At 37.9% G+C, this 72,089-nt stretch overlaps 3 long non-coding RNA genes and 2 pseudogenes across 3 annotated transcripts; 2 read left to right on the top strand and 3 right to left on the bottom strand.

Annotated features, from left to right (window-relative positions):
- Positions 1 to 27,395: 27,395 nt before the first annotated feature.
- On the top strand, positions 27,396 to 27,993 carry LOC148697406 (14 kDa proline-rich protein DC2.15 pseudogene; annotated as a pseudogene).
- A 5,196-nt stretch (positions 27,994 to 33,189) lies between these two features.
- On the top strand, positions 33,190 to 33,814 carry LOC148697405 (14 kDa proline-rich protein DC2.15 pseudogene; annotated as a pseudogene).
- Positions 33,815 to 40,918: 7,104 nt separating this feature from the next.
- Positions 40,919 to 42,288, bottom strand: LOC148697404 (uncharacterized). Its single transcript, XR_015961225.1, has 3 exons — positions 42,191 to 42,288; positions 42,016 to 42,089; positions 40,919 to 41,095 (listed from the first exon to the last, which is right to left on the bottom strand). It is a non-coding gene; the product is annotated as an uncharacterized LOC148697404 (long non-coding RNA).
- Positions 42,283 to 42,925, bottom strand: LOC148697403 (uncharacterized). Its single transcript, XR_015961224.1, has 3 exons — positions 42,692 to 42,925; positions 42,454 to 42,597; positions 42,283 to 42,353 (listed from the first exon to the last, which is right to left on the bottom strand). It is a non-coding gene; the product is annotated as an uncharacterized LOC148697403 (long non-coding RNA).
- Positions 42,926 to 48,686: 5,761 nt separating this feature from the next.
- LOC148697402 (uncharacterized) lies at positions 48,687 to 49,317 on the bottom strand. The gene is made up of 3 exons (XR_015961223.1): positions 49,188 to 49,317; positions 48,950 to 49,093; positions 48,687 to 48,849 (listed from the first exon to the last, which is right to left on the bottom strand). It is a non-coding gene; the product is annotated as an uncharacterized LOC148697402 (long non-coding RNA).
- Positions 49,318 to 72,089: the final 22,772 nt, after the last annotated feature.

Raw genomic sequence — 72,089 nt, 5'->3', positions numbered from 1 at the left:
TGGTTATCATACATATCGTATAGCTACCTACGGCCGTAGGATTTATTGCAAGTGCATTCCATTCTATTAGAGGCTAGATTTGCTAGTAGACTCTAGATATCGATGAGGTAGACACCACTTCACCTGCTTGCAATACATTACTTTGTTTGTGATTGCATTACTTTCATTAATATGACGAGCAAGATTGAGTTGTTCTTGACTACTATTATTGTAGCATTAATATGATGTAGTTTTCACTATATATGATTTCAAAATAGGGGTTATTATATTCGAATGATTTTGACGTGATAAAACTGGTCAACTCACATTTTTGTTTTGTTGAGCCCCTTAGGATGTAACGAGAATAAGGAGAAAATTGGTCGTGATGAGTTGGGCTTGGCAGTGAGGCTTTCATCCTTTGGATTTAGGATGATGATTCATTTACTGCAATTTTTGGATTTAGGGTGATGGTTCATTTACTGCAATTTTATCTTAACTGTAGTAATTGCATGATCGCACTTTTGATTATGCACAACATTGCAGTTTTATGTGTTTATTGTTGTGTGAAACTTCTAGCTGCTCTCATATGATGCGATAATAACGGGATTTAATCCCAAGATAATTTGTGTCCCCAAATGGGAAGGTTGATAAGTGAACTTTGTACCATCATTGGATTTATTATTAATGACCTTTTTGTTCAAATTCTTACACATCATAAATATCTTACAATGGCTTCATCATTAAGTTGGCTTATGACGCCACCTCACAATGGTGCCATATGGTCAATTTAGTGTCAGCTAGCACATAACGACCTCATAACTTGTGTCATTGCGGTCGGGGTGTGTCAACATCTACTAAAGTAAATGCCATGTAGGAACCAAGACGAAGGAGGATCTGAAGAGAGCATTGACATTCAATTTGTTGTATCAAATTAACTAGTCCTATTAATGTTATTTTAGTTAAATGATTATTTAGAGACCTCTTTTTTTTTCTTTTCTTTTTTCTTTTTTTTGTTCCCTCAACAAACGATAGTATGTACACTAAGGGGGATGGGTGGGTGGGTTTAGCCTCACAGTGGGCTAGCAATAATATGGTTCAAACTCGCCTTTGGCGAGAATCAAACCTAAGACTACTTCAGTACTGCGAAATCATTTATTAGTGTCGCTATGATAACCGACAAGAATCGTATATTACTGTCGGATTTAAGCAAAATCCGACAAAAAATGGATGCACTGGTGGATATAATAAGCGATAGAATTGCCAACGTCAGAAAATGAATTTTCTAACAGAAAATACTCTAAAACCGACAAAACTTGTGTCAAATATAACCGACAGAAAATAATTAATAATGAATAAATAAAAGCATTCTCTGTAGGCTAAAATCGACAAAACTTGTGTCGGATATAATCGACAGAAAAGATATTAATAAAAAATAAATAAAAGCATTCTTGTTGCATAAAACCAACAGAAAATATATTAATAATAAAAAAATATATACGACCCATTACAAACAGCACATTGCCACTATTCTTATTGATCAAGGACAAAAATCATCCAAAAAGCACAAATTGAATATCTATTGCTCCATCAAACAAAAATTCCAGTCAAGTTCATACCATAAAACCTAGTTCAAATTCTGCAACAAATTTGGGAAAGAAAAAACGACAGTCCAGAAAGTTTAAATCTAATTTCAACAAGTAACAACTCCCTTAAATGCCTAAGATTGTTGCCTAATTGAGAACTTTCTTGGTGTCTCTAAGAATCCTCTCTCTCTCTATGTTAACAAAAAAAGTAAAAAATATATCAGCCCTTAATCTATTTCAATTGCAAGAAACGTTTTTTGATAATCAAACTCCAAAAAACAGAGCAAGCATCCAAATTGCGGTATCGCTTCCTAATCTATTTCAATTGCAAGAAATGTTTGGAATTGTGACAAAATTGGCCACAAAACCAAAATTAAAACCCTCAAAATCCAGTAAGTTTACAGAAATTTTACACAATTGAGAGAAGAAAAGCAAAAAGCCCTAAAATCGAAATCAACAGATCTGAGAGAAACCCTGATGAAGAAGAAATAGAATTTTACGACTTAATCTCGTATAGTCCATAATTATGTGTGAATAGGTATATACAATCCTTGTTACAAAAGGAAACAAATAACGTACATATTATCCTTCCTAAACAAGACACTAATAATTACAGAATATTTACATTCCTTTTCTCTTAAACATTGACTTATTCCAATACTCCCCCTCAAGTTGGAGCATAGATATTACTCATGCCCAACTTGACTAGTGAATCATCAAAACGCCTACTACACATGGCATGGGTAAGAATGTCTGCAAGTTGTTCTTTTGAGTTCACAAATGGTATTGACACAATCTTCTTCTCCAACTTTTCTTTGATAAAATGTCTGTCAACCTCCACACGTTTAGTCCTATCACGTTGTACTGGATTCTCAGCTATACCTCTAGCGGACTTATTATCACAATACAACTTTATTGCTTCTATCTGTTTAAAACCGAGACTCCAAAGTAACTTCCATAGCCAAAGAATTTCACACACACCCTATGCCATTCCCTTATACTCGGCTTCAGTAGAGGATCTTGATACTACATTTTGTTTCTTGCTTCGCCAAGTGACCAAATTACCTCCAACAAATGTAAAATACCCAGATGTAGACCTTTTAGCAGTCACATCACTTGCCTAATCAGCGTCAGTAAAACCCTTGATCCTCATATGTCCATGAGACACATACAAGATCCCTTTACCAAGTGCAGACTTCAAATAAGCCAAGATTCTCATTACTGCCGCCACATGATCCACGCTTGGTGAGTGCATAAATTGACTTACCACACTTACAGCATAGGCAATATCTAGAGGAGTGTGAGGCAAATAAATCAGCCTCCCCACCAATCTTTGATACCTACCTTTGTCAACCAGTTCTTGATATGGATAAATCCCCAAATAATGTTTTTCCACGATAGGAGTGTCCACCAGTTTACATCCCAGCATTCCTGTTTCTTTTAATAAATTTAGAACGTATTTAAGTTAAGATAAGAAAATACCTCTAGATGACTGAGCAACCTCCACACCAAGAAAATATTTCAAATCTCCTAGATTCTTCATCTCGAATTCGGTAGCCAGGTTTCGCTCTAGCCTCATCATCTTTTCTGTATCATTACCTGTTATTATCATGTCATCTATATAAATAATTAAGGCTGTCACTTTTCCACTTCTCCGTTTCACGAATAATGTGTGGTTCGAGTGACTCTGATAATACCCAATTCTTCTCATCACTTGAGTGAATTTTCCAAACCATGCATGAGGTGACTGTTTAAGTCCGTAAAGTGACTTTAACAATTACATACTCCAGTTTTCCCTCCGGTATTGAACCCTAGAGGAAAATCCATATATACCTCTTCTTCCAAATGCCTGTGAAGAAAAGCATTTTTTACATCCAATTGTTTCAATGGCCAATTCAAATTAGCAGCTAAAGAGATTAAAACACGTATTGTATTCATCTTCGCCACTGGAGAAAAAGTTTCTTGATAATCAACATCATAAGTCTGAGTATAACCCTTTGCCACTAACCTTGCTTTATACCTGTCTACTGATCCGGCTACCTTGTATTTAACTGTAAAGACCCATCTACACCCAACCGGTTTCTTTCCTTTAGGTAGCTTCGTTACCTCCCATATATCATTCTTATGTAATGCCATCATTTCTTCATCCATTGCAACAGCCCATTTAGGATCTTTCAAGGCCTCCTCAACTCTGGTTGATGCTTGGATTGCTTCTATATTATTTACCCAGGCTTGGCATTCCGGGGCAAGGTTCGAGCACAACACATAATTAGCAATTAGATACTTCATTTTTCCTTCAGGAGAAAACCTGTCAGGAGGAACACCACGATTTTGCCTTGGTGGCAACTTATATGTGTACTCACAATGTTATCTGGATTACTTACATGAGTATTAGTAGTACTTACCTCAGGGATATTTAGAGGAAACATATTGGGTGGCACTATCGAAGTCGAGAAAGAGGGGATTACAGATTCGGTAGGCACTGGCGTGACTAGCTCGGTAAGTTCATGCCGACTTTTTTCATCACATTTAGCAAGTTGTTGCCAAGAAGGCTCAGGTGGCTGAATAAAACTCCAGTGCTCCGCAGGCTCTTGCCGTGAGCCTTCACGGCTCATTTCTGTAGTATGCTGAGAGCTTTCACAGCTTCCTTCTTCCTTTGAGCCACATATTTCGAACCACCCAATATCACCGATAATATTCTCCCCTTAGTGATTAGAAGGTGATGGAATCGAAACATAAAAATACTCGGACTTCAAAAAAGTAACATCCATGGTCACATACATATGGCGAGTTTCTGGATGGTAACACTTATACTTTTTCTGTTGAGGAGCAAAACCAAGGAAAATACACCGGTGAGCACATGAATCCAACTTACTACGATGAATCTTATGAATATGAACATAAGCTACACACCCAAAGACATGGGGAGTAAGAGTATGGGTGGACACGACTGGAACAAACTTCATTAACACTTGGAGAGGTGTAAGAAAGTCAAACACCCGGGATGGCATACGGTTAATGACATGCACAGCATAAGTGACCATATCATGCCAGAACCGGTTAGGTACAGATGCACCAATAAGCAAGGCATGGGCAGTCTCCAAGATATGACGGTTCTTTCTCTCCGCAACCCCATTTTGTTGTGGGGTATGAGGACAAGTAGTTTCATGCAAGATTCCTTGATCTCGGAGAAAGTTAGACAACTCGGAACCAATATATTCACCTCTATTATCAGAGTGGAGAACCTTAATAACAAAGGAATATTGCGTTGCAACCATTTTGGAGAATGACCGAAATACCATACTCACATCACTTTTATTTTTCATCACATAAATCCACGTCATACGTGTGCAATCTTCTACAAAGGTAACAAACCACTTAATGCCAGACAAAGTACTAACAGGAGAGGGACCCCAAACATCCGAGTGCACAAGATCAAAAGGTAATAATCTTTTATTCATACTAGAAAGAAACAAAGCACGATGACTCTTTGCTAGAATACATACTTCACAATGTAAGTTTGATTCTTTTATTGCATGAAATAGACTAGACAACATACACCTTAAATAACCAAACGAAGCATGTCCTAACCGACGATGCAATAACCAAATTTCTGATAAATTATTGGTACGGGATGCTCAAATTGCATTAGTTCTACCAAGAACGACGTCATCCACATAGTATAACCCCTCTCTCTTAGTGCCACGCCCAATTATCACCTTGGTCTGAATATCCTGAAGTAAACAAAAAAGTGGATACATAAGCACAACACAATCTAATTGCTCAGTAACTTGAGGAATAGATAACAAATTATGAGACAATGAGGGAACAAGCAAGCAATAATGAAGAGGAAGGGCCGGTGTGAGGTGCACCGTGCCTGCCCCTAAAACCGGTGTTGTTTGTCCATTGGCAGTTGCAATACATTTCCGTGAACTCGTTGTCATACTAGTAAATAAATTCTTATCAAAAGTCATATGATTGGTTGCACCCAAGTCTAGAATCTAACCTGTATGATGTTCCATATCAGAGGCTAAAAATGCATGCCCCATACTACCTGGAATGGACAGGGTGTCACTAGGAGTGGTCCTAGTCAGCAAACTGTGACTAGGATCACCAAAGGGGGGTACAACATCCTTGGGAGTAGTAGCCACGGATGCACGGCCTCCTCTTGTGCCACCAATACCTCGCTCCTTGGCATGCAACTTTTTCTTCAATTCCGGAAACCAGTCAAGTACTCCATGTTTCTGAAAACATGTATCTTCTGTATGACGGGTTTGCCCGCAAAAAGTACACTTCAAGTCATCCTTATTTTCCCTAGTGAATGGCTGAGAAGTTGTTGATGATGAAGGCTTAAAGGTCCGGTTACCCGAAGGTGGCCGGGATACCATAGCCACGGAAAAGACTCCTCGCTGATTCCCAACGCCATTACTATCCATCATCGTTGCATGGCGTTGTGCTTCCCGCCTCACAACAGAAAACACTTCCTCCACAGATGGTAAAGGTTGTGATCTCAAGACATCACTATGCACCTTATCAAATATATCATCAAGCCTTGCCAAAAAAGCATACACACGATCTAGTTGGATCTCCTTTCGAAGTGTCTTCAAGTCACCCACACATTCCATCTTGATTGGTCTCCTCTGATCCAATTCTTGCCAAACGACTTTAAGATCGGCATAATATACACCGATAGGCCTCCTTTCTTGTCGAAGTCTGAATGACTTCACTTTCAACTCATAAATTTGAGAAATATCAAACCTGTCGTAATACGTTCGAGCAACTTCTTCCCAAACTTCTCTAGCAATACGGAGATGGATGAAAAAACCCATGATGGTAAGATCCATGGAATTAATCAATCACCATTTCACAATGGCGTTCCCGGTCTCCCAAGCTTCATACTCGGCACTGTTCTCCTTGTGTTTTTTGATGCTTCCTGTCACGAACCCTTTCTTACCACGCCCAACGATATGCATCTCCAATACTTTGGACCAAAGAGGATAATTTGATCCATTGAGCTTTATAGTATTCGATACATTTGAAGCATCACTTTGTATTACAATTGGACTCAAAATTGAGTTGTCGGCCGCGCCATGCAACCGACCCTCCAATTTGAGCCCCATTCCTTCCTGACCGCTTGCCATGAAAACATGCACACAATACCTTGCTGACCACAACAGGTACTTAACCCTGCAGCTCTCGGTTTGTGCTGCAAATAACACAGCAGAAAAACTTAAAGCTACAGCCTTAAACGCAGCAGCAGCAGATACAGTAGAAAAAAATATTTTAGGGTTATGACTAGGCTCCGATGCCAAATAGAATTTTATGGCTTAATCTCGTATATTCCATAATTCTGTGTAAATAGGTACATACAATCCTTGTTACAAAAGGAAACAAATAAAGGATATATTATCCTTCCTAAACAAGACACTAATAATTACAGAATATTTACATTCCTTTTCTCTTAAACATTGACTTATTCCAATAGAAGACGCAATAAAGACATAGGTATAAAGCTATAAACCACAACTGGAATAGAAAAAAAGTAAGATAGAAAGAAGCATTAGGGAAGCAGACATGCGTGAAGGAGCATAAGTGAGAGCTCGGCCTTGCGCATGTCGTCTTCGCTCTCGTCCCATATGAAGTCGAAAAAGCACGGAGCCGAGAATTCGTACGTATCGTTGACGATCATCCCCGTTACCATCGGAGTCGGCGCGTTGGGTTCTTGGTCGATCATTTCCTCGTTTTTGAAAACTTCTTGTTTAGGGTTGGGGATTTCAGAGGAGGAATTGGAAAGATTTGGAAGATTAATGAAGAAATGAATAGAGAATAATGAATAAATGAAAGAAAGAGAAAGAGAGAGAGAGAGAGAGAGAGAGAGAATGAGAGAGAGCGTCTGAGTGGGTGTGAGTTTGGAGGATTGGAGTATAAAACCGACATAAACATTTTTAAAATAAAAACCGATAGAAAATTTTCTTTACTATCGGTTATAACCGACAGAAAAAAAAAATTGCGGCAAATATCCCCCCCAAAATTCCCTCCCAAAATTTTAAATTCCCTCCCCCAAAATTTTAAATTCCCCCCCCCCCCCAAAATTTTTTTTATTTACAATTTTAAAAAATAAAATAATAATTGTTTGGTTTAATAAATAAATAAATAATATGTATTTAAATAGAATACGTTTTCAAAAATTAAATAAATAATTGCTTGGTTTAATAGATAATAACCCATGTAAATTATGCAATAAAGAAACAAAAAGATAAATGAAAATGTCAATCACACAAATTAAATATTGTCTAATCAATACTTGAAAAATATAAATAAAAATTTAGCACAAATTACTTTTCCCACTTCAAAATTTAGCCAATTTAACAGAGATATGCATTGTACAAAACTAATTTCCATAATCTAACCATCAAACTTGTTTGTAGATACTATAAGATCGCATACGTAAAAAATCGCAACAAAAAAAACATTCAAAGATTAGGTAACAGAACAAAAGTTTTTGACGGTTATAAACGAAAAATTACAATTTAACTGTTATTTTAGGTCCGGTTTTGATGATTTTTTTACAACTACACTCCTCAACCCTATAAGAATGCAATGAACGAATTCGATCTTCAATTTAAAATATTTACCCTAGTTGATACCACAAAATCTTATTTTATACTTAATCGAAGTATAATATTAACTCTAAGTGTTTGTTTAATCTACCATTTTGACACGATATGCATTCTACGAAACTTTTTTCAACTATCCAACTGTCAAACTTATTTGTACACACTACGAGATCGCATACGTAAAAAATCCTAAAAATCGAACATTTAGAGATTACATAACGGAATAAAAGTTTCAAACGGTTATAAACGAAAAATCATAATTTAACGGTTATTTTAGCTCTGATTTTAATGATTTTTTACAGCTACACTCCTCGATCCTATAAGAATGCAACGAATAAATTTGATCTTCAATTTAAAATATTTACACTAGTGGATACCACAAAATCTTATTTTATACTTAATGGAAGTATAACATTTAACTCTTAAGTGTTTATTTAATTTACCGTTTTGATGCGATACACAATCTACGAAACTTTTTTCAATGATCTAACCATCGAAATTGTTTGTACACACTCCAAGATCACATACGTAAAAAATCACAAAAAACAACATTTAGAGATTAGGTAACAAAACAAAAGTTTTCAACGGTTATAAACAAAAAATCACAATTTAACGATTATTTTAGCTCTGATTTTGATGATTTTTTACAACTACATTCCTCGACCCTATAAGAATGCACTGAACGAATTCGATCTTCAATTTAAAATATTTACACTGGTGGATACCACAAAATCTTATTTTATACTTGATGGGGAAGTATAACATTAACTCTAAGTGTTGGTTTAATCTACTGTTTTGATGCGATACGCATTCTACGAAACGTTTTTCAACGATCCAACCGTTAAACTTGTTTGTACACACTCCAAGATCGCATATGTAAAAAATTGCAAAAAAAACAAACATTCAGAGATTAGGTAACGGAACAAAAAATTTCAATGGTTATAAACGAAAAATCACAATTTAAGAGTTATTTTAGCTTCGATTTTGATGATTTTTTGCAGCTACACTCCTCGATCCTATAAGAATGCAATGAATGAATTCGATCTTCAATTTGAAATATTTACTCTAGTGGATAAATCTTATTTTATACTTAATGGAAGTATAACTGACACATCCCAACCAAAATCAAGACGTGATGGCCGTCATGTGCCAGATAATGTGCTTTGTGATGCATTGAAAAAAATTGTTTGAATTTCTTTGTATCTTGTTGCTTGCCTGTGAGGGAGCATAATCCTTATTACAAAAATGATAGAGCTTCAGATTGTAGTCTGTTGTTATTATTCTCTCAGAAAATTTATGGCTCGTGGGAATTGGGTTCATTAGACTTTAGGATCATGAGTGAAAAAAAAAATTTAAAACATGTGTTTATTTATTTATTTTTAATCAATATAACATTTTAAAATAATAAAATTTTCATTGCCGTTGATTGCGCAACCACCTCGTTACGGCGTCGCGCAAGTTATAATTTTTTGTTTTAAAAATAATTATAAAATTTATTGAAAACGTGATTTTACTCATTTTAAATTTAATTTTTTTACATAAAACCCATAATAATATATTTTTCTAACAAAAACCCGATCCGAATTACAATAATAAATTTAAAGTTACTTAATAAATATACATACTATTTAATTTCTTAAGTATTATATGTACATAATAAATAAATTTAAAGCTATTTAATAAATATATATACCATTGAACTTGATGGGAAACGCATTGTACGAAACTAGTTTCAACGATTCAACCGTCAAACTTGTTTTTATATGCTTCGAGATCGCATACTCCAAAAATCGTAAAAAACAAACATGCAGAGGTCAAGTAACGGGACAAAACTTTTCAACGGTTATAAACGAAAAAGCACGATTTAACGATAGTTTTAACTCCGATTTTAATGATTTTTTACAGCTACACTCCTGGATTATATGAATACAATGAACTAATTTGATCGTCAATTTAAAATATTTACCTAAGTGGATACCACAAAATCTTATGTCATACTTAATGAAAGTATAAATAAACTGTAAGTGTTAGTGAATTTATCGTTTTAATGGAAAACACATTGTACGAAACTAGTTTCAACGATCCAACCATCAAACTTATTTGTATATTCTTCGAGATCGCATATGCCAAAAATCCCAAAAAACAAACATTCAGATATCAAGTAACGGGACAAACCTTTTCGACGACTATAAATGAAAAATCACAATTTAATGGTTGTTTTAACTCTGATTTTGATGATTTTTTACAGCTACACTCTTTAACCCTATATGAATACAATGAAATAATTCGATCGTCAATTTAAAACATTTACACAAGTGGATACCACAAAAGAAAAAGGCAATGCAAGAACTCCAAAAGAAAAGCAAAAGGGACGCGCACACAAAAAAAAAAAAAAAAAAAAAAAAACCTTTGCGTGACACAGTTCTACCTACATCACGCAAAGTTTTTTTTTTTTTTTTTTTTTTTTTTTTTTTTCCCCTTTTGCTTATGAGTACAAAATAAATAAATTAAAATCTACTTAGTAAGTATATATACCATTGAACTTGATGGGAAACACATTGTATGAAATTAGTTTCAACGATCGAACCGTCAAACTTGTTTGTATATACTTCGAGATCGCATACGCCAAAAATCTCAAAAAACAAACATTCAGAGATCAAGTAACGGGAAAAAACTTTTTGACGGTTATAAACGAAAAATCACAATTTAACGGTTACTTTAACTCTGATTTTGATGATGTTTTACAGCCACACTTCTGACCCTATATGTGACACACCCCGACCGAGATCAGGGAGTGCTGGCCGTCACACGAAGGTGACGTAGCCATGTGCGCGTGCGGAAGCTATTAAGATAGTAATATAAAAGTACGAATAATTAAAAACTAGCATACAAAGTACTAAAACAAGTGCTAGCGTATGTGAGACACAATTTCAGAGCAAGTCTACAGCAGTCAAAAAGGAAAGATGCGACATATATACACCCGAAGGTGACCCTACAATGGTGAGTGTCTGTCAGAAATGCCGGGACGCCCTCTGGGAAAAACCACCAAACTTGCTAGACCACTAGAACCTGGAGGGGCGCAAAAACAAAAGCGTGAGTGGGCAAAAACAAAGCTCTTTGAAAACTCTTTAGCAAAATATATTCTAACCCCTCGCCGTAAAACCTGTATACTTCCCAGAAAATGAACATATATACGTATGTATAGATATGCCAATCATGCTCCAAAATATGCCATTCATGCTCGAGAATATGCCACATCAGAATCTCATAATAAATGTAAATGCTCAAGCATAAATCACATCAATAACATATAATCTGGCAGCCGGGAGTCACCTAACATGACCTGTACGGCTGCATATAGAGCTCCAATCTCAACTCAATATCTGAATCTGCACACGAGTCGGAATCACCTAACGTGGTCTGTACGACAAGACTGGGTGTATCATATATACGCTCTAGTGCTACGATCACGTGAAGACTGTGCGAATAATCGCGGGTCACCTACGAGTCGGAACCACCTAATGTGGTATGTAAGACAAGCCTATGCACCTAACTTGGATCCAAGCTGAGCGTGTGGTGCGGGTGAACATCACGTGAAGGACTATGCCCTGGCCCCGGGCTGGAGCACTAACACCGGGGTGCAGATTATGAGCTCTCTAAGCATTTCAAACTACTACTGCATAACAACATGAATACCACTTACCTGGCACTTACCTGTGCGTCCACAGCACCAAATACACATATATATATATGTATGCCACTACTAATACATGCGATGATGCGTAAACGACATTCATATGATGCATGGCATAAAACAAATAACCTTTTCTATTTAATTTCTGGGAATATAAATGTATATAGGTATATACGGAAAACAAAAGCCCACTCACTGATAAGTGGAAGGGTCGTAGCCCCCCTGCCTCGAGTGCGTACGCTCGTCCTCGGAAAACGAATCACCTATACGCGAAAAAGCTACGAAAACGTTAATTTAAAAGCACATAACCAACTTCTCGTAATAACTTCTCATACATTGCTCAAAATGGACAATTGAATATACCAACGTGCTCTACACAACCTCAGGATCACAACCATATTTTTAAAATAATTTTTGGACCCCGCACGCGCCCCCACGCGCCTGAATAGGCACGGACCTACGCGCCCCCCACGCGCGGCCACGTGCCATGCACACTGACGGCGTCAACTGACGCCGTCAGGAATATTCCGTTAAACTGACGGAATATTCCGTTAAACTTAACTGACGCCGTCACTGCCGTTAGGAATATTCCGTTAAACTTAACGGAATATTCTCCTTTCTTCTCCGGTGAGACTCCGGCGCCGGCGACGGCGCCGGAAAACTGGGAAAAATTCCAACTTAGTTTTCTCCTTCGTTTTTCAACCATTTTTCACGATCTTTATACCAAAATGAAGCTTAGGACTAGTAGAATCACGATAGGCTAGTTTTAAGGCCTAAAAATTAAGGAATTATACCTGCAACAACGATCCAAGTTAGGCCAACTTTGAACAGGACGATCCCGACGTCCAAACTCGTCCAACGAAACACTCCCAAGCTCCTGGGAACCTCACAAACACAACTACAAGCTTAGAATCTCCTAAAACAAGCTAGATTAGGTTTGCATGAACAGTGCTCAAATCGGCCATGGTGATATCGACGTGAAAACGTCAAAGTTCTTACCTGGAAATGGCACCACTGGACTCTTCTCAGCCTCACGAGCACGAGGGTGGTCTTGGTTTCTTGATTCGTGAAGATTTGAGTATGTTTGTGTGTGTGTCCGTATGTTGAAGGAAGAAGAAGAAGAACTCGGGGAGAGAGAGGGAGAGACAGAGAGTGACAAAAAGTGAGGGAAAGAGGGAGGGAATCCCGGGAGAGAAAGAGAGGGTATGAGTGTGTGTGGTCCTACAACACCACACAACACCACACAACACAACACTAATGTGATAAAAGGTACCGTTTGGTACGTGGGACGGGACGGAACAGAGTGGGACAAGGCGTTCCGTCCCACGTTTGGTGCGCCTAAAACGGGTGGAACGAGCTGTTCCACGGAACGAGTTTTGGGTGAATTTTCGTTCCACCTCACCCCCCTGGAACGACTCGTTCCACATCCGTGGAACGCAAAATTATAACCTCTCCGTCTCCTTCTTCTTCCTCCTTGTTTTCATCCGATGGCATCTTTGCTCCCACTCCGTTCCGTTCCGTCCTGTCCCGTCCCGTCCTGTCCCGTCCCGTCCCGTCCCATTCCGTTCCGTCCCGTCCCGTCTGCATACCAAACGATACCAAAACGAACTAGGGGGTAAAATTGTAATTTCAAATGTACGTTTCGATATTTCCGGGACGGGATGTTACAATATGAATACAACGAACTGATTCGATCATCAATTTAAAATATTTACACAAGTGGATACCACAAAATCTTATGTTATACTTGATGAAAGTATTAATAAACTCTAAGTGTTAGGGAATCTATCATTTTGATGGGATACGCATTATACGAAAACAAATGTACGTTTCTATATTTCCGGGACGGGATGTTACAACCTACCCACCTTAATAGAATTTCGTCCCGAAATTCAAAATAACCAAATACACCCCTAATGGTCAAAGAACAATCTAGGATACAAGTCCCTCATCCTATTTTCTGTCTCCCATGTCGCTTCCTTGACTGAATGATTCCTCCACAGAACTTTCACTAAATTCACCGTCTTGTTCCTTAGAACCTTCTCTTTCCAATCTAAGATCGTTAACGGTTCCTCGTCATACGTCAAATCTGGATTTATCTCCAACGGTTGAGGAGGTATCACATGCAACGGATCAGCAACATAATGTCGAAGCATAGACACGTGAAAAACGTTATGCACTTTAGCCAATTCCGGAGGCAACTCTAACCTGTAAGCTACTTCACCAACTCTTTCTGTGACCATGTATGGTCCAATGTACCTGGGACTCAACTTCCCCTTCTTTCCAAACCGCACAACACCTCTCCACGGTGAAAGCTTCAAAAATACCCAATCTCCGACCTCATACACTCTGTCCGTAGCATGCCGATCTGTTAAACTTTTCTGCCTGTCCTGAGCTGCTTTCAGGTTAGACCTAATTACCTGAACATTTTGAGTAGTCTCCTCGACAATCTCCGGACCCACTAAGACTCTTTCGCCAACCTCTGACCAACATAACGGAGTGCGACAAGATCTACCATACAAAGCTTCAAATGGCGCCATGCCAATGCTGGAATGGAAACTGTTATTGTAAGCAAATTCCATCAAATTTAACCGCTGGTGCCAAGCATCACTGAACTGTAACACCGATGCTTGCAGCATATCTTCCAAGGTCTGAATAGTTCTCTCGGACTGTCCGTCCATCTGTGGATGATATGCCGTACTGTAAAGTAGTCTCGTACCCAAAGCTTCCTGAAAAGCTACCCAAAACTTCGATGTGAATCGTGGGTCACGATCCGAGACAATACTTACAGGGACACCATGGTACTTCACAACCTTTGAGATAAACAACTCTGCTAACCGGCTCAAAGAGTACTTCTCTCTCACTGGAATAAAATGTGCTGACTTAGTGAGCCGATCAACGATCACCCAAATGCCATCAAAGCCATTATGTGTACGCGGCAACTTGTACACAAAATCCATAGTGATATTTTCCCATTTCCACTCTGGAACGGGAAGCGGCTGCAACAATCCAAACGGCTTCTTTCTTTCTGCTTTAACCTGCTGACAAACAGTACAATTGCTCACATACTCAGCTATCTCCCTTTTCATACCCGGCCAATAGTAAAACGATCGAATGGTATGATACATTTTTGTCGCTCCTGGGTGCATGGCATAAGCCGAGATATGTGCTTCATCGAGAATTTCCTTCTTCAAATCCGCATTACTAGGCACGAACATTCTACCCTCTAACATCAACATGCCATCAGAATCACGAACTCTGAGATCTCGCCTCCTTCCTTGATCTCGAGCTCGAATTAGTTCTTGAATCTGTTCATCAGCTACTTGAGCTTCAAGCACCCGATCAACCAAGATTGGCCTAACTTGAAAATTAGCAAGTAACGCCACTTCTCGATCTTCTGCTTCTAACCTTACTCCCGTAGCACGCAAGTCCACCAAAAGAGGAATACGACTAGCGTACAACGCATTGAAACGGCCCTGTGACTTCCTGCTAAGTGCATCGGCTACTACATTCGCACGACCAGGGTGATAATCAATCGTGCAATCGTAATCGCTGAGCAACTCCAACCACCTCCGTTGACGAAGATTAAGTTCCTTCTGGGTAAAGAGATACTGAAGACTCTTGTGATCTGTAAAGATCCTACACTTCTCCCCGTAAAGATAATGTCTCCACAACTTCAACGCAAAGATGATAGCAGCCAACTCCAAATCATGTGTAGGGTAATTCATCTCATGGGGTTTCAACTGCCGCGAAGCATAAGTAATCACCCTACCATGCTGCATCAATACACATCCCAGACCATTCAAGGAAGCATCGCTATAAACCTCGAAATCACCACTATCGTCCGGGAGTGCCAAAACAGGTGCATGAGTGAGACAATACTTCAACTGCTGGAAACTCTGCTCACACTTATCATTCCACTCAAACTTAACGTCTTTCCTTGTTAACCTCGTCAGTGGCAAGGCAATTACCGAAAAATTCTTAACGAATCTCTGATAATATCCCGCCAAACCAATGAAACTTCTCACCTCAGTGATAGTTCGTGGTTGCTCCCAACTCTCCACAGCTGCAACCTTCTGAGGATCAACCAGAATACCTTGAGCAGAAATGATGTGCCCCAAAAACGCGACTTGATCTAACCAAAACTGGCACTTGTTAAACTTAGCATACAATTGGTGTTCCCTCAACCTCTTCAACACCAAAGTAAGATGTCGAACATGCTCCGCTTTGGACTTAGAATACACCAGAATATCGTCAATGAAGACAATAACAAATCTATCCAAGTAAGGCTGGAATACCCGGTTCATTAAATCCATAAAAGCTGCTGATGCATTCGTCAACCCAAACGGCATAACCAGAAACTCGTAATGGCCGTAACGAGTCCTGAACGCCGTCTTAGGAACATCATCCCTACTAATCTTCAGCTGATAGTACCCAGACCTCAAGTCTATCTTAGAAAATACACAAGCACCTCTCAGCTGATCAAACAAATCGTCGATACGAGGCAATGGATAACGGTTTTTAATCGTCACCCGATTCAATTGTCTATAGTCGATACACAGCCTCAAAGTCCCATCTTTCTTTTTCACAAACAACACTGGAGCGCCCCAAGGCGAAGTACTAGGCTAAATGAACCCTTTATCCACTAATTCCTGTAACTGCACTTTCAATTCCCTTAACTCAGCGGGAGCCATACGATAAGGAGTTAATGAAATAGGATTAGTACCTGGAAGTAACTCAATAGTGAACTCCACATCTCGATCTGGGGGTAAACCAGGTAAATCCTCAGGAAAAACATCAGGGAAGTGTCTAACCACTCTCACATCCTCAATTCTGCTAGGAACGGTCTCCTCTAGCACCACATGAGCTAGATACCCCTGACAACCTTTAGACAACAACTTCTTCGCTCGCAAAGCCGAAATAACGCCGTGTCTTACCCCACTCTGCTCACCCACAAAAGTAACCTCAGGTAATCCAGGACGGTGAAACGTAACTACTTTCCCGTAACAATCAATGTTGGCACGATAGAAGTGCAACCAATCTGTGCCCAAAATCACATCAAAATCGACAATATCTAACGGGATAAGATCAGCGGGCATAACAACACCCTCTACTATCACTGGACATCCTGGGTACATACAATCTACAACACATCTCTCTCTAGGCATAGCGAACTCTAAATCGTACCCTAGAGGTGTGGGGCGAGGTTGCGTTACTTGAGCAAATGTATGAGAAATAACGGAATGTGTAGCTCCACAATAAATTAAGACTCTAGCAAAATAACCAAGAATGTTTAACGTACCCATAATCAAGTCCGGGTTGTTCTGAGCATCCTGCAGGGAAATATTGTGAATACGCCCTTGGCCCTGCTGTCGTCCGCCGCGACCTCTGCTCGCTTGAACACCGCGACCTTGAGCTCCACGCCCCTGACTGGGCTGACCCATCTGTCTCGAAGACCCTGCACTACTAGTGGCAATCTCACCCTGCTGATACTGTCCTCCTTGGTACCACTGAGAACCACCCGTTGGAGCTGGCGGATACGGCATGTAGTTGCTGGGATACGGGGGATAACCACCTTGTGAATACGGGTCCTGGGGGTACTGATATTGTCCCGGAGCATAAGGAACAGCATCACCCTGATAGTGGTAAGCACCACCTCTACCTGCTTGACCATAATTACTCGGACCCTGGATTTGCAGAATCGGTGCAGGTGGCGGCATAACGGTCTGTTGCGGCTTTTGCTGCTGACCCTGGGACAATTCACCGCTCTATGTCCCATCTGTCCACACGTGAAACAACCACCGCTGCCACGCCTGCACTCGCCGAAATGTCGGTTATTACATCTACGGCAAAATGGAACTCGGTTTCGACCACCATCACCTTGTCTCTGGCCTCGAGCGCCTCCATAAAACCTACCTCCTCGTCCCTGTCCAGAGGCACTGAAACCACCACTAGACGAACTTGAACTAATACCACCCCTCTTGAAGTTCTGAGTCTGGCGAGGCCCAAGCGACATTTGACCTTTCCCTTTGTCATCTTTCTTTTCATCACTGTCACTCGACATATTCTCAGAGTCCTCTATCCTCAACAATATTTCATAGAAATCCTGGTAGGACTCACAGTGAGTAGTAGTCGCCATAGAACGCCATCTCTTCCTAGTGCCTAAGCGGAAACGACGAAGCATCTCCGCCGGATTACCAGCGACGTCAGGATAGTAACGAGACAGATCAGTGAACTTACGATAATACTCGTTAGCCGTCATCTTTCGCTGTTTCAACTCGATGAATTCCTGTTTCTTACGATCAATATACTCAGGGGGGTACAAACTTCCTCTGAAACACATCCTTGAAAACATTCCAATCAGTCCTCTGAGCTGGGGTCAACCTACGAAGCTCCTGTTCCCACCAGGCTGCAGACTCCATCTCCAGAAACCATGAGGTTGTCTCGACCCACCTCTCCATAGGAAGGTTCCCCTGGTTATGCAACACACGGAAAGCCTTCTCTATGTGTTCCAACCAACGCTCTGCGCCTTCGTGACCCTCACTACCTTTAAACTTATCCAACTTCAGATTATACATAGTCTCCAGAGGAGTCCTCTGGGGAGGGCGCATCACTGTCTGAAGGGCTGTAGCAATAACTTCCCCCAACTGAGTAAGATCGGGGAAACTAGGGTCATCAGAAGAACGACGTGGTTCCCGACGAGGCGGCATGATTCTGACAGAAGACACCAACTATTAGAATACTCACAAAGACACAGGACTGCCAAACCTAGGCTCTGATACCAAGCTGACACACCCCGACCGAGATCAGGGAGTGCTGGCCATCACACGAAGGTGACGTAGCCATGTGCGCGTGCGGAAGCTATTAAGATAGTAATATAAAAGTACGAATAATTAAAAACTAGCATACAAAGTACTAAAAGAAGTGCTAGCGTATGTGAAACACAATTTCAGAGCAAGTCTACAACAGTCAAAAAGGAAAGATGCGACATATATACACCCGAAGGTGACCCTACAATGGTGAGTGTCTGTCAGAAATGCCGGGACGCCCTCTGGGAAAAACCACCGAACTTGCTAGACCACTAGAACCTGGAGGGGCGCAAAAACAAAAGCGTGAGTGGGCAAAAACAAAGCTCTTTGAAAACTCTTTAGCAAAATACATTCTAACCCCTCGCCGTAAAACCTGTATACTTCCCAGAAAATGAACATATATACGTATGTATAGATATGCCAATCATGCTCCAAAATATGCCATTCATGCTCGAGAATATGCCACATCAGAATCTCATAATAAATGTAAATGCTCAAGCGTAAATCACATCAATAACATATAATCTGGCAGCCGGGAGTCACCTAACGTGACCTGTACGGCTGCATATAGAGCTCCAATCTCAACTCAATATCTGAATCTGCACACGAGTCGGAATCACCTAACGTGGTCTGTACGACAAGACTGGGTGTATCATATATACGCTCTAGTGCTACGATCACGTGAAGACTGTGCGAATAATCGCGGGTCACCTACGAGTCGGAACCACCTAATGTGGTCTGTACGACAAGCCTATGCACCTAACTTGGATCCAAGCTGAGCGTGTGGTGCGGGGGAACATCACGTGAAGGACTATGCCCTGGCCCCGGGCGGGAGCACTAACACCGGGGTGCAGATTATGAGCTCTCTAAGCATTTCAAACTACTACTGCATAACAACATGAATACCACTTACCTAGCACTTACCTGTGCGTCCACAGCACCAAATACACATATATATATATGTATGCCACTACTAATACATGCGATGATGCGTAAACGACATTCATATGATGCATGGCATAAAACAAATAACCTTTTCTATTTAATTTCTGGGAATATAAATGTATATAGGTATATACGGAAAACAAAAGCCCACTCACTGATAAGTGGAAGGGTCGTAGCCCCCCTGCCTCGAGTGCGTACGCTCGTCCTCGGAAAACAAATCACCTATACGCGAAAAAGCTATGAAAACGTTAATTTAAAAGCACATAACCAACTTCTCGTAATAAATTCTCATACATTGCTCAAAATGGACAATTGAATATACCAACGTGCTCTACACAACCTCAGGATCACAACCATATTTTTAAAATAATTTTTGGACCCCGCACGCGCCCCCACGCGCCTGAATAGGCACGGACCTACGCGCCCCCCACGTGCGGCCACGTGCCATGCACACTGACGGCGTCCACTGACGCCGTCAGGAATATTTCGTTAAACTGACGGAATATTCCGTTAAACTTAACTGACGCCGTCACTGCCGTTAGGAATATTCCGTTAAACTTAACGGAATATTCTCCTTTCTTCTCCGGCGAGACTCCGGCGCCGGCGACGGCGCCAGAAAACTGGGAAAAATTCCAACTTAGTTTTCTCCTTCGTTTTTCAACCATTTTTCACGATCTTTATACCAAAATGAAGCTTAGGACTAGTAGAATCACGATAGGCTAGTTTTAAGGCCTAAAAATTAAGGAATTATACCTGCAACAACGATCCAAATTCGGCCAACTTTGAACAGGACGATCCCGACGTCCAAACTCGTCCAACGAAACACTCCCAAGCTCCTGGGAACCTCACAAACACAACTACAAGCTTAGAATCTCCTAAAACAAGCTAGATTAGGTTTGCATGAGCAGTGCTCAAATCGGCCATGGTGATATCGACGTGAAAACGTCAAAGTTCTTACCTGGAAATGGCACCACTGGACTCTTCTCAGCCTCACGAGCACGAGGGTGGTCTTGGTTTCTTGATTCGTGAAGATTTGAGTATGTTTGTGTGTGTGTCCGTATGTTGAAGGAAGAAGAAGAAGAACTCGGGGAGAGAGAGAGAGAGACAGAGAGTGACAAAAAGTGAGGGAAAGAGGGAGGGAATCCCGGGAGAGAAAGAGAGGGTATGAGTGTGTGTGGTCCTACAACACCACACAACACAACACTAATGTGATAAAAGGTACCGTTTGGTACGTGGGACGGGACGGAACAGAGTGGGACAAGGCGTTCCGTCCCACGTTTGGTGCGCCTAAAACGGGTGGAACGAGCTGTTCCACGGAACGAGTTTTGGGTGAATTTTCGTTCCACCTCACCCCCCTGGAACGACTCGTTCCACATCCGTGGAACGCAAAATTATAACCTCTCCGTCTCCTTCTTCTTCCTCCTTGTTTTCATCCGATGGCATCTTTGCTCCCACTCCGTTCCGTTCTGTCCTGTCCCGTCCCGTCCCGTCCCATTCCGTTCCGTCCCGTCCCGTCTGCATACGAAACGATACCAAAACGAACTAGGGGGGTAAAATTGTAATTTCAAATGTACGTTTCGATATTTCCGGGACGGGATGTTACAATATGAATACAACGAACTGATTCGATCATCAATTTAAAATATTTACACAAGTGGATACCACAAAATCTTATGTTATACTTGATGAAAGTATTAATAAACTCTAAGTGTTAGGGAATCTATCATTTTGATGGGATACGCATTATACGAAAACAAAACTTTTTTACGGTTATAAACGAAAAATCACAATTTAACGGTTATTTTAACTCCGATTTTGATTATTTTTTATAGCTACACTCCTTGACCCTATATGAATACAACGAACTAACTTGATCGTCAATTTAAAATATTTACACAAGTGGATACCACAAAATCTTATGTTATACTCAAACTAATTGTTAGGGAATCTAACATTTTGATGGGATACGCATTGTACGAAACTAATTTCAACGATTGTACCGTCAAGCTTGTTTGTATATACTTCAAGATCGTATACTCCAAAAATCGCAAAAAACTAATAATTAGATATCAAGTAACAAGACAAACCTTTTCAATGACTATAGACGAAAAATCACGATTTAACGGTTGTTTTAACTCTGATTTTGATGATTTTTTACAACAACACTTTTTAACCTTATATGAATGCAATGAACTAATTCGATCGTTAATTTAAAACATTTACACAAGTGGATACCACAAAACAAAAAGGCAATGCAAAAACCCCAAAAGAAAAGAAAAAGGGCAAAAAAAAAAAACAAAAAACAAAAAAAAAAAAACTTTGCGCAACATAGGGAGAACTATGTCGCGCAAAGATGTTTTGCCCTTTTGCTTATGAGTACGAAATAAATAAATTAAAATCTACTTAGTAAATATATATACCATTTAACTTGATGGGAAACGCATTGTACCAAATTATTTTCAACGATCTAACCGTCAAACTTGTTTGTATATACTTCGATATCGCATTCGCCAAAAATCTCAAAAAACAAACATTCAGAGATCAAGTAACAGGAAAAAACTTTTCGACGGTTATAAACGAAAAATCACAATTTAATGGTTGTTTTAACTCCGATTTTGATGATTTCTTTTATAGCTACACTCCTTGACCCTATATGAATACAACAAACTAACTCGATCGTCAATTTAAAATATTTACACAAGTGGATACCACAAAATCTTATGTTATACTTGATGAAAGTATTAATAAACTCTAAGTGTTAGGGAATCTATCGTTTTGATGGGATACGCATTGTACAAAACTAATTTCAACAATCGAACCGTCAAACTTGTTTGTATATACTTTGAGATCGCATACGCCAAAAATCGCAAAAAACAAACATTCAGATATCAAGTAGCGGGACAAAATTTTTTGACGGTTATAAACGAAAAATCACAATTTAACAGTTATTTTAACTCCGATTTTGATGATTTCTTTTATAGCTACGCTCCTTGACCCTATATGAATACAACAAACTAACTCGATCGTCAATTTAAAATATTTACACAAGTGGATACCACAAAATCTTATGTTATACTTGATGAAAGTATTAATAAACTGTAAGTGTTAGGGAATCTATCATTTTGATGGGATACGCATTGTACGAAACTAATTTCAACAATCGAACCGTCAAACTTATTTGTATATACTTTGAAATCACATACGCCAAAAATTGCAAAAAACAAACATTCAGATATTAAGTAACAGGACAAACCTTTTCGACGGCTATAAACGAAAAATCAAAATTTAACGGTTGTTTTAACTTTGATTTTGATGATTTTTTACAGCTACACTCTTTAACCCTACATGAATACAATGAACTAATTCAATCGTCAATTTAAAACATTTACACAAGTAGATACCACAAAAGAAAAAGGCAATGCAAGAATCCCAAAAGAAAAGCAAAAGGGCAAAAAAATAAAAAAACTTTGTGCGACGTAGGTGCAACTGCGTTGCTCAAAGTTAGGGAAAAAGCAGTAAAGCATTCCTGGTTTGGTGCCAAAATCTTGTGTGACGCAAAAAAAAAATGACGTCGCGCAAACAAACATGTTTTATTTGAGCTTTTTGGTGTCCAAGATTGTCTCTTTTGGGTCCAACTTCTGGAAATATGTTCAAGACATCTTAACCTTCAAAATAAGCTATCTTGGGCCTGTTTTGGAACTATTTTGAGCCAAAAATGTGGCTGATCAATTTGATGGCAGATTATCATTTGTTGACTAGGAGATTGTTTCCTAGTTTCTCTTAATTTATTTTGTTTTCTAGTTTTATTTTAAGACCTTTTCTAGGAAGGATTTAGATTGTAGTACAATAAATAAAGGTGGTTGGCCTTAGGAATTCTTTGCACACAATTTGAGAAGATTACCGAAGGCTCTAGTGAATTGAAGACTTTATTCTACAAGATGTTTTCGCTCTTTTTCTATTTCAAAAAAAATTCCTTTGATTTCAATTATGCATATGTGTAACTAACTTTCAGGGCAAGACCATGAGCCTTAGCATGAATATGTAGTTTTTATTTAATTGCTTATGATATTATGCATGCATACTTTGAATTATTAATCACTATGTTTATACTGTCTTTATATCTTAATGATTAGCTACCATTAAGATGTTTAGATAAGTAATCGGATATTTGGATGCAATTAATTTGGTTGGAATATCACCGGAGGTTTGAGTAGGGCTTCTTGTAATTGGTAATTGTAATTTCACTTAAGGTGAATATCTCTTAAGGGTTGTATGGTTTTTCAAAGGGTTTTTACAAAACTTAATGAGTCTTGCATGTTTACATTTGATATGAATATCACAGGCGGATTGTATGATAGATATATGTTCTTACTTGAATATCACAAGGAGGATATGCATAAGGAAAACCTAACCTTCAAAGTTGCATGTGTAATTCATAAGTAATTGGTAAAATTACATAGGATTGTTAAGGTGACGGCAAAACTCTAGTGCTTTTACTATTTGATCTTTCAAAACCGTTTCCTTTCAAATTGTTTTCTTTAAAATTGGTCTCTTGCTGATTTCTTTAATTAGTTTATTTGAAATTTGTTTTTAATATTTTAAAATTCAAAATCAACTTTTTCCAAACTTTGTTTCAAGTAATTAATTAAGATTTGGTTTTGCATGAATTGTTTTAAATAATTCATGTGAGAATGACCTTGCATAAGCATTTTTACTACAACCACATTGTTCTCTTGCAAGTATTGTGTGTCATTTTAACCCTCTTTTGTAGGGACTAAAAATCTTATCAGTTACCAAGCACCTCATCTCTATTAATGTTTTCTTTTATTTTTCTATCAGTAAGTGTGATAGCCCGTTCCGGATTTTCGAACCGTAGGGGTGAAATGACGATTTTGCCCCTATTATGGTTGTTTCGTTGTGTGGTTGTTTTTGGGTGTTGCTTGGCTGGTTTTGGACCACACACACACCACACTCACTCACCCTCTCTCCCTGCCCTGTCCTGAGCCCTCTCTCTTTCCCATTCCTATTCTTCTTGTACGGACGACAACCAAAACCATTGAAACCTTCACAGATTGAGGAAACAAATTACATATTCGTGATCGTGAGTTCCTTGGGAGTTCAACCATACCCATTTCAGGTAAGGATACCTTCGTTTTCACGTCGAACTCGAGATACCCCGATTTGGTCACTGTTCATGCACACGTTAATTCTTGTGTTTTTGGGAATTTCAAGCTTGTAGGAAGCTTGGTGAGGTCTTTAGGAGGCTCGGGGTGGTTCGTTTGAAGGTTTTGGACGTCGGGATCGTGAGTTTCAAGCTTGGCCGGAGTTGGCGGTGTTTTCCCGGTGAGATTCCATGGGTTTTAGTGCTTGAAAGTGATATGGATTTGTTCCTCTTGTTAAGCTTCATTTTGGTACCAATTTTGTGAAATTTGGTTGAAAAACGAAGAAGATACAAGGTTTTGAAGTTTTCCCGGTTTTCCGGCGCCAGCAACGACGCCGGAGTTTGGTCGGAGAAGATTCCGTCAGTTTGGACGGAATATTCCTAACGGCGTTAACAGAATCCGTCAGATTTAACGAAATATTCCTGACGGCGTTAACTAACGCCGTCAGTGTGCCAGGCATGTGCCTGCGCGTGGGCGGCGCGTGTGGTCGTGCCTTGGCCGGCGCGTGGAGGCCCGTGCGGTGTCAGAAATTTTTTCTAAAAATATGAGGATGTTCCTGAGGTTGAGTAAATCACGTTGGTGTATTCATACACCCCATTTGAGCATTGTATGAGAAGTTATTTCGTGATGTTGGTTATGTGCTTTAAAATTTACGTTTTTATAGTTGTTTTGCATATAGGTGAGGCCTATCCCGAGGACGAGCGCGGTTACTCAAGGCAAGGGGGTTACGACCCTTCTACATACCAGTGAGTGGGCTTTTGGTTTTCCATATATACCTATATACTTATGCTTTTCCCAGAAAGTGAAATGAAACGTTTATACGTTTATATGCCATGCTTATTGTTTGCCATTTATTTACGCATTATTAGTCGCATATGTATATATATGTTTGGTGCTGTGGACGCACAGGTAAGTGCCAGGTGAGTTATGATTTATGTTTATGTTCAGTAGTGATTTGAGATGCATAGAGAGCTCATAACCTGCACCCCTGATGTTAGTGCTCCCGTCCAGAGTTGGGCACAGTCCTTCACGTGATGTTCACCTCCCGCACCATACGCTCATCTTGGATCCAAGTTAGGTGCACAGTCTTGTCGTACAGACCACTTTAGGTGGTTCTAACTCGTAGGTGACCCGTGATTAGTCACCCAGCCTTCACGTGATCGTAGCACTTGAGCGTACTTATTATACACTCAATCCTGTCGTACAGACCACTCTAGGTGGTTCCGACTCGTGTACAGGTACAGTTAGTGAGATGGAGATCTGAGCTCTAGATTTAGCCGTACAAGTCACGTCAAGTGACTTCGGCTGACAGATTACATGGCATTGATTTGACATTACCTGAGCACTTGCATTTTATTTCAAGGCTTTTGGCATGGCATATTTCTGAGCATGACTTATACATATATATATATATATATGTATATATATATATATTCTATTTTTCTGGGAAGTATATAGGTTTTACGGCGAGGGGTTAGAATCTTGTTTATGAAATGGTTTTTGAAAAGCTTTATTTTTGCCCACTCACACTTTTTGTTTTGCGCCCCTCCAGGTTCTAGTTGGCTAGCACTTTTGGTGGCTCCCCAGAGGATTTCCCTGGCATATCTGACAGATTATCATCAATGTAGGACCACCTTTGGGTGTGTTTTTGTAGTGTCATTTCTCCCGGACTGCATTAGGTTTTCGAGCTTTGAACTTTGCTTTTCACACTTACACATGCACATGTATGTTCTTTCTTTGTGTAAAGCTGATTTTTATTTATTCGTACTTTTATTATTATTTTATTAGCTTCCGCACTATGCACATGGTTACGTCACTTCCACGTGACGGCCAGCATGCCCTGATCTCGATCGGGGTGTGTCAGTAAGGCTATTCCGAGGTGTTAATTATATATATATATATATATATAGTTTAAAAAAAAATAGGGACAACTGGTGGCAATATATATATCATAGTTAGACGTCTTAAGTATTTATAGTTTTCTTTTCAGAAAATAGATCATTTATGATTTGAATAAGTTTTAGAACGATAATATTTGAATAGTCTTAAAAATTATACAGCTGGGATTTATTGAGCTAGTATCCCTCTCTGCACGGGAATGTGCTTGCATACATGCTACATGCTACATGCATAGACACTGGAAAGGAAGTGATAAAATGAGGACTTGAAGGTCACTCTTCCCACGAAATGATCTGGTGTGTTGATATAATTTAGAAATAATTTAGTCATCTTTCTGTAATTAACCAAATAAATCAATATTATATGTATATAAGAACAAGAAGTGGATGGTGTTCACAGGTGTGCCTCCAAAGGCAATTGGTCATCTTGTGATCCAAATAACCAAAAATAATTAATCATATATTAAAATAACAAATATTTAACATGCACTCAAGACCTCCCAAATTTGGTGTGGAATCTCGAGCACTAGCAGTTAAATTCTATGCCAGCCATGCTTCACATGCTGCTTTCACTTTGTGAATATATACTTAGTTAATTTGTTAGTAATTGTTATGTCCAATTAATATATAAGTTCAATAGTACGATCATTCCAATTTGCACTCTATAAATACCACATTGACAATCGTCATTATCACAACGCAAAAAATACTACATATCTAGTCAAGATATATAGAGAGAGAGATGAATTCCAAAAGATCTTCAACCCTTGCTTTATTCCTCTCTATCAACCTTCTCTTTTGTGTCCTTGCAAGTGGCTGTTACACTTGTTCTCAGCAGCCTCATCAGCCAATCAGAAACCCTAGACCAAACCCAATTCCAAGTGCTTCCCCGAAGAGCTGCCCCAGAGATAGCCTAAAGTTGGGGGTTTGTGCCAAGTTGCTCAATGGGGCAGTTGGGGCAGTTGTTGGGAACCCACCAGATCACCCTTGTTGTGCTTTGCTTGTAGGTCTTGTTGACCTTGAAGTTGCTGTGTGCCTCTGCACTGCCATTAAAGCCAACATTCTTGGTATCAACCTTAACATCCCCATTGCTTTGAGCTTGGTGATTGATGGTTGTGCAAAGAATGTCCCCGAGGGCTTCAAATGTGCATAAGCAACTATATCATGTATCCTATTTGTATTTCTCGTATGCGAGGCAAAACTTGCTAGGTTGATTTCTTTCTCGTGTTCGGTTAACTAGACGATTTGTTTTTCCCTCTGCCAAGTGTTCAATATCTCTTACACTGAGATTATAATTCGAATTTTAATTCCCTAAGGCAGTTTGAAGCTTACTAAATTGGACTTCAATGTGTACTATATATGCTTTATATATTTAACGTTTTCTCTGTATACATACACAAACCATGTGTGTATAAAATATGTGTATACGCACACAAAAAAGTTAGAAGATAATAAGTTGATAACTGATGCACGGGAGCTCTCTTACCTACAGCTGAATGGAAAGCTCGATCACTTTCTTTTTAAGAGGGATTGAATATGCCAACCGCATGGTAAAAATGAATCTCTAGATTTAACCAATTGTTCGGTTACATAGGTCATCTTTGGTGTGTGAATTGATTAATTTAGAGATTAGTAATTTTTTGTTAAGAACTGTCGATAAGATATAATTGTTCCACATTGATCGAAAATATGCTTTTCTATAATGAGTAAATTAGGTGATAGCTGCCCCTTAATTAGTACCGATATTTTGTGAAATAAAACCTACACTTGCTCCACTAATTTATGAGCGGGTAGCAAACAAAATCCCACACTTGGAGGATCCACAAGGTCTAACACAACCCCATATTGAAAGAACAATTTACATGACCTAATACACTATCATGTAACGTTCTGTGCCAATAAAATAAGGACATGTGCATGAAAACTTACATACGTAGTTATTTCTTTGGCATGAGCCATATAAGTGAGCTGGGATATCTACATATGGGCATCAATGTATAAATGACGGACCACTAAACTAATGACACATTGACATCAACTGTTCTGTGGAAACATAGTGTACAGTGACGTCTTTCTTCTGTACTCTCTATCCAACATAATGATAGAGTCTACATCCAAGTGTTTAATCCTAGAATGGAACACTGAATTTGAACTTAAAGTCATAGCAGAAAGGTTGTCACAATGCAGAGACGAAGGAGAAGGTAAAAACGCATTCAAATTCTTTAAAACAAACCTAATCCAACAAACATCAGTTGTACGGTGTGCCAAAGCCTTATACCCTACTCCAATTGAACTCCTAGATATATAAGACTGCTTCTTTGACTGCCAAGAAATAGGAATGTCTCCAAGAAACACAACATACCTAGTGATGGACTTCTAGTTTTTATGTTTGCTGCCCAATCGGCATTTGAAAATGCTGAAAATATGAATTCCAGAAGAAGATGTATAGGTAAGACCACAATTCGAAGTGCGTTGCAAATATCTTAAGATCCTTTTAACAAGAAAGAAGTGTACATCAGTATGCTTAATCATATATTGACAAAAGACATTGACTGAATGAATATCAGGCCTTGTGAATGTTTGGTACTGAAGTGCTTCTACCAAGCTTCTGTACAAAGTAGGATCAGCCATTGGACTTCCTTCTGAAACCAACAACTGAGCGTGAGGTTCTAAAATAGTTGGAGCAGGTTTACAAGTGTCCATACTTGCCATTTTAAGAAGTGATCTTGCATCCTTGGACTGATCAATAAACATACTACCTCTTCCTAGTATTGAATCTGTAACTTAAGAAAATATGCCGACACTTGACTATATCCTTCAAATCAAAGAGTTCACCAAGCTAAGTTATAATTATTTGAAGCCAAAATTTTGCCTGACGAATTGTACTTTGCCCTACAAATAATTCCATTGTATAAAAGATTTTGAGTAAACTCTAAATATTGACCAGCTTTACCGTACCAACTAAAAAATACGTCGAGTAAAGTTCCATCACCAGACAAAAACGTGTTCGTTGGGCAAAATTTTGTAGGCCAGGCCCTAATTTCTGGTAATGATATATAGGCCATTGTTTGCTTGCTAGTAAATTAAGCAATTGGGAAACATGGTGATGTTAGAATTTCAATCTAACACCAACCCATGGAGGTCGAATAATGAGAACACGTTTTTGGGTTTGTGCATCGGAATATGATTCTCTCCCTTCTTATTATCATCATCATCCCTCATCTCCTCTCACACTTCTTTTTTTGTCTTTTTCTCTATATAAAAAATTCAAAACAAAATGTTGAATTGGCTTAATCGTAACCGTTTCAATAGGAGAGAAGGGAAGAATAAATAGATTAAGAGGGGAGAAAATCCTAGTCCTTAGGCATAACATATCATATGTGCATGCCTGAGATTAGTATATAGTTTATGAATTGTTGAACCCCGATAATGCTTATTAATTAAAGGAATAAAAAAGCTAAATGATGAACAGACATTTTTTTTTATGTATGATAAAGTTTTATATATATGGCTGAAATACAAGTCGGTACTTTTGTTCATGTCCCACTCTATGTATATCGGCTTGTGTTTTGGAAAAAAAAATAGATTTAGGGGGTAGTTATGGAGATTAAATTTGTAGACTAAATTTTGTAAACTAAATGACATGGAAGTTGATGATTTGATTATTACTTAAGTGTTGATTAACGTGCTTATTTCTTATTGATGACACATCATTTAATTTGCAAATTTAGTCTACAAATTCCTTCTACGTAGTATTACTCTTAATGTATTTAGAGAAATGCTTAAGACAGGTACTGCTAGGGAGACAAAATTTGCAAACTAAATAATATATCACCAATATGAATGAGCACGTTTATAAATGCTTAATTAATAATCCAATCATCAACTTCCATGTTATTTAGTTTACAAATTTTTGTCTATAAATTTAATCTGCCTAGCATTACTCTCTCAAAAGTGGGACTCTCCATGGACTATCTGCCACTTTATAGTTTAACCTTAATTATAGTGCCAACTTTATAGAACATTGTGCCCAAAACATGAGGTGTCAGAGAGTTCATAGAGAGTTCCACTTTTGAGAAAGTCTCTTTAGACTCTTTCTCATTTATATATACAACAACATAAAAATGAGAGATTATGTTAAGTCAAACAATAAATCTATTATAAATTAATTTCACTTTTGGTGGTACATAGTGTTCCACTTTTGAGAGAGTTCCACTTTTGGTGGTCCTTCCCAGTGTTCGCCCTTAGTGGCGATGTTGCTCACTTTCTTCATGCCGGCTTCCTTTTTTTCATGACGACGATCAGTATAGTGGTCCCTGGTAGATGATGCGTTCTTCTTTTTCATCAATTATAGGATTCTTCCAGGCGTGATCTCAAGCAATGGTGGAGGGCGACGAATCGTGGTGATCATTGTAGGGCTTTTTGTTGGTGTCGATTGCAGGCATAAGAGGAGCTGTATATTTGGGTTTCGTTGTTCTGTTTTTTGTGTGGGCTGGGCTCCAAAGCTAGCTTTGGGCCTTGTCCTCCGTGTTTTGTTGCCCTTCTTCATTTTTGTGGCTAATCTTGTATTAGGGCTTTTGTTTGTTCTTGTTGTCTATTGGTAATGAAATTTATCCTTTGTTCAAAAAAATAAAAAATAAAAAAATAAAAAAATAAAACTCTTTTTTTTTTCAAATGGAGAAAGATTAGGTGAAATTAGTTCTTTGGTCATGGTCGCATGAGAGGCTCCTACCCTCTCTCGAAGGCATGTTTGCCATTTATTTACGCATTATTAGTCGCATATGTATATATATGTTTGGTGCTGCGGACACACAGGTAAGTGCCAGGTGAGTTATGATTTATATTTATGTTCAGTAGTGATTTGAGATGCATAGAGAGCTCATAACCTGCACCCCCGGTGTTAGTGTTCCCGCCCAGAGTTGGGCACAGTCCTTCACGTGATGTTCACCTCCCGCACCACACGCCCATCTTGGATCCAAGTTATTTGCACAGTCCTGTCGTACAGACCACTTTAGGTGGTTCCGACTCGTAGGTGACCCGCGATTAGTCGCCCAGCCTTCACGTGATCGTAGCACTTGAGCGTACTTATTATACACCCAGTCCTGTCGTACAGACCACTCTAGGTGGTTCCGACTCGTGTGCAGGTATAGTTAGTGAGATGGAGATCTGAGCTCTAGATTCAGCCGTACAGGTCACGTTAGGTGACTCCGGCTGACAGATTACATGGCATTGATTTGACATTACCTGAGCACTTGCATTTTATTTCGAGGCTTTTGGCATGGCATATTTTTGAGCATGACTTATATATATGTATATTCTATTTTTCTGGGAAGTATACAAGTTTTACGGCAAGGGGTTAGAATCTTGTTTATGAAATGGTTTTTGAAAAGCTTTATTTTTGCCCACTCACACTTTTTGTTTTGCGCCCCTCCAGGTTCTAGTTGGCTAGCACTTTTGGTGGCTCCCCGGAGGATTTCCCCGGCATATCTGACAGATTATCACCAGTGTAGGACCACCTTTGGGTGTGTTTTTGTAGTGTCATTTCTCCCGGGCTGCATTAGGTTTTCGAGCTCTGAACTTTGTTTTTCACACTTACGCTTGCACATGTATGTTCTTACTTTGTGTAAAGCTGATTTTTATTTATTCGTACTTTTATTATTATTTTGTTAGCTTCCGCACTGTGCACATGGTTACGTCACTTCCACGTGACGGCCAGCATGCCCTGATCTCAATCGGGGTGTGTCAGTAAGGTTATTCCGAGGTGTTAATTATATATATATATATATAGTTTAAAAAAAAAATAAGGACAACTGGTGGCAATATATATATATATATATATATATATATATATCATAGTTAGACGTCTTAAGTATTTATAGTTTTCTTTTCAGAAAATAGATCATTTATGATTTGAATAAGTTTTAGAACGATAATATTTGAATAGAGTCTTAAAAATTATACAGTTGGGATTTATTGAGCTAGTATCCCTCTCGGCACGGGAATGGGCTTGCATACGTGCTACATGCATAGACACTGGAAAGGAAGTGATAAAATGAGGACTTGAAGGTCACTCTTCCCACGAAATGATCTGGTGTGTTGATATAATTTAGAAATAATTTAGTCATCTTTCTGTAATTAACCAAATAAATCAATATTATATGTATATAAGAACAAGAAGTGGATGGTGTTCACAGGTGTGCCTCCAAAGGCAATTGGTCATCTTGTGATCCAAATAACCAAAAATAATTAATCATATATTAAAATAACAAATATTTAACATGCACTCAAGACCTCCCAAATTTGGTGTGGAATCTCGAGCACTAGCAGTTAAATTCTATGCCAGCCATGCTTCACATGCTGCTTTCACTTTGTGAATATATACTTAGTTAATTTGTTAGTAATTGTTATGTCCAATTAATATATAAGTTCAATAGTACGATCATTCCAATTTGCACTCTATAAATACCACATTGACAATCGTCATTATCACAACGCAAAAAATACTACATATCTAGTCAAGATATATAGAGAGAGAGATGAATTCCAAAAGATCTTCAACCCTTGCTTTATTCCTCTCTATCAACCTTCTCTTTTGTGTCCTTGCAAGTGGCTGTTACACTTGTTCTCAGCAGCCTCATCAGCCAATCAGAAACCCTAGACCAAACCCAATTCCAAGTGCTTCCCCGAAGAGCTGCCCCAGAGATAGCCTAAAGTTGGGGGTTTGTGCCAAGTTGCTCAATGGGGCAGTTGGGGCAGTTGTTGGGAACCCACCAGATCACCCTTGTTGTGCTTTGCTTGAAGGTCTTGTTGACCTTGAAGTTGCTGTGTGCCTCTGCACTGCCATTAAAGCCAACATTCTTGGTATCAACCTTAACATCCCCATTGCTTTGAGCTTGGTGATTGATGGTTGTGCAAAGAATGTCCCCGAGGGCTTCAAATGTGCATAAGCAACTATATCATGTATCCTATTTGTATTTCTCGTATGCGAGGCAAAACTTCCTAGGTTGATTTCTTTCTCGTGTTTGGTTAACTAGACGATTTGTTTTTCCCTCTGCCAAGTGTTCAATATCTCTTACATTGAGATTATAATTCGAATTTTAATTCCCTAAGGCAGTTTGAAGCTTACTAAATTGGACTTCAATGTGTACTATATATGCTTTATATATTTAACGTTTTCTCTGTATACTTACACGCACCATGTGTGTATAAAATATGTGTATACGCACACAAAAAAGTTAGAAGATAATAAGTTGATAACTGATGCACGGGAGCTCTCTTACCTACAGCTGAATGGAAAGCTCGATCACTTTCTTTTTAAGAGGGATTGAATATGCCAACCGCATGGTAAAAATGAATCTCTAGATTTAACCAATTGTTCGGTTAGATAGGTCGTCTTTGGTGTGTGAATTGATTAATTTAGAGATTAGTAATTTTTTGTTAAGAACTGTCAATAAGATATAATTGTTCCACATTGATCGAAAATATGCTTTTCTATAATGAGTAAATTAGGTGATAGCTGCCCCTTAATTAGTACCGATATTTTGTGAAATAAAACCTACACTTGCTCCACTAATTTATGAGCGGGTAGCAAACAAAATCCCACACTTGGAGGATCCACAAGGTCTAACACAACCCCATATTGAGAGAACAATTTACATAACCTAATACACTATCATGTGACGTTCTGTGCCAATAAAATAAGGACATGTGCATGAAAACTTACATACGTAGTTATTTCTTTGGCATGAGCCATATAAGTGAGCTGGGATATCTACATATGGGCATCAATGTATAAATGACGGACCACTAAACTAATGACACATTGACATCAACTGTTCTGTGGAAACATAGTGTACAGTGACGTCTTTCTTCTGTACTCTCTATCCAACATAATGATAGAGTCTACATCCAAGTGTTTAATCCTAGAATGGAACACTGAATTTGAACTTAAAGTCATAGCAGAAAGGTTGTCACAATGCAGAGACCAAGGAGAAGGTAAAAACTCATTCAAATTCTTTAAAACAAACCTAATCCAGCAAACATCAGTTGTACGGTGTGCCAAAGCCTTATACCCTACTCCAATTGAACTCCAAGATATATAAGATTGCTTCTTTGACTGCCAAGAAATAGGAATGTCTCCAAGAAACACAACATACCTAGTGATGGACTTCTAGAGTTTATGTTTGCAGCCCAATCGGCATTTGAAAATGCTGAAAATATGAATTCCAGAAGATGTATAGATAAGACCACAATTCGAAGTTCGTTGCAAATATCTTAAGATCCTTTTAACAAGAAAGAAGTGTACATCAGTATGCTTAATTGTATATTGGCAAAAGACATTGACTAAATGAATATCAGGCCTTGTGAATGTTTGGTACTGAAGTGCTTCTACCAAGCTTCTGTACAAAGTAGGATCAGCCATTGGACTTCCTTCTGAAACCAACAACTGAGCGTGAGGTTCTAAAATAGTTGAAGCAGGTTTACAAGTGTCCATACTTGCCATTTTAAGAAGTGATCTTGCATACTTAGACTGATCAATAAACATACTACCTCTTCCTAGTATTGAATCTGTAACTTAAGAAAATATGCCGACACTTGACTATATCCTTCAAATCAAAGAGTTCACCAAGCTAAGTTATAATTATTTGAAGCCAAAATTTTGCCTGACGAATTGTACTTTGCCCTACAAATAATTCCATTGTATAAAAGATTTTGAGTAAACTCTAAATATTGACCAATTTTACCATACCAACTAAAAAATACGTCGAGTAAAGTTCCATCACCAGACAAAAACGTGTTCGTTGGGCAAAATTTTGTAGGCCAGGCCCTAATTTCTGGTAATGATATATAGGCCATTGTTTGCTAGCTAGTAAATTAAGCAATTGGCAAACATGGTGATGTTAGAATTTCAATCTAACACCAACCCATGGAGGTCGAATAATGAGAACACGTTTTTGGGTTAGCGCATCGGAATATGATTCTCTTCTCTCTTATTATCATCATCATCCCTCATCTCCTCTCACACTTCTTTTTTTGTCTTTTTTTCTCTATAAAAAATTCAAAACAAAATGTTGACGTGGCTTAATCGTAACCGTTTCAATAGGAGAGAAAGGAAGAATAGATAGATTAAGAGGGGAGATAATCTTAGTCCTTAGGCATAACATATATGACAATATGTGCATGCCTGAGATTAGTATATAGTTTATGAATTGTTGAACCTCGATAATGCTTATTAATTAAAGGAATAAAAAAGCTAAATGATGAACATACATTTTTTTTTATGTATGATAAAGTTTTATATATATGGCTGAAATACAAGTCGATACATTTTGTTCATGTCCCAATATGTGTATATCGGCTTATGTTTTGGAAAAAAAAATAGATTTAGGGGGTAGCTAGGGAGATTAAATTTGTAGACTAAATTTTGTAAACTAAATGACATGGAAGTTGATGATTTGATTATTACTTAAATGTTGATTAACGTGCTTATTTCTTATTGGTGACACATCATTTAGTTTGCAAATTTAATCTACAAATTTCTTCTACGTAGTATTACTCTTAATGTATTTAGAGAAATGCTTAAGACAGGTACTGCTAGGGAGACAAAATTTGCAAACTAAATAATGTATCACAAATATGAATGAGCACGTTTATAAATGCTTAATTAATAATTCAATCATCAACTTCCATGGTATTTAGTTTACAAATTTTTGTCTATAAATTTAATCTCTCTAGCATTACTCTCTCAAAAGTGGGACTCTCCATGAACTCTCTGCCACCTTATAGTTTAACCTTAATTATAGTGCCAACTTTATAGAACATTGTGCCCAAAACATGAGGTGTCAGAAAGTTCATAGAGAGTTCCACTTTTAAGAGAATCTCCTTAGACTTTTTCTCATTTATATATACAACAACATAAAAATGAGAGATTATGTTAAGTCAAACAATAAATCGATTATAAATTAATTTCACTTTTGGTGGTACATAGTGTTCCACTTTTGGTGGTCCTTCCCAGTGTTCGCCCTTAGTGGCGATGTTGCTCACTTTCTTCATGCCGGCTTCCTTTGTTTCGTGACGACGATCAGTATGGTGGTCCCTGGTAGATGATGCGTTCTTCTTGTTCATCAATTATAGGATTCTTCCAGGCGTGATCTCAAGCAATGGTGGAGGGCGACGGATCGTGGTGATCATTGTAGGTGTCGATTGTAGGCACAACAGGAGCTGTATATTTGGGTTTCATTGTTCTGTTTTTTGTGTGGGCTGGGCTCCAAAGCTAGCTTTGGGCCTTGTCCTCCGTGTTTTGTTGCCCTTCTTCTTTTTTGTGGCTAATCTTGTATTAGGGCTTTTGTTTGTTCTTGTTGTCTGTTGGTAATGAAATTTATCCTTTGTCCAAAAAATAAAAAAATTAAAAAAATTAAAAAATTAAAAAAAAAAACTCTATTTTTTTTTCAAATGGAGATAGATTAGGTGAAATTAGTTCTTTGGTCATGGTCGCATGCGAGGCTCCTACCCTCTCTCGAAGGCATGAGAACCATTACACCCAAAAACCCCTCGCATGTCCCTTCTCCACCAATTTTATTGATAATAAATGAAAATAAGCAAAAAAGATACAAGTTGGGGGACTAAGCCAACCGTTCATTTTCAATATAAAAAAAAAACACTAATAAATTTTGGGTGGTGCGCTATCCACGCACTCATTTTTATTTCTCACATACCTCTTTTAATTTTTTGATGTCATACCTCTTTTAGAACCATGCATAAATGTACCATTACGCAATGAATATAGGACGGCCTTTAGATTTTTCTTCCATAAATTACAAATTTATAGTAATTTGGCCTACCAACCCACAGTTATCCTACACGTTGGTTCTCCTTCCCTCTCTTCTATTATGCAGGATATATACTTATATATTGTATAATCATCCGGTGAGTTGAACACTTAGCCAATCAGTGTATAATTAAGGAATGTGATATCCACACATCTCATTTTACTTCTCACATCTTTTTAATTTTTGACTGTTGGATCGGATGAACTGAAGAATATCAACAGACAAAAATTATCAAGGATGTGTGAGAAGTAAAATGGGGTGTGTGGATAACACATCCTATAATTAATGGCTTGTGATTTCAACACATTGTTATTTTGTTTACACCCTTTGTTAATCCTGAATTTTAATTTTTGTTACTTGTTCAATCTAACGACTATAAAACTAGAAGTGTATATCATGTGATAAAGGTGTGTGAAAACACTACCCTAATTAATACAATCAAATGTACAATATTCAAATGTCATGAAAGAACAAATCAATTTTTGATATCCTATCTGATACCGTATATATTGATTATCCTACAATATTAGTGTCACATCCCGGCCTATGCCCTCATCACAACCCAGGCCCGTTCCACTACCGTAGCACGATATTGTCCGCTTTGGGCTTGCTCGGGACGGATCACTTCTCGGGCCCGTTCCACCACCGTAGCATGATATTGTCCGTTTTAGGCCCCCAGCACACCCTCACGGTTTTGTTTCTAGGAACTTACGAGCAACTTCTCAGTGGGTCACCCATCATGGGATCGCTCTATCCCCCTTCTCGCTTAACTTCGGAGTTCCTACGGAACCCAAAGCTAGTGAGCTGCCAAAAGGCCTCGTGCTAGGTAGGGATGAGAATATACATTTAAGGATCACTCCCCGGGGCGATGTGGGATGTTACAATTAGACCATTAAAAATGAACAACTAATATTGTTCTTTGTATTTCAACCGAAAAAAAAAAAAAAAAAAAAAAAAGTATTCTTCTTTGCATCCTCTTACCTTCAATTTATTATACTAATTTCTAAACAGACGTAACTCAGCCATATAAATGAAAGAAGTTGACATTCATCATAAATTAGGAAAATGATAACCACATACTTTTGTTAACTTCTTACACACCTTTATTTAACTAGTCCAATTCGATAACTAGAAAGAAAGAAAAGTTTATGAGAAGCTAAAAAATGCGTGTAAAAATCACATCTCAATTTTTAACTCGATAACCTGATTGGCGTTTGAATTTTAATACTAGTTATCTTAAGAATAAAGAATAAAGAATGAATTCAAATATATCTCCGAGTATGATAATGATAGGTGATGCAATTGAGACACAATAAAATTCACACATTTGTTGAAGAATAACTTACACATCATGGATACGTCACCACTCATACCAATCATACAATATAATGTACAGAGAACTTTGTAGATAGCATTATATCAAGGACACATGATGTCACGATATAAGTTTACCAATGGACTAGGATTCTCTCCTCTCGTCTTTTCATCCTCTTCCATCCTCGCCTCTCACATTCTCTATTTTATCTTTCTCTTTCTATAAAAAAAATTAATATAAAATGTTGACGTGGCTTAATTGTGACCGTTCATATAGGAAGGGAGAAAAAGAGAGAAAAAAAAGAGGAGATAATCCTACTCCTTTACGATATCTTATAAAGCCTTCCCCACTTGCTAACACATTCTCTTAGATGGATGTATCAGTGTATCTGGGCTCCACTTATATTAAAGAATGTGACACGAGTGTGTTAATTTTGGATCTAATAACTTTATTGTATAATGATTTCAATTATTTATGTTAATTTTGGATCTAATAATTTTGTCAACTTCATTCCATTTAATTAGTAGTTTTTTAAAGCACTAAACATTTGGTAATGAAATAAAATGAGGAATATATTGATTAGGAAAACAATCAGAAGCTTACAAACCTAACAGAAAGACAATACAAAATTTAACCACATCAAACGAAACGAAAAGGTAAGTCTGAAGAAGACAAAATCGAATAGTTGAAAATTTGCATTCAATATCAAAAACACTACCGCCAATTTGTTATTATTATTTTGTTGTTGTTGTTGTTGTTGTTGTTGTTGTTGTTGTTGTTGTTCTTATTATTATTAGTTTGTTGTTGTTGTTGTTGTTGTTGTTGTTCTTATTATTATTATTTTGTTGTTGTTGTTGTTGTTGTTGTTGTTGTTGTTGTTCTTATTATTATTAGTTTGTTGTTGTTGTTGTTGTTGTTGTTGTTCTTATTATTATTATTTTGTTGTTGTTGTTGTTGTTGTTGTTGTTGTTGTTGTTGTATTATTATTATTATTATTATTATTATTATTATCGTTATTGTGACATCCCACATCGCCAAGGGGAGTGATCCTTAAATGTATATTTCCATCCCTACCTAGCACGAGGCCTTTTGGGAGCTCACTGGCTTCGGGTTCCGTAGGAACTCCGAAGTTAAGCGAGAAGGGGGCTAGAGCAATCCCATGATGGGTGACCCACTGGGAAGTTGCTCGTGAGTTCCCAAAAACAAAACCGTGAGGGAATGGTAAGCCCAAAGCGGACAATATCGTGCTACGGTGGTGGAGTGGGCCCGGGAAGTGGTCCGCCCCGGGCCGGGATGTGACAATTATTATTATTATTATTATTATTATTATTATTATTATTATTATTATTATTGAAAAGAACTACAACAACTTAGTACTACAATCTAGTGGTATTCCGTTTCATTGATAAGTGAGAGGTCTAAGGTTCAATTTTTATCAAAAGCAATTTTGAACAATATTATTGCTAGCTCATTGTGAGACTGAGCCCATTCTCTCACCCCTTAGTGTAGATATTATCGTTTGTTCAAAAAAAAAAAAAAAAAGGTTAATCTCAGTTTACTACTCTAAAGTTTCTTGGTTTTCAATATTTGGTACGTGAAGTTTTTGTCATCCGAGAGTGCATCCCACGACCTCATCTCCCTCCTCTCCCTTACACCTATTACACAATTAAAAATTAAAGATTTTTTTTTAAATGTTATATGAACTTATACCCATTTTTCAATTTGTCATATAAACTAAAATTTTAAATAATTTGTCATACCAACTTTCCAAAATCATCAATTTGTCATCACACCTTAACTCCGTTCAGTTTTCCGTCCAAAATAAGTCATGTGCCTCGCACATGACTTGTGTTCAGGGTTACTTCTGTCATTTTAACACCCCACTTCCTTCTATTAAGTTGCATTCAATCAAAACAATTCTAGGGTGTTCAATTTAGTATGTCATAAATCAAATTTTATATGGGCTTTGTAATTTGAGAAACTAGTTGAGGTTTGGTGTCAAAAATGGAGTTGTAGATGCATATACGATTATTATTATTATTATTATTATTATTATTATTATTATTGAAAAGATGACACACCCCGTCCCGAAGAAGGGCATGCTGGCCATCACGTGAGAGTGACGTAACCATTTGCACAGTTCGGAAGCTTTAAAATATACAACTTCTAAAATGAAACACCCGAAGGTGAGTCCTTATTGGGTCCACTCTGTCAGAACACCGTTGAATTTCCTCGTAGTCACCACACCTTTGCAATTCTTGAACCTGGAGGGGCGCAAAACAAAGTTGAGTGGGTCAGTAAAACAATTCTTTTCCAATTCCAAACACTTCTCAAAACTTTGTAACCCCTCGCCGTAAAACAAGTATAATTTCCCAGAAAATAAACATATATGCGTATGTATAGATATGTCAATCATGTTCCATGATATGCCATTCATGCTCACAATATGCCATTCATGCTTGAGAATATGCCACAATAGAATCTCATAATAAATGTAAATGCTCAAGCGTAAATCACATCACAATATATAATCTGGCAGCCGGGAGTCACCTAACGTGACATGTACCGCTGCACCTAGAGCTCCACGCTCAACTCAATCACTGAATCTGCACACGAGTCGGAACCACCTAACGTGGTCTGCACGACAAGCTGGGTGTAATATATATGTATGCTCTAGTGCTACGATCACGTGAAGCTGTGCGATAAATCGCGGGTCACCTACAAGTCGGAACCACCTAATGTGGTCTCCACGACAGGCTTGCACCTAACTTGGATCCAAGACGAGCATGCGGTGCTGGTGAACATACACGTGAAGGCTGTGCCCTGGCCCTGGACGGGAGCACTAACACCGGGGGTGCAGATTATGAGTTCTCTAATCCTCTCAAACTACTACTGCATAACAACATGAATACCACTTACCTGGCACTTACCTGTGCGTCCATAGCACCAATACACATATATAAATGTATGCCACTACTAATGCATGTGATGATAGTATTTCAATCGTAGCTTACCTGGGCCTCCTCAGCACCATGCAACAGTATGCATAATTATGGTAATGCACATATTAAAATATGATGCATATATGACAGGATAATTAATTCGTATTTCTTTTAAAATACGTTTCTGGGAAATACGTCAAGCATACGTATATATATATACTGAAAAATAACTGCCCACTCACTGATCACATCGACGTCTCATAGGTCCCTGAACCTCCCCTAGCTTGGTTACATTCTTCCTCTGTAATATTTTCACCTATACAAAAAGTAACCAAATTGATGTTATTTAACGCACATACACCAAACATTCGTCCATAACTTTCTCATACGTTACTCAATTTGGGTGTATGAATATACCACGGTGATCTACACGACGTCACGAACGCGTGACAATTTTCAGAACTCAATTTGGAGCTCGCACGCGCCCCCACGCGCACTGTTCACGCGTTGCCCACGCGCGCGTCTTCTTCCTCGCGTCGCCGGACTGGTTTCGCCGGCGGTGGGTGTTTTGCCGGAATTTCTGGGTAAATTTCAAAGTGTCATAACTTCTTCATTTCTTAACCATTTTCAACGTACTATATATCAAAATGAAGGTATTGACGAGACGAACACATCCATACCTGTCTCGACCCCTAACTCGCCGTGGTTTCGCCGGAAAACCCCTCGAAAGCTCCGGCCAACTTTGACCACGATGATCCCGACGTCCAAACTTCTCCAACGAAGTACTCCGAGGCTCCTTGGGACCTCACTAACACATCTACAAGCTTCAAAAGTTCAAAAACTAACTAGATTAATCTTGCATGAACAGTACTCGAATCGGTCAAAGTCGAAACGATGTGAAAACGAATGATTTCTTACCTGAAAATGGTATGGTTGCACTCGTACGAGCTTCACGAGTTCGATGGTGTCCTTAGTTTCTTCGATCCATCAAGGTTTGGGTGATTTGGGTGTCGTCCGTACGTTTTCAGAAGGAAGAAGAAGAAAGAACGGAGCTTGGGAGAGAGAGAGAAGAGACAGAAAAGAGACAGAGGGAGAGGGAATCACGGGAGAGAAAGAGAGTGTGTGAATGTGTGTGTGGTCCTACAACACTACACCACACAACACTACACGTAAATGTAACGAACTAGGGGTACAATTGTAATTTCAAATGTACGTTTCGATATTTCCGGGACGGGATGTCACAACCTACCCTCCTTAATAGAATTTCGTCCCGAAATTCAAAACAACCACATATAACCCCTAGTGATCGAAGAACAATCTAGGATACAAATCCCTCATTCGATCTTCTGTCTCCCATGTAGCTTCCTCGACTGAATGATTCCTCCACAAAACTTTCACCAATTACACTGTCTTAATTCTCAATACATTCTTTTTCCAATCCAAAGTCGTCATTCGTTCCTCAACCAGTCTAATCCAGATTAATTCTCAATAGTTGCACCGGAACTCCATGTGACGAATCTGCCACCTAGTGACAACACATCGAAATATAATACATTATGCACCTTAGCCAATTCTGAAGACATCATCACTTGTATGCAACTTCATCGATTCCTTTAGTGGTCAAAAACGGTCTGATGTGTTTAAGACTTATTTTGTCTCCTTTCCAAATCTCACTATTTCTTTTCATGAAGAAATTTCTAAAAAAAATGTTGAATCATGAAACACATCATGTTCTTACAATAACTCTGGAAGTAATTCAAGCAACTTCACTTACTCTTCGAGGATCACATAAAGTCCGATGTACTTAGGACTTAATTTGCTTTCCTTTCCCAGCCGAATCATACTTTTCTAAAGTGAAAACTTCAAAATTATAAGATCATCTACGTTAAACACTCGATTAGTGACATGTTCAACTATTAATCTCTTTTTCCATTCCTGGCTACTCTCAGGTTAAACTTAATCACCTGAATACTTTGAGAAGACTCATCCATAGTTTCAGGGCCTACCAAAACTCTTTCGTGATCGAATCTTCTCTATCCAGAAGTATTTCTTCCACAAATCAACAAAAATCGACACATTTCATGGTCCTTATGGCGTTACTTTGGAAACTGTGCAACCAACATACTTAAGAAACTCAGCAGTTCCGTAACCCAAATCTCTTCTCCATAAAACATATAAGTATTGTTGCACTGTGGTTGTTACTCAACACTGGAGTAAATGTACTAACTTGGTACATTGATCAACTAACACTTCAAGTTCAATCATAACCATCATATTCTCGAACTCAGCAATCTTTCTTTTTCCCTTCTTTCTTTGCCTTGGTTAATTCTTAATTTTTTTTTTTTTTTTTTTTTTTTTTTCGTTAACCATTTGAGTCTTGAGTACGACCTTACTAAAAAGACTTAATTTGAAAATTAGCAATTACAACTTCTTCTCAATCTTCCATTCTCAACTTTACTTCAGTTGATTTCCAATCCACAAGAAGACAATCTTGGCAAGCGTGCCGGACATCAACTCTTACCACCGTCTTTTCCCCAAGTGCATCAGCTAGAACAATTTTACGATCACCCTGGTCGTACAATCATGTTCATTAAACAATTCAATCCACCTTCGCTGCCTCATATCAAAATCCTTCCAAGTAATGGATATTGAAGACTTTTTGGATTCGTAAAAATCTTGCATTCTTACCAAATATAATGTCTTCATAACTTCACAGCAAGAATGGTAATCATGACTTCCAAATCACCAGTAGGGTAATTCATTTCATGAGGTTCCTTTTGTCGTGAAACGTATATAATCACCCTAACATTTGCATCAACATGCATCCAATACCATTCAAGAAACATCACTAAAAATTTATGATTACCACTATTCTCTGGGAATACTAAAATACGTGCGTGAGTGAGGAAATACTTCAGTTGTTGAATCATTTGCTCACAATTTCCTTCCCACTCATACATAACCTCTTTTCTCAACAATCTCGTCAATGACAAAGCAATGACTGAAAAATCTTTCACGAACTGTCCATGATAGCTTGTTAAGCTAGGATAACTCCGAATCCCAATCACGATTCGTGGTTGTTCTAAATTCTCAATTTCTGCTACCTTTTATGAATTCACTTGAATAACTGAAGCAGATATAATATATCTCAAAAATGCTACTTGATTCATCCAACATTGGCATTTGCTAAACTTAGCATACAACCAACGTTCCCTCGATCTTTGCAATACCAATTTAAGATGTTTAGCATACTTTGCTCTAGTCTTATCAATCTTTTCAATAGCAACAACAAATCGGTCTAGATATCATTGGAATACTTTATTCATCAAATTCATAAAGTAGTAGATGCATTCGTCACTCCGAATGGCATCACCAAAACTTGAAATGACCTTAACGAGTCCTGAGAGTTATCATAAGGGCATCCTCACCGATAATCTTCAACTAATAATATCCAGACCTCAAATCAATCTTAGAAAATATACAACCACCTAGAAGCTGGTCAAACAACCATCAATGTGAGGTTACGAATAACAGTTTTCAATTGTTACTCGATTCAACTGCTTATAATCAAAGCACAGCCTTAACGTCCATTTTCTTTCTCACCAATAAACTGGGGTTCCCCCAACGTAATGTACTAGGTTGAATAAAAACCTTTATCAACCAATTTCCAATTCTTTTAGTTCAAAAGGCAACATTCTATAATATATGGTTTGTAACTGGAGACAAATCCATAGTGAACTCTACATCTTTGACTAGCGGCAATCCAGGTAAATGTTTGACTACTCCCACTTCTTCCACACTACTAGGAGTGACATCATTTAGTACCACATGAGATAAGTATCCTTGGCAGCCTTTTGATAATAATCTCTTTGCTCTCAGAGCATAAATAACGGCCTGCCTCACTCCACTTTGCATACTTACAAAAGTAGTCTCTAGTCATCCAGACCGATGGAAAATAACTAGTTTCCCGTAGTAATCTATCTTGTCACGATTATAAAGTAACCAATCTATGTCTAGAATAACATCGAAATCCACAATCTAATGGAACAAAAGTAGCTGGCAACAATACATACTCTACTATTACTGAGCACTCTGAATAAGTACGATACTAACATAGGATAACCTACCGGTTTACTTGCTTAACGAATCCACGAATAAGTTATTAATATTACGGTCTGCAGCCCGCAATACTGATAAATCATCGTTGTCTCGATAAGTAAGCAACAACTCTCGAGGGTGTAATATTACTGTTTTGCCACTCATTAGGAAATACATACACACGTCTCAACCGCGTTTATATACTACTTTCAAGGCAATAACAATAATAACGTAAAATTTCTACATTAACAACAAATAGACTTTAGATAAAACATTAAGAATAATTATCGTACCCCTAATCAAATCCGAATAATTCTGAGTATCTTGCAGTGATGTGTGGTTAACACATCCCTGGGCTTATTGTCGTCTCCCACAACCTCTATTAGTGCAAATACTTCGCTCATGTACACCACGGCTTAACTGACCATAATTAATAGATCCAGGAACTTGCTGGATCGGCGCCAGTTATGGCAAAGAAGACTGCTAGGGCTTCTGTTGGCTTTGGACATAATTTGCAGTTCTATGTCCCATCTATCCACTTGTAAAGCATCCAATGCTTTCTTGCCTACATTCTCAAAGGTGTCCATTATTGTACCTACAGCACAAAGGTACATTTCCTTTACCAAAATCACCTTGTCTCTGAGATCTGAGATTACCAATACATCTATCACTTCGCCTCTGGTCAATGGCATTAAAACCTTTGCCAAAAGAACTAGAATTAGCTTCACTTCTTTTGAAGTTCCGAATCTTTCTATATTCTTGATATGACGAATCATTAACTTTATCGTCCTCTTTTGATTCCCATTCTTTTATCATTCTTCTTTACTCTCGCTGAACATGTTCTCAGAGTCCTCAAGGCTCAACAACATCTTGTATACTCCTAGTAAGAATTACAATGGGTAGTGGTCACCCAAAATACCACTGCCTTATGCCACCCAGCCCAAAACAATATAACACTTCAATCAAAATAGCAGCAATATTCGAATGGGACGAGGCAAGTCTGAGAACTTTCTATAATACTCATTGATCGTCAGTTTTCCTTGTCTCACATTTGCAAATTCTTGCTTTCTACCATCATAAGATGCCGAAGGAATAATTCTTTTCTTTAAACAAGTCCTTAAACAATTCTCAATCGGCTGTTTCCTTTGGTGACAACGAATTATACTCCTGTTTCCACCAGGATACAAGTTCATAACTCAAACCAGGTAGTCGTCTCAACCCTTCTGTCAAAAGGAAGATTCCTTTGACTTGCATAATCTAAAACATCTTTTCCAATTGGTTAATCCATCACTTTGCTCCCTCAGATTCATCATTTCATAAGGTGATTCAAATTCAATTCATAACCCATCTTAAAATGTCCCTTTTTGATAATATACTGAATCACCAAAATAATAGTTTCCCCTAATAGCTAAATCAGGGAGACTAAATTCCTCTAACTACGTGGTTTGCTACGAGGCGGTGTAGTTCTGACAGAATTCACTAGAACTTCTCAAGATGTCCAAGATTGAAACTTAGGCTCTGATACCAACTGACACACCCCGTCCCGAAGAAGGGCATGCTGGCCATCACGTGAGAGTGACGTAACCATTTGCACAGTTCGGAAGCTTTAAAATATACAACTTCTAAAATGAAACACCCGAAGGTGAGTCCTTATTGGGTCCACTCTGTCAGAACATCGTTGAATTTCCTCGTAGTCACCACACCTGTGCAATTCTTGAACCTGGAGGGGCGCAAAACAAAGTTGAGTGGGTCAGTAAAACAATTCTTTTCCAATTCCAAACACTTCTCAAAACTTTGTAACCCCTCGCCGTAAAACAAGTATAATTTCCCAGAAAATAAACATATATGCGTATGTATAGATATGTCAATCATGTTCCATGATATGCCATTCATGCTCACAATATGCCATTCATGCTTGAGAATATGCCACAATAGAATCTCATAATAAATGTAAATGCTCAAGCGTAAATCACATCACAATATATAATCTGGCAGCCGGGAGTCACCTAACGTGACATGTACCGCTGCACCTAGAGCTCCACGCTCAACTCAATCACTGAATCTGCACACGAGTCGGAACCACCTAACGTGGTCTGCACGACAAGCTGGGTGTAATATATATGTATGCTCTAGTGCTACGATCACGTGAAGCTGTGCGATAAATCGCGGGTCACCTACAAGTCGGAACCACCTAATGTGGTCTCCACGACAGGCTTGCACCTAACTTGGATCCAAGACGAGCATGCGGTGCTGGTGAACATACACGTGAAGGCTGTGCCCTGGCCCTGGACGGGAGCACTAACACCGGGGGTGCAGATTATGAGTTCTCTAATCCTCTCAAACTACTACTGCATAACAACATGAATACCACTTACCTGGCACTTACCTGTGCGTCCATAGCACCAATACACATATATAAATGTATGCCACTACTAATGCATGTGATGATAGTATTTCAATCGTAGCTTACCTGGGCCTCCTCAGCACCATGCAACAGTATGCATAATTATGGTAATGCACATATTAAAATATGATGCATATATGACAGGATAATTAATTCGTATTTCTTTTAAAATACGTTTCTGGGAAATACGTCAAGCATACGTATATATATATACTGAAAAATAACTGCCCACTCACTGATCACATCGACGTCTCATAGGTCCCTGAACCTCCCCTAGCTTGGTTACATTCTTCCTCTGTAATATTTTCACCTATACAAAAAGTAACCAAATTGATGTTATTTAACGCACATACACCAAACATTCGTCCATAACTTTCTCATACGTTACTCAATTTGGGTGTATGAATATACCACGGTGATCTACACGACTTCACGAACGCGTGACAATTTTCAGAACTCAATTTGGAGCTCGCACGCGCCCCCACGCGCACTGTTCACGCGCTGCCCACGCGCGTCTCTTCTTCCTCGCGTCGCCGGACTGGTTTCGCCGGCGGTGGGTGTTTTGCCGGAATTTCTGGGTAAATTTCAAAGTGTCATAACTTCTTCATTTCTTAACCATTTTCAACGTACTATATATCAAAATGAAGGTATTGACGAGACGAACACATCCATACCTGTCTCGACCCCTAACTCGCCGTGGTTTCGCCGGAAAACCCCTCGAAAGCTCCGGCCAACTTTGACCACGATGATCCCGACGTCCAAACTTCTCCAACGAAGTACTCCGAGGCTCCTTGGGACCTCACTAACACATCTACAAGCTTCAAAACTCCAAAAACTAACTAGATTAATCTTGCATGAACAGTACTCGAATCGGTCAAAGTCGAAACGATGTGAAAACGAATGATTTCTTACCTGAAAATGGTATGGTTGCACTCGTACGAGCTTCACGAGTTCGATGGTGTCCTTAGTTTCTTCGATCCATCAAGGTTTGGGTGATTTGGGTGTCGTCCGTACGTTTTCAGAAGGAAGAAGAAGAAAGAACGGAGCTTGGGAGAGAGAGAGAAGAGACAGAAAAGAGACAGAGGGAGAGGGAATCACGGGAGAGAAAGAGAGTGTGTGAATGTGTGTGTGGTCCTACAACACTACACCACACAACACTACACGTAAATGTAACGAACTAGGGGTACAATTGTAATTTCAAATGTACGTTTCGATATTTCCGGGACGGGATGTCACAAAAGAACTACAACAACTTAGTACTACAATCTAGTGGTATTCCGTTTCATTGATAAGTGAGAGGTCTAAGGTTCAATTTTTATCAAAAGCAATTTTGAACAATATTATTGCTAGCTCATTGTGAGGCTGAGCCCATTCTCTCACCCCTTAGTGTAGATATTATCGTTTGTTCAAAAAAAATAAAAAATAAAAAGGGTTAATCTCAGTTGACTACTCTAAAGTTTCTTGGTTTTCAATATTTGGTACGTGAAGTTTTTGTCATCCGAGAGTGCATCCCACGACCTCATCTCCCTCCTCTCCCTTACACCTATTACACAATTAAAAATTAAAGATTTTTTTTGAAATGTTATATGAACTTATACCCATTTTTCAATTTGTCATATAAACTAAAATTTTAAATAATTTGTCATACCAACTTTCCAAAATCATCAATTTGTCATCACACCTTAACTCCGTTCAGTTTTCCGTTCAAAATAAGTCATGTGCCTCGCACATGACTTGTGTTTAGGGTTACTTCTGTCATTTTAACACCCCACTTCCTTCTATTAAGTTGCATTCAATCAAAACAATTCTATGGTGTTCAATTTAGTATGTCATGAAATCAAATTTTATATGGGCTTTGTAATTTGAGAAACTAGTTGAGGTTTGGTGTCAAAAATGGAGTTGTAGATGCATATACGATGCTCGAAGACAACAATCCGCATGAATACCCTTGAACACAAGTCATGTGCAACAGTGCAAGGCACATGACTTATTTTGGATGGAAAACTTAACGGAGTTGGGGTGAGATGACAAGTTGATGATTTTGGAAAGTTGGATGACAAATTGCTTAAAATTTTAGTTTATACGACAAATTGAAAAAAAATGTACAAGTTCATATGACATTTCAAAAATATTCCCAAAAAATAATTGCTCTTTGATCTTCACCGTTAAGAGCTCCCTGAGCTCTCTTGACCCCAGTCTGTTAATGAAATGCGAGAGAATGGGTCATGCAAACGATGATGAACAGTGTTTGCAAAAAAGGAAAACAAATATTAGAAAAGATCCTATCCGCAAGATCTGGTGTCAACGATGAGGATAAATTGATCTGACAGATCCTAAGAGAAGGATCCCGAGACAACATTGTTGCAGATGGCATGGACGGTGGATTGGTACTAGGAGAAGAGACAACTATCGACGGCGACGATACGGGGATAGCGGATGGCGCAATTGGACAAATGGAATCGGGAACGAAGGAGTAGAGGGTCAAAATCGTGGTGGGCCCAGTAGGGTAGGTGAGGAAGGTCGACGGGGAGGGTCGACGGGGTCGGAAATGTATCGGTCAACGGTGGGATATGGGTTTTGGTGGAGGAAAGGAGGAGGAGAGTTTTGAACTCTTGGTGTATGCAAAGAAGGAGTCGAGGAGGTCTCAAGAGCCATGGGACGGAGAAGCGGTCGTGGGAAGAGGAGGAGAGGTGGAGAAAGCAATCAGCGATGTGGGTTTGGAAGGAATCGAGGTTCAATCCATGACTACCACCGCCACCTAAAAGGTCGTGGGTTTCCATTGAACTCAACTGATCGCATTTGATGAGGAGGTTGAACTTCTAGTTTTATGTCCATGTGGGCGTCACATCATTAGTTGTCAGTTGACTTAACAGCAACCTTAACAAATGTATGAGATTATCCCAAAATTGTAACTTCAGGTACCACTCTGAAATGATTTTATATTTTCTAAAAATATTCAAAACCAATTAAAATCTTCTAATATTATGCATTTTCCAACTCCAAAAAATCTAATTAATATCTTATAACAAAAAAATATTAATATACTAACATAAAATTTATTTGCAAAACATTCTACCCTAAGTCAAGTAACAAATATATGAATGTATGTTATACCTATAAGTGAGATATGAAACCTAACTAAAAGGTAAAAAAATAATATAACATACCTACAAGCAAGACACATTAATCTGTGACATGTTGATTATAAAAAAAAAATCTATCATATAGGTATATAAATACAATTAACCTGTGATATAGGTTGATTATAAAAATTAAAAATAAAATCTATAAATAGGATTTAAAGCAAGAGGAAGAACAAGAAATAACAAATAAATAAAAATAAATAATCAAAGAGATAATTAGGAAGAAATTTGATTTTTATAATAAATCTTATCATTGAAGAGATAATTATTGATAATTAAATAAATCAATTTAAGGAATTGGACTAATTTTAATAAAATGGACTATTCCTACTATTGGTTAAAAAAATTGGACTTAGGCCATCTCCAACCGAAGGGTTCAGAGGGCCGAAAATAGCTCGAAAACCGTCTCCAACCGAGGGTTAGGCCAGAGGGCTCGTGGGCCCCACGGAATCTGAAAGGGCCAAAGGGCTAAAAGGCTAGCCCTTTCCAGCCAGCCCTGAGCTGACCAGAATTTTTTTAAATGTGTCGGATTTCCTGTCGACTATAACCGAAAGGAATAATTCAGATTATTTCAATAGTGTCGGTATAATCAACACGAATAGTGATTTAAATATTACTGCTATACAAGAATATTTTTTATTAATTACTATTCATGTCGGCTATAACTGACACGAATAGTAATTTGAATTGCAATAATGATTTGAATTGCAATAGTATGAAAAAATTTGAATACAACGGCTAGCTGATGTCAGCTAGCCGTTGCTAGTTGACTACAGCTAGCTGTTTTATTCAAATATTTTTTTTTAATTTAATCCTTTTTTTCTTTTATAAATATGGTGAAGCTCTGTCAATTCTTCACTTCATCTGCAATATTTTTTTCAATATTTCCTTCATCTGCAATATTTCTTTCAATTTTTCAATAATTTCCTTCATTATTTTTTCAATAATTTCCTTCAATTTTTTCAATAAAAATGGCCACATCTGCAATGAAAGGTAGGGCTTGGACCCGAAAGGAAGATGAAGCTCTTTGCAAGGCTTACAGATGGGTCTCGGAAGATAGTAAAAGGGGGGTTTCTCAAACAAGTGAAGGTGTTTGGAGTCGTGTGTCCAAAAAATACTTAGAGTTCTACGAAGGCACCATTCCACCAAATACCTGAAACCACAAGAGTTGTTCTTCAAGATGGAATAAAACATCTTCATCCAAGTTTGAATAAATGGTATCAAGCACTATTAGTAGCTGCAAGTAGACATGAAAGCGACGCCAATTACTACGACAAAGTTAGTGTTTTTACAGTTTATTTTAAATGTTTAATTATATTACATTTAATTTCATAAATTAATTTCCTTTAATTATTGTAATTATATTACATTTAATTTCATGAATTAATTTCCTTTAATTTTTGTAATTATATTTTCTAGGTACGTCAAGCAGAGGAATTGTATATGGAGGGCAGCTCAAAACCTTTTCAGTTTCACGGTTGTTGGGAAATTTGTAAAGGGTGGGTGTTATTTGAAGATCCACCTCAACATAGAGCTCCTACGCCGGTGTTCGGAACTGCATCCTCAACTGCAGATATGGATGAAGATGGATCTCCTACCATTCAACAAACAAGGGTAGAAAATCCGTCTTCGGGTGAAGGTTCCATACTTAGGGCTATGGGACGAAACAAGGCGCGAAGGTTGAAGGAAAAGGGCAAGGCAAATGATAATTATGCCGCTCAACATGAAGTGGCGGCCTCATTGCGATTAATGGTGGAGCAAATTGCCCTTGAGGCGGAAGAAAGAAAGTGTAGGCATGAAGAACGGGCCAAACAAATATAAGAACAGATGGATGATAAGAATATGGAAAGGAACACTTCGAATTACACTCCAATGAGTAAAGCCTATTTTGATAGAAAAAAAGGAAATTATGTCTCGGTGGCAATTGTTTACCTCTAACTATACTCCTACAATGGCAGATGATGAAAACGATGTTGATTATGGATATTAAATTTAAGTTGTTGTAGTTTTTAAATTTAAGTTAATGTTGTTTTTAAATTTAATTTGTAGTTTTAAATTTAATTTGTAGTTTTTAAATTTAATTTTTCGTTTTTAAATATAGTTGTAGTTTTTAAATATAAGTTGTACTTTTTAAATTTAAATAATAAATTATGTTTGGCCCTATGGCCCTTTGTCCCTCAGTTGGAGACGGTTTTTTATGACAGAGCTAAAACGAGCCCTATGGCCCTTTGGCCCTCGGTTGGTGATGGAGGCAAATATGGCCCTATACTGTTCATTAAAATATTAATATCTTGGAGGGCTAGAGGGCTAAATCGAGCCATCTGGCCAGCCCTCAGTTGGAGATGGCCTTATATCAAGTTTCCCCTAAAATTAAAGAGTTAAATTGGTTAGAGTGAATTTCCACAACTCTTAGCACAATGCCATTCGTGCTTAGGAGTGGGAACCGTGCTGACACTGTAACTTCCTACTTTCAAAATCATCGAGGCTCTATGGAATGGAAAGGGATCCTCTCCGGAACCCTTTCCACCAAATCCACCTAGTCCGAGATCCGGGCTGTTGGATTTTGATCCAACGGCTATAGTTATTATAACTTTTAAATGGATCCTCTATTTATAGTCGTTGCATCAAATTTTAATGGCTCGAATCCCGGACTAGGTGGATTTGGTGGAAAGGGATTCGGAAAGGGTTCCTCTCCAAATCCCTTTCCCTATGAAATGGGATTGTGTAGGACCTATTTTTATTTTTCAATATTCTAACAACGGATGTAAATCTTTTCGATTAAAATTTAATAAAATTTATCATTTGAATATATATATATATATATATATATATATATATATATGTATGTATATATATATGTATGTATATTGTTGCAGTCTTATTAGAATGAGAATGTGATTGTGTAAATCCTAACATATTTAGGAATATCTTTTATATTCCCTTTAGTAGTTAATATCCTATTAGAGTCGTAATCCTAAAAGAGTAAGGAATTAACCTTCCCTATTACTATAAATAAAGGCACAATGGGGTGGAATAGAACACACCCACAATTACACATCTCTCTCTTTCTCTCTCTATGCCACACCTGATAGGAGCATATTTATGCGACCTTGTTATCTTATTTCATTGCATTTACTTCGTTAATTTCCATTTATTTTGGTAATTTAAGTTATTTTCGTATTATTGTAGTTCTAATTGGTAAAGATGACAATAAATGGCCAAATGGAGCAATTTGGAGCAGTTTTGGACTTGGATTGGATAGCATGCATGGAGAGCATATGGGCTGGACATTTTTGGTGTTTAAGATGTGCTAAACATGTGCTAAGATCTGGAGGAATCAAAGTTGAAGCTTGGAAGGCAAGGAAATACACAATCTTATCCAACCTTATCCAAACTTATCTCATCTTATCCAGTCTTATCTTATCTTATATAACCCTATCCAACATTATCCAAACTTATCTCATCTTATTCAGTCTTATCTTATCTTATATAACCTTATCCAACATATCCCATTTTATCCAACATTATCTCATCTTATTTCTAACTGCAAAATGAGTCATTATCCTATTCTAAATACTTCCCATTTGATTCTAGGAGTCCTAAGATAATTCAAACACCCTAATCCTTTTTCTCCTTGGATTCAACCGTGCCCTTTGCCCTATATAAACAAGTTGTGCCGCAAATATCAGAAGGGAGAGATTGTGCCGTAACATGCCATTCAACCATTGGAGTTTTCAAAGTTCTTTCTATCCTTGTTTAGTTTTAATGTTTAATTTAGATTGTTTTTTAGTTATGATGAACATCTGCAACTAAATTTCTTTTTAGCTAGAGGTGAATTCGAAGCCATAATCATATGTTTTATATAAATTGATTACATTCAGTTATTGTTTCATAAAACATGAATGCAATTTACTTATATGTTTTATAGAGAACTTATTCTTGTATGTTTATTAAGGATGCATACTTAGTTTGCATGTAGGGATTTGATGCTAGAATATAAGGGAATTTCACCTAATCGTTATGAACTTATATTTGCAAGTAGTAAAAGTCACTAGTCATGATTGAGTTAAGTAAATTCTTGGCAGGAGTATCATGCTTTTCATAGTTATGAATGTTTCGTCAATGCTTATGATTTTCACAGAACTTAATGATATTTGAGATGTTTTTCTGTCATGCTTTTTATAGTTAGGGAACTTGAGAAGAATAATTTGGTTGCGTCGTTGAGTCCAATTCAATGAACTTAAGGAAAATCTGAGAGTTAATTTGTGCAGTTCACAATTAATTTGGGGCCTTGTCATTCATGGCTTATAAAAATAATAACCGGAAATCGATTTGTATGCATATATTTCATGTGTGGAGAAGAATCCTCTAGCTAGCCTCTCACCTATATCTCGTACAAGACTTAATTTGTTTGCTGCAATTTACTTTATTTTTGTTAAAATTCGTCCAAAAATTTCCCTTCAGTTCTTATTTTGTGTTAGTCTAGCTTAGTTTTCAATTTTTAAATTTAATTTGTGTTGATTAGCTTCCCTCCTAATCCCCAACCTAGAACGATCCCTACTTGCACATACTACAATTGTCTAAATTATAGGGTTTAATTTTTGTGTTATTTTCTACTGCATCAACACCTTCCCTCTCTCTCTGGCCTCTATAATTGTTCAGTAAATTATACCAACAACACTTTATCAGCACGCTCTTAACGTTGTGCTAAAGTGAGTTTATTCTTCAATCAGGGGAGTATTAAGTTTTAATCATTTTTTTATGATTAATTTATTATTTTATTAAATTGATCTACATGCTATTGATTCAATTTAATTTTTCTATGTTGAATGTGATACAACGCATTGGAGATGCAATTCTGGTTTTCCGAGAAAGATATTCTATAAATTCAAAGGCTTTTGTTGTTTTCTGCCAATCAGGTATGCTTAAAATAAAGGAAGATATTTGAAAAGACTATGAAGCATGGAAACATTCCTCATGATGCTTGAACCATCTTTATTTATATTTTCCTTCCGTTATATATATTGTATATGTTCACATATTTGTCAATATATATATATATATATATTTGTTTCATGCATTATACAATTATAAATCGCTATGTGGAATTTGTGAGTCAAAGAATCGAAAGAAAATAGAAGCAATTAGGGTTTTATCAAACCCTAGAATTTTTTTTTTTAAAAAAAAAAAAAAGGTAGTTTTGTGGCTAAGTCACGGCCTGAAGCCGCACCACTGCCAAGCCGAAGCAGAGCCGAGCCGAGCCAGCAGCTCAGGCCCACTTCCTCTGGACCCCAGCAGCCCCATGGGCTCTGCTGCAGATGTGCAAGACTACTAGGCCTCCAGCCTGAGATTTTTTCTGTAAGCTGGGCCTGCAGCCCTTAACCCACACCGGAAGCTAGCAAAAGCTTGCTGTGATCCATTCCGCGCCTTGGCCCGCTCCAGCGCTTGAAGCTTTCTGGGCTTCCTTTATCCTTTCAACCCGAGCCTCTGTTACAGGCTAAAGCTTACAGAAAGCTTGCTGGGTCTTGATTTTCTCGGCCCATGACTGCAGCAAGCTTGCAGGTTGCTAGGCTGCTTGCAGCAGCCTTTTCCAAGCCTAAAGCCTGCAGCCTTTACTGTTAGGGTGTCATTTTGGACAGCCTAAACTTGCTGGGCTGCCACTGTTCTCTCGGCCCAAATACCAATTTTTGGCCCATTGCTTTGCAATCACACCCACTTACGTAGGGTGTCCTAGCCTAAAGCCAAATTCAGGTCATATTTTCTAATCGCATGGTCCGAAGCCATCTAAAGTGAATATAACCCGAACGTCAGTATTTTACTTCTACGATCAATCCCGAATGGTCTCGATCTATTGAATGAATTAAAAGTGACTTGCAATCCATTAATCTGACAATTAATCCAAAATTATTGGCCTAAAGCCCACTTTTGGACATTAACGATTCAATATTTTATTTTATTTTTCTTTGAACCGTTGACATCCTTTCGTAGTCCCAAAGCGCTCACACTTGAGTTTCCTAAAACAACTCAAATCCACTACACTTAAATCAGCATATTGCATTATATGTTCTGGTAGGAACCTCTCTTTTATGAATTAAACGTTCATAAACTAAATCGAACTTGTAGTTTCAAATTTAGTGCCTTCGAAACCCGAAGTTTTCATAAAACAATACACCCATGAAAACCCGACATTTTTCATGGTAAACATGTCTTAGAACTAGAATGTTCTAACTTTGATGCTTATGGATGATTCATTCCCATAGCACTAATCACAATCTTGTTCCCTCCAATTCAGTGGATTGTTGAACAGTCGCAAGTTCGATTTTCCTTATTTGAACATTTCCAATAGAAACCACTTTATGTGGGGTACAAGATATTGCCTGAAGCAAACCATGATTACATCCATGAATGAGTACAATTCTAAAGTTTATAAATTTGATCGAATTTTGACTAGAGAATACTTTTCTCGTCCTTCCATGTTTCTAACTCGCTCCTGAAGCAGCAGTGTAGAAAGAAAAAGTTTACCAAATTCTCGGATCTGATTATTACCACAAACGTGAAAGAAAAGTATAGACCCAGTTCAGCTGTAGTCTGCCGAATGGCTCAACCCAGTTCAGTCAAAGCCTACCGAACGATGATGCCTTGCTTCGGCAAAGGTGCACCGAATGATACTACTATGCTCCGGTAGAGACTTACCAAACAGACCCTTCCAGCTTCTACTGAAGCCTACCGAATCCAATTCGGGGTCTGTCTCTTTCACAATCCAATTTCGAGTTTGTTTTTACAACATATGGTAGAATCAGGGCCCGCCAAGGTGTGTCATCATGCCCGAAGCATGATCCTTGGTACCTAAGACCTAAAACTTCAAAGAATAAGGGATAGTATTCCTAAACCTTAACCTTGCAGAATCTACTTTCGTCTCGATGGAATAGATCATTGGTTATGCACCTGTTCGTGCCCTACCAATGTCGTTGAGGACTACCATTCCTGTAGCCAGTATGTGAAACTAATTTTGCTCCACCAAACACTGTTGGAAGAGCAGAATTTTGATATGAATGGCCTTGTTGGCCGAATCCACCATAGTAACTTTGGTTTAATTTGCGAACATCTTTCCATGTTCTTGGATTCAAGTTTGGTGTATGTTTTCGTTATGAATAATCTTATTGATATTGTCCTTGAGTATGAGTTAATTGAATCATATTTCTTAATACATGTGACCCAATTCAATTAAACACGTGATTAGGTAGGAATGTGGGAAAGTTAGTTGTCTGGATGAATGTGATATTATGCACACTAAGTTTACACCTAAATCACATCTCTAACAATGATTTCAGGTATATCCAACCTGATTAAGAGCATTGGCATGCTCCTTGTTGTATGAATGGTACTGAATTACCATTTAAGGGAACTTAAATTCTCCATGTCATTGAGTTTTAAATGATATTCAAGATGATAATGATCGTGAATGAAACCAATGAAGAAAATAGAGTGAAATATTTTTGCACCACCTCCAAAAATAAGCCTGAAGCTTTATTTTGGGGCTGATGGGCTAGTTCCTAACTGGGAACACACCACATGTGCCCACCCTGGAGCTTGGTGATTGAGTAGTTTACTTGCTTTGGCACGACCATTTGGGACACTTAGGTCAAACAATGATGCTACAACACATCTCCTTACCCAAAGTAAGGATCTTGTTCCTATAAGCACACTTTGCCAAGTCTGCTCGTTAGGGAAATTGATTTTCTAAATCTTCCCTCCCAAAAATACGAAATCACCCTTTTTCACAATGGATTCAAGGGAATATATGTGCACTAATCCAACCAAAATGCGGACCATATAAATACTTATGGTTTTAGTTGATGAATCGACAAACTGGTCACATGTTTGTCCACACACATTACTGCTAAACCTCCTGGCCGATTAAGGGTTCACCACCTTACTTATCCCTTAAAGTCTGAGAGATTAGATAATGCCGGAGAGTTTATATCGACGATTTTCAATAAAGGCATTTCTTTTGGGTTTATAATTGAACATCGAATTCCTATGTTCACCCCAAATAGCCTCGCCTAGCGATCATAAAGCAATTTAAATGATTGCCTGGATTTTGGTAAACATGCCAAGTTTTCAGTTTCTGTCGAGGGCTATGCAATCTTGTATGCAGTTATGTTGGTTTGCCTTGAGGCCCATTGTCACCCAACCTATTTGACGTTACAATTGGTTACTAGGTACGAACATGACGATTTTCATATTTACGCATTTGGGTGTGTATTCCATGTGCCAAGTTGCGCCATTGCAACGTACCAATATGGGTCCTCAAAGAAGGATGTGAATCTTTGTGGATTATGATTCTCCTTCACACTAGCTCTCTTAGAGCCTTTGCACATGATCTCTTTACCGTTCATTTGCGGGTTGTCACTTTAATAATACAGTCTTTCCACCGTTAGGGGGAGATAAGAACATCAACGTTCTTGGAGAACGGCATGAATTTGTGTGGACATTGCCTACTATGTCTCATCTCGATCCCCATACCGCACAAGTGTGATAAGCAAGTGCGATGAATTCTAGCTTTTAGAATGTTGCTCTAGACGCATTCCACTGATCTAGCAAAAGTGACGAGATCATATACCAATTGCAAACATGCCTGCAAGGATAGGCGTACTTGACGGACATCAAGTCAACATCCTTGGAGGGTGTGCCACCCTATTTAGACGGTTTGGACACCCATGTTGGACGGTTCGATACACCGGCGGATAGCCAATCAATATGTCTTGGTCTGGAGCACAACAGATCACTCGATTCATATGATTCACTTCCCTAGAAAAGGAAGACACGACACAACAATGAATTATACTTGATCCCTGTCTCAAATCATTTACATCTCATGAGATTAATCTGGATTACTCCCGAGACTTAAAGTTCTTGGTCCAGTATACTAGTTTGGGTGAGCTAACTGGAATTGAAATGAGATTACCATCGATGATGTTTTCACTTATATGGTAGCTACCGATATAAATGAAAAACGATGATATCGAACCGTGTTCTATTGATTAAGCGACAACGTAGAACTGATTGGACAACCAAAATTACAATCTAGGTCAAATTTCTTACCAAAGTGTGTATTGGACCTGTCATTCCTACACTGCCTAAGGTAACCCTGCTGTGTTACAAGTAGGAAATGAAGCATTATGAGATGAATAAAATAGTGTGTTATGATGCACACCTTATGGCGCAAGGTTTCTCTCAAAACATCCTGTGATTGATAGCAGCATTATGAAATGTGGTTAATGTTTCTCCTTGGGGATATAGATACAGAGAGTTCCATGTAAGTTCTCAAAGAATTACATGGACTGGTTCAAAGGCATTCACTTACAATCCGACGGATATGGTATACCCGTTTAAGTGATTATTTGATCAGTCAGAGATATTAATTATGCCATTGTGTGTTAAACTATGAAGTCTTATTCTAAATTGCTAGAGTTACAGCTTATGTCGTTGACATGCATCTCACTAAGACTCTGGAAGAGCTTGAGAAAATTGCCTCGCACCTGAAGATGGAATTTGAGATGAAGGATCTTGAGAAAAATTGTTAATACATTGACCTAAAGTTCAAAGCATTGTTCTGACAGTATTTTGGTCTACCAATCGAACTACGCCCTGAAAGTGTCACTTTTAAGTATACCTTTGATCGTCCATACATTATATGCAAATGAAACCCTTGAAGAGGTTATAGAATCCGAAATTCCATATCTAAGTTCAACTTTGCACTTCGTTGTACTTAGCTCATTGTATTTAGACAGGACATCTCCTTTGCTGTTGATCTATTGGTAAAGATGCAGCACCGCACCTACACATAACCATTGAATTGGGATTAAAGACGTACCCTAGAGGTACTACGAGGGCAAACCCTGACGCATCTCGAGTTGACCTGACCCCTTAATTCTCGGAATGATGCTTGCCTTATTTGTTATACTGACGTAGGTTACTTATCAAACCCGCATAAGGCAAAATCCCCAAATGATTATGTCTTTAACGTTAAGGGATATGGCAATATCTTAGAGGTCTATGATATGACCTTAGTTGCGAAATCTTCGAATTGTTCCAAAACTCACCTTCCTTCACTATGCCACAAGTGAAACATGGTTAGGAGTTCTTGTTGAGCATATTTGACGTACTTGTTTTCATCCATCATTGAGTCCTAACAACGATCCATGAAAGACTATGCCGCATGTATCCACCCGACCAAGACTTGATACATCAACTAAGTCAACACCAAGACATATTGCGTCTACATCAACATCAGGAAAGCATCAGGAGATTGAAGTCATGCAAGCTAATCCCAGACAACCTTGCCGACCTTTACACGACGTCATTGCCAAAGTCAACCTTCTAGAATCTTGTCCGAGGAATTAGTATGCCTAATCTTATTTAGAAGTTATGTCAAACTCAGGGGGAGTATCCAGAAGTATACTCACTTGATCTTAATGTGGGAAAGTATCCAGAAGTATACTCACTTGATCTTAATGTACTTTTCTTCCCTACGATAAGGAGCATTTTTCCCACTGGGTTTTTGCTACCTAACTAGGTTTTAACGAGGCACCCATCCTAGGTTGATCATACGATTGTGAACTTTTCTACTTGCGTCCAAAAGATGTATAGTTTTGACATAATGGAACTTCTCACTTTTCTCCTTTGTCTATGGGTTTTTCTTCCACCTTGAGTTTTACCATAGCAAGGTTTTGTGAGTTTTACCTTTTTATGCATTCTTCCGTTGAATTGAGACTCGCATTCGCTCATTATGCCGACGACTTCATCAACTATACTTCATCATTGAATACCTGATGTGCAATCTGTTTAAGATTCAGGTGCAGTTTCATGGTCTTCGAAGAAACAACCAGTGGTTACTCTCTCTACTACTGAAGCAGAATTTATAGCTGCAGCTTCAAGTGCATGTCAAGTGGTGTGGTTAAGAAGAATTCTGGGGAGTTTAAGTTTGAGGCAAAGTGGTCCAACAGTAGTTTATTGTGATAATGTCTCAACCATTAAACTTTCAAAGAATTCGGTAATGCATGGTCGCAGTAAGCACGTAGATGTTCGGTTTCATTTCCTTCGAGATCTTGTCAAAGATGGAGTTGTGGAGCTGTTACAATGTTCTACTCAAGAACAAATTGCAGACATCATGACAAAGCCGTTAAAGCTTGAAGTGTTTTTGAAGATGCTAGAGTTAATGGGTGTTCGTGAATACCCTGGAATAAACTAAATATCAATGGTATTCAGTTTAAGGGAGGATGTTGAAATAGTCAAAAGTATAGTTGTTAGGGTTCCTGTATTCTAGGCTTTATTCCTAGACGTGCTAATAACCTTCCTATACTTGAGGGACAAGTTGTTTTCTGTTTTAACCTAGTCACTCACCACGATTTTAGGTCCTGTATAATTGTGGGTTGTTATTTGATTTCCTGTTTGATGTAAGGCTATTTAATAGCCGAAGTTGTTTGTTTCAAGCTAATAAGAATTCTCCCGAGTATACCAGTGCTTTCATACTTTGCATTCTCAAAACTCTGAGTAACCTAGTCCAGTTCCAACAAAGAAGACGGTGGTGATGATGACAATAATAATAAAGCCACATTTAGTTGTGAATCTCTGTGAAGATTAATGGATCATGCATCTCGCCTTCGCAAAGCAAGTTCAGGTTGAAACCTCTTGAAGAGAGTTAAAACAACCCTAATTAGCCAATCAACCTTTAAAATGCCATTTCTTCAAAACATCATTCATTGTCTTCATTTCAGTCTAATTATTTGTGTTATTTATTTTGACAACCTTAATCACTTAAGGTGTTTCCGATTTATGTTTTAATCGATTTTTATTATCATTAGTTTAGTTCTTTTCTTTAATTTGGTAGGAACTGAGACATTTTCCTTTCTATGTTAATACCATCTATATATATAATCCCAACGGATTTGCTATTGTGATGATCCCTTCCATCACAATAAAAGCCACTATAATTATAAGGTTTTGATTTCTCTCTCTTTTCTTGGTGCAGAACCTGCGTGAGTTCATTCAATTTGTAAATACTACAAAGAACACCATTTTAGCACCATACAGTGCAATTAGTGTTCACTAATATGGTTATGCGGCTTATTCTTTTTTTTTTTTTTTTTCTTCTCATATTTACAAACAAGGATTGAGGCGATGAAGGATCACATGAGGCTCTGGAACAATTTGAGAAAGAACCATACTTCTTCAAATCATAGTCCTTTATATGTAATAGTTGCACAAGGTGTGTGTGGAGTTCAGTCCCAATGTCTCTTATTTTTTCATTTCCGTTTGTCTTCTAATTTCAATTTTTATGGGAGAGTATTAGGTTTGCTTTCTATGGCTTATTTACTTGGGTTTGGGATGCGAGAGTACTGATGTATGCTTTCTGATCGACGAGTTAGATGATTATTGTTGTAAAGACATGTTCCAACTTAGCTTGGTTGAGACATTCTTTTTCCCCTTTGAATCCCTTTACTTTGTGTTGGTTTTTCTATTAAGAAAAGCAATAATATGATTATGATAAAATTGGTTCTTCATATATTGCAATTGCATCAATAAATTTCAAAATAGATAAAAACAATGTTTCACTTCATTGGTTCCTGGAGAAGAGAAAGCCAATATAGGAAATTTTATTATCTTTTTATGAAGAAAAAAAAAAAGGCTTTGTAGTTTGTATGAAGATGCAAAATCATGAGTCCATTGAAAGTATGTTTAAATTTCATTATCTTCTCTCGATTTCAATTACAGTTTAAGTTTTTGCCTAAATAGTTGGACGAGGCCATCTCCTTTGGCAATGAGATCCTATTTATTTTCAGTAATCACTTAAGAAATATAAGAATATCTAAAGCAACACATCTTTGGTGCGCGTAGCGCCCGTGATGCAAAAATGCCTCTCGCATGCGCGGTGAGCACGTGCGGAGAGGCTAGTACCATACGAAGGCAAGATTATTCAATGCTAGTCCTTGAAAATGAAATTCAAGAAATTTAATCATTTGGCCTGTTGTCATTCCTTTTACAAAACCAGTTTTAGAGTTTATAAGTTAATAGAATTTATAGACTCATCACTTATCAACCGAATTTTCTTTAAAGTTTCAACAGACGATTCATAAATATCATTAGAAATAAATAATGTTATTAGGTTTTTCCTGGCTGCGTACATAGTACGTATCTTGCAAGGCCACCCTAAGATAACACACATTAGGTCACTCGTCGCAGGACGAACATGTAGATGAAGATAACATCAGAAGGAAAAGAGTAAATACAAATTATTTATAATTAGGTTTACTATATTGTTATATATGTGACCACTGACCATAGAATATAATAGTCTTCATTACAAAACTTGAGCTAACTCTAGCTATGCTAATTAAGTTAATAACAAGTAGTACTAGTCTCGCTATACTTATGCAGCCGGAGCAAAATCATAGTCGCCATCATCGTCATCGCCATCGTCCCCATCTCCTTCTGAGCATGTTACCGGTGAAAGATCCTTGAATTTGGCAGTGACTCTACCATCTCCATCTTCATGCTTCTTGCACCACGAGACAATGCTAATATTTGAAACAGGACACATTTTTGTTTTTTTATCAAGAAAGTGAAAAAAGAAAGAGTTAGACTTAGTCCAAATGATGATAACTTAGATTGTGAAGGTAAGTTCATATATATATCGAGGGAGGAGAATAAGGTGCATGTTAAACTCGTTTATGCACAAGGCATTCGCGTGGGGAGTGTGACTGCTGCATGAAGGTTGTGCAAGAACCATTGTCCAAGACAGGTGGTGCTTTGTCATCCAGCCACGTAGGGATCGCAAATGACAATTCAGCAAACCACGTTGGTGCAAATTGTGTTTGCTTCGTGACAACATGCAGAGTTCATTCATGTGTTAGGATGGCGATAATTGGCAATGTGTTGGGTGGGTATATATTGAAAACTCTGAAAGTGATAGATGCTTTATTCACATGAAAGAAAAGGCTAATCTTTGGTTTTCAATATTAGGTTAGAAACAATTAATAGCTAGATTTCCTTAGTAACCTCTCCATTTGAACTTTTTGGTTTTATGTTTTTAGTTCATTTGTCATCCTGTAATGTTATATGCATGATCTAAATTCTATATTTTCGAGGTCATCTTTTAAATATTATATTATTCAACTAAACAATAAGATTTTAACAACGCTAATCAATTACTCATTTAATTGATTTTTTGTAAAATTAATCTTAAAGGATGAAGAGTTGTACTATATCATCGTAACCATTTATTTTTCGGCTGCCCCTTAAGATTAATTTTGTAATGTTCTTTAAGATTAATTTTGTAAGATGATTTTAGCCCAAGACGTACATGTTAAATATTATTATTTAATGTGTCCATAATTGACTGATGGAGATAGTTTTATTCTTATTTGTTTCTTTAGGAGGGGAATTTCTAAGGTGTTATAGAGCAGAGAGATTGGTGGAGTGGAGAAATAGCATTGAAATTTCTACGGCATTAAGATTTTGTTCTTGTAGGAGGGAGCGTTTTGAAGACTTTTTCAAACGAGTAAGATATATTTAATGTCTGCTCTGATTTGTTGAAGATCCCTGCAGATTTATAATAATTTCATGGTTAAATAGCCAAAATGTTCTCTGAGATTTGCATAATCAATAGAAATGGTCATTGAGATTAAAAATAAATATAAATGATCCATGAGATTGTCCACCATTCATGATTTTGGTATTCTCGTTAAAAACTCTTTGAGCAATTTTCAAAGCTTCATAACTCAATCGATTCTTAACCAAATTCAACCCATAATATATCAAAATGAAGATAGGAAAGTGTAGAGCAAGATTATACCTATTTGGAAGCCCAATGGTTGCCGGAGATTTCCGGAAAATAGCCTGAAATGTGACTGGTCCGCGGAAAAATTGAAAAATTCGCCAAAAACTGGGTAAATTTTAAACGTTTATAACTTCTTCAATACTCAACGAAATCGAGTGATTCGAAAACGAAAATCATACTTCTTGACGAGACGAAGGGAATGGTACATTTCTCAATGACTAACTCGACGTGGTTTGGCAAGAAAACGGCTCAAAAGTGGCTAACTCTCCATCAAAATCCATAGATTTATAAATGTATTAAAATCTCTTAAAATCTCAATTGAATTCACACTCATAGTTCTTTAAAGGGAAATTAAAGCCTAAAAAAAAAGGACAACAATGAAAGATAATTTGTAAATTTGTTTAACTTTTCCTTGAATAACTCAAATGTGCTTTTCATAAAAACTATATAGATTTGATCTCACAGCCCAACTAAAACTCAATCACATAGCAACTCAGTACTACAGTCCGATGATATTCCTCTCCACTTGAAAGTGAGAGGTCTTAGATTTGAATCTCGTAGATGACAAATTTAATACCAAATTAAATTGCTCATTATGTGGCTTAACCAGACTCCTTATTCCCTTAATATAAAAATAGCTATGTACCAATAACAATAAAACAAAACTCGGTCACATAAACATGATTTCCTGAATGAATGCATATGATTTTTACCTTAAGAAGTTCACGAAATCAGTTTCTCAACCTCCTAGTGGTGAGGATGTGCGTATGAACATAGGTTCGAATGAACTACCTTGTAAACCAATCTCCTTCTCAACCTCCTGCAACCAAGACAGAGCCGCCGTCAACAAGCTCATGATTTTCTATAGCGACCCATCTCTTGGAAACTTTGATTACGTCGAGAAAGTCTTCCGTTTCATCAGAGATCCGTGCTTGTTTGTTTACGATGTGATGATCAGGCATTTGCCAAAAGGAGTAGTTTCAGAAGCGCCGTTGAGCTCTTCCGACGGCTGAAGGAGGAGGGATTGTGCCCCTATAATTTTACCTACCCATTTGTTTTAAAGCCATTAGATGCTTGGGAGAGGTTCGGGAAGGTGAAAAAGTTCGTGTGTTTGTGGTAAAAACTGGAATTGGGTTTGATGGTATGTGTGTACCTCGCTCATTGACATGAATGCGTAATTGGGCATGGTTGAGAGTTTCAAGCAGGTGTTTGATGAAATACCCGAGAGAAACAGGCTTTGGTGGAACTTGAAACGTTACGATTTCGAGGTATGTTAGGTGCAGGAGGTTTGAGGAGGCTAGCTTTGGATATGTTTCGGAGGATGTCATGTGAAAGCAACCCAGAAGCCCGATGAAGCTACGGTTGTAACCACCATTTCAGCTTGAACAGCATCGAAAACTTTGGAGCTTGATAAAGAAATTCATGAATATGTTAGAAGTGAACTTGGATTCACTACTAGAACTGGAAATGTGGTTGTTGAATATGTATGTAAAACGTGGTTATTTGATTGAAGGCCGGAGATTTTGTAATGGGTATACAATACAAGCAAGGAATGGGGTTGTAAGGAATGGCAAGACAAGCAAAGGAATCGAGTTGTTCTCGAAAATGGTGCAGATTGGCATAAAGCCTGATGATTTCACCTTCATTGTTGTCTTAACTGACTGCGTTCACACAGGGTTGGTAGATGAGGGTTGTGAGTTCTTCAACTCCAATAGAAAGATATATGAGATTGAGCGAGGTTAGAACACTATGGTTGCCTGATCGACCTTCTTGGCCATACCAGAGTGTTAGACGAAGCAGAGGAATTGATAGAGAGGGGTTCCAAGTGAGAGTATAGTCCCGATTTCTATATGGTTGCATCCATGGTCAGTAACTGCACATTTCAATCTAAAATTTTGATCTAGGACTGAAAAAGTCAAATTATGATGCTAATAATTTGGGGTTTTATTTCTCCCCCTCTTTTCAGATTGTCCTCATCAATAAAGGCATCGAAGCCCTGGTTTTGTAATGCCGCATGAAGGTGGCTCGTGAAGCCATTGCGTGTATCTTCGCCTCTAAAACTCAAGAACACATCGTCACTCCAGAGTTTTGAGGAGGAGGGTTCACGGGATGTCATGGTGTTGTATTACTGTTTACGGCACTAGAGTGGTGCCAATCAAGCGAAAAAAAATGGTTGTGGTTTTTTTTGTATTGCAACAGAGTATATATAGCAATATAGGGACACTTTTTGGTTCTTTCCAGGAAGCTTTCCGCTCCCAATCTTTGGCTCTTTCCGGGAAGCATCCGCCCCAGGTTTTGAAGAAAACGAAAGGCGTTTCCAGTGGAAAACCACGATGTTTGTGGCCACACGATCTGATCACTGGACGGCTACGATTGAAGTGTCGAAAAAGATGGAAGAAAATTAGCTTTAAGATGAAACCGCGTTCAACAAAGTAAAAGGCAAGAAAAGCAGGTGTTCATGTCTCGTTTATGTCCCCCTTTTCTTTAAAAAAGCAGGTGTTCAACAAAGTAAAAGGCAAGAAAAAGTCTAGAGTAGACCCACAAGTTGATTTTGTCTCTCTTTTCCGAACTTACTAGTTTTTTTCTTGTGGATTTCTCCTTGTATCTTATTTTTCTCTAAAAAAATTTCATCGGAAATTTGTGAATGTAAATTAGATGTTCTAGAATCGTGCATAATTTGTATATTTTGTGCTCTATGAGCTATTGGGTTTGCTTGATAGATTTTTAATGGAGTTTTTGTAAATTCAGAGCCATGAGTCCATGACCTTTTCATGGTTTGAGAGATGGGACCAAATTTTTTTACAGATAATGGCGAGAGAGGGTGAGGAAGAGGAGAGAGGAGAGAGAAATAACATTTTCCTTTTTTTTATCAGTGAGACCCAAGGGCTCCGGTGGTGACGAGGGAGTAGGAGGGGAAGAGAGTGGTGACGATGACTTTTTACAGTGAGACCCAAGGGCTCCGGCGGTGACGAGGGAGAAATACCTTATGTGGCCTCTCTGTGGCCTGTTTTACAGTTCGACACCGGTTTTCCATTGACTCTCTATTAAACGCTGTTAACTGACTAAAAATAAAAAATAAAAAACAAAGCGATGAAAAGGCCAATGTGGACATATTAAGGGCTGGTTTGTTATTGTTGTGCTTTAAAAAAAAGCTGTTTCTGCTGTGCTGTGAGAATAAGCAGCTGTGAAATAAAACAGCAGAGTGTTTGGTAAACTTTTTTGTAAAAGTGCTTTTGAAAAAAAAAAATAGTATTAGAGTGTTTGGTAAACTTTTATGTAAAACAAATGTGAAAAAAAGCCGGTTTTTCAAAGTTTGGTTTTGCAGCTTCTTGTTTTTGGCTTTTTTTTCATCCAAAACTGTGAAAAAAAGCTGATGCTGAGTGTTTACCAAACACAAAAACAGCTCCCAGCTTTTTTTGATAGCAGCTTTTTTCAGAATCACCTCAGTACCAAACCAGGTCTAAAACCACTTTGCTTTCTCCGCTTCCACTTTTGAAAAAGCCAATGTGGACATATTGGAAGAGGGTGTCAAGTTGGGAACCATGCCACAGAGAGGCCACAGAAGGATTTGGGTGTAGAAGATCTGAACTCAGTCAAGTCTCCTCTCAGAAGTAAAGCACATTCAGTCAACAAAGATAAAAGTCAATCATGTAACCCTACCGAAATAGAACAGTGGAAAAGCAAGACCTGCTTTTTGAAGAAAAACAAGGTAGTTTCCAATGAAAAACCAAGAAGCCACTCGTGGCCACACGATCTCAAAAGTAAAGCACATTCAGTCAACAAAAGTCATCCTAGCGACACGGTAGTAGAATGGTGGAAAAGTAGGAGCTGCTTTTTGAAGAAGGCGTTCAACTGAAAAAGGACAAACTATACCCCAACTGATGAGCTTATAGTTCCACGTTAGACGGTACTTAGTGCTACAAAACAGAATATACAGCACATGTTAGTAACGTCATCGTTGATCAATGGGAAAACTGTGGTTCTACGAAGGGTATGGGAAAGAGGCACGGAGAAGGAAAGAAACTAACACAAAATTGGAGAGAGCCTATTACATTATCTTCACGTACAAACTAAAACAACCAAGTTTGAATTTAGAGGTTTCACATGGGATTTTATTCTCTTCTTTTTCTGAATTGGTGTTTCATCTTCTACTTGTTTAGTATTAGGGTTAATTAGATATAAAATCATTATACTAATCGATTTAGGTCAGTTGACTTCTAAGTCAACTAAGCAATTTTTTTGTATGGCCCATATACAGGGATGTGTTTCTACAATTTGTTTTAGTACCATCTATACCCGTATGCAAGTTTTGGAAATTAAAATTTCAAAATCATGCAGTAAATGGTTGAATAATTCGCATCACCTAATTGCGATATAGAATGTATACTATGATTGAAAATTTAAGGAAAACTAATGGAAATGACACGAAAACTTTGAATTTAACGATAAAGACAAAATAAAGGGTAAAGTGAATAGTACCAAAATTGACTTTTTAGTGTAAAAATGTGATTTTTCGTTAAAGTGAACAGTACCGAGAGCTTTTCGTTAAAGTTCCCTTGAATTTAGGGTCCGATTCACTATTAGGTTTTAATAATTCATTGTTCTTTCAGTGTTATACTTGTATTTGTAGTTTGGTTTGTAGAAACTGGAGAAAAATCATTAGGTTATAATAAAAGCGGGGTTCAAAAGGTGGGGGTGTCTGGATAGATGCAATTCAATTGAGATTACAAAAGTGATATTTTATCACATTTTTTATATCATATTTGTATCACATTTCTAATAGAGATGAAATTCACATGTATTGGTAAGTCATATTTCTATTAGAAATGTGGTAAGTGTAGGTTACTCTTAAGATTAATGGAAGGATAATACTTTGCATCCCCATGAAGGGATGCACATATTCTTACATTTGCAAATAACATATTTTGAGTATATAAACTTAATGATCTAAATCATTTAATTTCTTAACCATCAATTGAAGATCACTCATACAAAAAATCATTTGAATCGAAAATTGTTTAATCATCCAAGCATATCAAATAAATGAAGGGGTCATCATGAATATGTTACTTGGTATCTACACCGTTGATTTGTATGTTCCATACATTTTAATGACTAAATGATCTCCGATTCAAATGATTTTCTGTAGCTGTGATCTTTAAATGAAGATTAAGAAATTGAACGATTTCAATTATAAAATTTATATGATAAAATATACATTTATTTGCATAATGAAGAATGAGCTCATCTTTCAGAGTATGAATGCAAGTATTATACCTAATGAAATTTTCCATGAGTTTATTGTTGGCTATCCCTCTCACACAAAAATGAGAGAGAGATACATTATGTTGCAAAGTTTGATAATGCCTTTATTATTGGGTTTAGATGACATAACGGGGTGCAAAGAGTAAACCTAGGTCTAATTGGACTAATAAATGTTTAGATGTTCTGAAAATTTCATTGTCCTTATCTAAAATGCTATCATTTCGTTAGTTTTTTATCTATTTTTTTGCTAGTTAGAGCATATTTTCACTAGAACGGAGATTGGTTGCTGAAAAATCAGTAGCAGCCAAGCTTTCTCCCTTTCACTATGCTAGCTACTTTGCTGACCCTAGCTATTGTCCAGTTAATATGCTTACTAGCTCTTACCTATAAAACGGAATCACGCTTAGAATTTGAACCTACGACATTGAGATTTGGAGACCTACATTGTACTAGGCCTGGCAAACGGGTTGTGTCTGTCGTGTTCGTGTCGTTTTCGTGTAACACCTGTTATCTTAACGGGTCGTGTCGTGTCACACCCGTTATCTTAACGGGTCCTTAACAGGT

This window comes from Pyrus communis, chromosome 4, assembly GCF_041283825.1.
Source record: "Pyrus communis isolate YQ-2024b chromosome 4, ASM4128382v1, whole genome shotgun sequence".
NCBI lineage: Eukaryota > Viridiplantae > Streptophyta > Magnoliopsida > Rosales > Rosaceae > Pyrus > Pyrus communis.
Note: the sequence above shows the minus strand (reverse complement) of the source record. Positions and strands in the feature narration are given on the sequence as shown.